Below are 72,089 nucleotides of genomic sequence, written 5' to 3'. Positions count from 1 at the left end.
ATAAGTTACAAGTCGTTTTTGTAAAGGTAGTCATTTCAGTCGAAAGAACGACGTCTAGATGACCATTTTAGAAAACATACTTCCACTTTGAGTTTAACCATAATTTTTGGATATAGTTTCATGTTCATAATAAAAATCATTTTCTCAGAATAACAACTTTTAAATCAAAGTTTATCATAGTTTTTAATTAACTAACCCAAAACAGCCCGCGGTGTTACTACGACGGCGTAAATCCAGTTTTACGGTGTTTTTTGTGTTTCCAGGTTTTAAATCATTAAGTTAGCATATCATATAGATATAGAACATGTGTTTAGTTGATTTAAAAATTCAAGTTAGAAGGATTAACTTTTATTTGCGAACAAGTTTAGAATTAACTAAACTATGTTCTAGTGATTACAAGTTTAAACCTTCGAATAAGATAGCTTTATATGTATGAATCGAATGATGTTATGAACATCATTACTACCTCAAGTTCCTTGGATAAGCCTACTAGAAATGAGAAAAATAGATCTAGCTTCAAAGGATCCTTGGATGGCTAGAAAGTTCTTGAAGCAGAATCATGACACGAAAACAATTTCAAGTAAGATTTCCACTCGAAATAAGATTGTTATAGTTATAGAAATTGAATTAAAGTTTGAATATGATTATTACCTTGTATTAGAAAGATAACCTACTGTAAGTAACAAAGGTTTCTTGATCTTGGATGATTACTTAGAATGGATTTAGAAAACTTGGAAGTAAACTTGCAATCTTGGAAGTATTCTTGATTTTATGAAACTAGAACTTTTGGAATTTATGAAGAACACTTAGAACTTTAAGATAGAACTTGAGAGAGATCAATTAGATGAAGAAAATTGAAGAATGAAAGTGTTTGTAGGTGTTTTTGGTCGTTGGTGTATGGATTAGATATAAAGGATATGTAATTTTGTTTTCATGTAAATAAGTCATGAATGATTACTCATATTTTTGTAATTTTATGAGATATTTCATGCTAGTTGCCAAATGATGGTTCCCACATGTGTTAGGTGACTCACATGGGCTGCTAAGAGCTGATCATTGGAGTGTATATACCAATAGTACATACATCTAAAAGCTGTGTATTGTACGAGTACGAATACGGGTGTATACGAGTAGAATTGTTGATGAAACTGAACGAGGATGTAATTGTAAGCATTTTTGTTAAGTAGAAGTATTTTGATAAGTGTCTTGAAGTCTTTCAAAAGTGTATGAATACATATTAAAACACTACATGTATATACATTTTAACTGAGTCGTTAAGTCATCGTTAGTCGTTACATGTAAATGTTGTTTTGAAACCTTTAGGTTAACGATCTTGTTGAATGTTGTTAACCCATTGTTTATTATAACAAATGAGATGTTAAATTGTTATATTATCATGATATTATGATATATAATATATCTTAGTATGATGTATATACAGTTAAATGTCGTTACAACGATAATCGTTACATATATGTCTCGTTTCGAAATCATTAAGTTAGTAGTCTTATTTTTACATATGTATTTCATTGTTAATACACTTAATAATATATTTACTTATCATTTAACATAATTAACCAAGTTTATCAATATCCTAATATGATTCATATGTACCTAGTAAGACGTTGTTATAACGATAATCGTTATATATATCGTTTTCGAGTTTCTTAAATTAATAGTCTCATTTTTATGTATATAACTCATTTTTAAAATACCTAATGAGATACATACTTATAATAAAATCATGTTAACTATATATATAACCATATATATGTCATCGTATAGTTTTTACAAGTTTTAACGTTCGTGAATCACCGGTCAACTTGGGTGGTCAATTGTCTATATGAAACCTATTTCAATTAATCAATTCTTAACAAGTTTGATTGCTTAACATGTTGGAAACACTTAATCATGTAAATAACAATTTCATTTAATATATATATAAATATGGAAAAGTTCGGGTCACTACAGTACCTACCCGTTAAATAAATTTCGTCCCGAAATTTTAAGTAGTTGGAGGTGTTGACGTATCTTCTGGAAATAAATGCGGGTATTTCTTCTTCATCTGATCTTCTCATTCCAAGGTGAACTCGGGTCCTCTACGAGCATTCCATCGAACCTTAACAATTGGTATCTTGTTTTGCTTAAGCCTTTTAACCTCACGATCCATTATTTCGACGGGTTCTTCGATAAATTGAAGTTTTTCGTTGATTTTGACTTCATCTAACGGAATAGTGAGATCTTCTTTAGCAAAACATTTCTTCAAATTTGAGAAGTGGAAAGTGTTATGTACAGCCGCGAGTTGTTGAGGTAACTCAAGTCGGTAAGCTACTGGTCTGACACGATCAATAATCTTGAATGGTCCAATATACCTTGGATTTAATTTCCCTCGTTTACCAAATCGAACAACGCCTTTCCAAGGTGCAACTTTAAGCATGACCATCTCTCTAATTTCAAATTCTATATCTTTTCTTTTAATGTCAGCGTAGCTCTTTTGTCGACTTTGGGCGGTTTTCAACCGTTGTTGAATTTGGATGATCTTCTCGGTAGTTTCTTGTATTATCTTCGGACCCGTAATCTGTCTATCCCCCACTTCACTCCAACAAATCGGAGACCTGCACTTTCTACCATAAAGTGCTTCAAACGGCGCCATCTCAATGCTTGAATGGTAGCTGTTGTTGTAGGAAAATTCTGCTAACGGTAGATGTCGATCCCAACTGTTTCCGAAATCAATAACACATGCTCGTAGCATGTCTTCAAGCGTTTGTATCGTCCTTTCGCTCTGCTCATCAGTTTGTGGATGATAGGCAGTACTCATGTCTAGACGAGTTCCTAATGCTTGATGTAATGTCTGCCAGAATCTTGAAATAAATCTGCCATCCCTATCAGAGATAATAGAGATTGGTATTCCATGTCTGGAGACGACTTCCTTCAAATACAGTCGTGCTAACTTCTCCATCTTGTCATCTTCTCTTATTGGCATGAAGTGTGCTGATTTGGTGAGACGATCAACTGTTACCCAAATAGTATCAAAACCACTTGCAGTCCTTGGCAATTTAGTGATGAAATCCATGGTAATGTTTTCCCATTTCCATTCCGGGATTTCGGGTTGTTGAAGTAGACCTGATGGTTTCTGATGCTCAGCTTTGACCTTAGAACACGTCAAACATTCTCCTACGTATTTAGCAACACGGCTTTCATACCCGACCACCAAAAATGTTTCTTGAGATCCTTGTACATCTTCCCCGTTCCAGGATGTATTGAGTATCTGGTTTTATGAGCTTCTCTAAGTACCATTTCTCTCATATCTCCAAATTTTGGTACCCAAATCCTTTCAGCCCTATACCGGGTTCCGTCTTCCCGAATATTAAGATGCTTCTCCGATCCTTTGGGTATTTCATCCTTTATATTTCCCTCTTTTAAAACTCCTTGTTGCGCCTCCTTTATTTGAGTAGTAAGGTTATTGTGAATCATTATATTCATATATTTTACTCGAATGGGTTCTCTGTCCTTCCTGCTCAAGGCGTCGGCTACCACATTTGCCTTCCCCGGGTGGTAACGAATCTCAAAGTCGTAATCATTCAACAATTCAATCCACCTACGCTGCCTCATATTCAGTTGTTTCTGATTAAATATGTGTTGAAGACTTTTGTGGTCGGTATATATAATACTTTTGACCCCATATAAGTAGTGCCTCCAAGTCTTTAATGCAAAAACAACCGCGCCTAATTCCAAATTATGCGTCGTATAATTTTGCTCGTGAATCTTCAATTGTCTAGACGCATAAGCAATCACCTTCGTTCGTTGCATTAATACACAACCGAGACCTTGCTTTGATGCGTCACAATAAATCACAAAATCATCATTCCCTTCAGGCAATGACAATATAGGTGCCGTAATTAGCTTTTTCTTCAATAACTGAAACGCTTTCTCTTGTTCATCCTTCCATTCAAATTTCTTCCCTTTATGCGTTAATGCAGTCAAGGGTTTTTCTATTCTGGAAAAGCCTTGGATGAACCTTCTGTAGTAACCTTAATACCTTTTTTGTTCACTATGTGACCGAGGAATTGAACTTCTTCCAACCAAAATGCACACTTTAAAAATTTAGCGTACAATTCTTCCTTCCTCAATACTTCTAACACCTTTCTCAAATGTTCACCGTGTTCTTGGTCATTCTTTGAGTAAATAAGTATGTCATCAATGAAAACAATGACAAACTTGTCAAGGTATGGTCCACACACTCGGTTCATAAGGTCCATGAACACAGCTGGTGCATTAGTTAAACCAAACGGCATGACCATAAACTCGTAATGACCATAACGTGTTCTGAAAGCAGTCTTTGGAATATCATCTTCTTTCACCCGCATTTGATGATACCCGGAACGTAAGTCAATCTTTGAATAAACAGACGAGCCTTATAGTTGATCAAATAAGTCGTCGATTCTCGGTAGTGGGTAGCGGTTCTTGATGGTAAGTTTGTTCAACTCTCGGTAGTCGATACACAACCTGAATGTACCATCTTTCTTCTTGACAAACAAAACAGGAGCTCCCCACGGTGATGTGCTTGGTCGAATGAAACCACGCTCTAAAAGTTCTTGTAATTGGCTTTGCAGTTCTTTCATCTCGCTGGGTGTGAGTCTGTAAGGAGCACGAGCTATTGGTGCAGTTCCTGGTACAAGATCTATTTGAAATTCAACGGATCGATGTGGGGGTAATCCTGGTAATTCTTTCGGAAATACATCGGGAAATTCTTTTGCGACGGGAACATCATTGATGCTCTTTTCTTCAGTTTGTATTTTCTCGACGTGTGCTAAAACAGCATAGCAACCTTTTCTTATTAGTTTTTGTGCCTTCAAATTACTAATAAGATGTAGCTTCTTGTTACCCTTTTCTCCGTACACCATTAAGGGTTTTCCTTTTTCTCGTATAATGCGAATTGCATTTTTGTAACAAACGATCTCTGCTTTCACTTCTTTCAACCAGTCCATACCGATTATCATATCAAAACTCCCTAACTCTACTGGTATCAAGTCAATCTTAAATGTTTCGCTAACCAGTTTAATTTCTCGATTCCGACATATATTATCTGCTGAAATTAATTTACCATTTGCTAATTCGAGTAAAAATTTACTATCCAACGACGTCAATGGACAACTTAATTTAGCACAAAAATCTCTACTCATATAGCTTCTATCCGCACCCGAATCAAATAAAACGTAAGCAGATTTATTGTTAATAAGAAACGTACCCGTAACAAGCTCCGGGTCTTCCTGTGCCTCTGCCGCATTAATATTGAAAACTCTTCCGCGGCCTTGTCCATTCGTGTTCTCCTGGTTCGGGCAATATCTAATAATGTGGCCCGGTTTTCCACATTTATAACAAACTACATTGGCATAACTTGCTCCGACACTACTTGCTCCGCCATTACTCGTTCCGACACCATTTGTTCCTTTCGTTCTGTTAACCCCTGGTCCGTAGACCTCACACTTCGCTGCACTATGACCATTTCTTTTACACTTGTTGCAAAATTTGGTGCAGAACCCCGAGTGATACTTTTCACACCTTTGGCATAGCTGCTTCTGATTGTTGTTGTTGTTGTGATTGTTATTGTTGTTGGGATGATTGTTGTAGTTGTTGTTGTTGTTGTTGTTGTTGCTGTTGTTGTTGGGTCGTTTGTTGTAGTTGCGATTGATGTTGCGATTGTTGGGATAATTGTTGCGATTATTATTGTAATTGCTGTTGTTGTTGTATTGGTGATTCTTATCACCGTTTTCCTCCCACTTTCTTTTGACTTGCTTCACATTGGCCTCTTCAGCCGTCTGTTCTTTAATTCTTTCATCAATCTGGTTTACTAGTTTGTGAGCCATTCTACATGCCTGTTGTATGGAGGCGGGCTCGTGTGAACTTATATCTTCTTGGATTCTTTCCGGTAATCCTTTCACAAACGCGTCGATCTTCTCTTCCTCATCTTCGAACGCTCCCGGACACAATAGGCACAATTCTGTGAATCGTCTTTCATAAGTGGTAATATCAAATCCTTGGGTTCGTAACCCTCTAAGTTCTGTCTTGAGCTTATTGACCTCAGTTCTGGTACGGTACTTCTCGTTCATTAAGTGCTTGAATGCTGACCACGGTAGTGCGTAAGCATCATCTTGTCCCACTTGCTCTAGATAGGTATTCCACCATGTTAACGCAGAACCTGTGAAGGTATGCATAGCGTACTTCACTTTGTCCTCTTCAGTACACTTACTTATGGCAAACACCGATTTGACCTTCTCGGTCCACCGTTTCATTCCGATCGGTCCTTCAGTTCCATCAAATTCCAAAGGTTTGCAGGCAGTAAATTCTTTGTAGGTGCATCATACACGATTTCCTGTACTGCTAGATCCAAGGTTATTGTTGGTATGTAGCGCAGCCTGTACTGCGGCTATGTTTGAAGCTAGAAAAGTACGGAATTCCTCTTCATTCATATTCAAGGTGTGTCGAGTAGTCGGTGCCATTTCCTTCAAAATAGTCAAATGGAACAAGTTAATCATACAGAATATTAAGAGTAGTTAATAGTATTTCGTAGCATAATATGAACTCATTTATAAAAGCTTTTTCTTCATATTAGCGTTTTATAAGTTTAAATTTGGGTAGTACCTACCCGTTAAGTTCATACTTAGTAGCTAATATACAATTCAACTACTACAATTCTATATGAAAAACTGATTATAATAATATTTCGCGTTCAAACTTTTATACAATATTTTACAAACTTACAATACCGCTTATTTTACATAAAGCATGAAATATAGCACACAATAACTTTGATACAAGATAGTTGTGAAGATAATTCTAGCTAGTACACAAGTCGTTCAGCAAAGGCAATAAAGACACGTAATTCATACGTCCAGAAACAAGTCATGCATTCTGGTTTTACTAGGACTACTTCCCATCCTTGGTCTTGTGGAACATAACCGTTATGGCCGTTGATAAGATAGCGTGTTGTAACGTCATCAAAGGGACGAGGGTTACGTAATGACCAACAGTCTCGTAATAACCTAAAAACCTCATTTCTTACCCCAATTACCGACTCCGTCACTTGTGGGAATGTTTTGTTTAATAGCTGTAGCCCGATGTTTTTTTTCTCACTTTGGTGAGAAGCGAACATTACTAACCCGTAAGCATAGCATGCTTCTTTATGTTGCATGTTAGCCGCTTTTTCTAAATCATGAAGTCCTATATTCGGATACATTGAGTCAAAATAATTTCTTAACCCGTTGCGTAAAATAGCATTTGGGTTCCCCGCAATATATGCGTCAAAGTAAACACATCGTAACTTATGGGTTTCCCAATGTGATATCACCCATCTTTCAAACGAAAGTCTCTTGGAACGTTCTTCGAATGTCTTAAAAACTGATCTCGCCTTAAATAGTTGTGCCGAGAAATTCTGACCGACTCTAGACAAGATTTCATCAATCATGTCTCCGGGTAGGTCTCTTAAAATATTGGGTTGTCTATCCATTTTATGTTTTTAAACTGTAAAATAGACAAGAGTTAGATTCATAAAAAAATACTTATTAATACAAGCAATTTTTACATATATCATAAAGCATAAGCACACTATATTATATATATTACACCACACGAATACAACTATCTTATTCCTACTCGCTCGTTTCTTCTTCTTCAGTTTTGGTTCGTTTTGCCAAGTTTCTAGGGATATATGATTTTCCCCTAATACTAGCTGTCGTTTTCCACAACGGTTTAGAAAAACCTGGTGGTTTAGAGGTTCCCGGGTCATTGTTACAACTTAAGGACTTCGGGGGTTGACGATACATATACAGTTCATCGGTGTTGGAATTAGATTTCTCTATTTTTATGCCCTTTCCCTTATTATTTTCTTTTGCTTTTTTAAATTCAGTTGGGGTAATTTCTATAACATCATCGGAATTCTCGTCGGAATCCGATTCATCGGAGAATTGGTAATCCTCCCAATATTTTGCTTCCTTGGCGGAAACACCATTGACCATAATTAACCTTGGTCGGTTGGTTGAGGATTTTCTTTTACTTAACCATTTTATTATTTCCCCCACCGGTTCTATTTCCTCCTCCGGTTCCTCCTCTTCCGGTTCTGATTCTTCTTCCGGTTTTGATTCTTCTTCCGGTTCCTCTTCGGGAACTTGTGAATCAGTCCAATATATATTTGACTCTTCGTTATTATTAGGTGAGTCAATGGGATTTGTGCTAGAGGTAGACATCTATCACACAATATCAAACATATTAAGAGATTAATATATCACATAATATATACATGTTAATAATATATAGTTTCCAACAAAAATGTTAAGCAATCATTTTTAAAGAAAACACGGTCGAAGTCCAGACTCACTAATGCATCCTAACAAACTCGATAAGACACACTAATGCTCGGATACCAACTGAAATGTCCCGTTCTTATTGATTAAAAACGTTCCATATTAATTGATTTCGTTGCGAGGTTTTGACCTCTATATGAGACGTTTTTCAAAGACTGCATTCATTTTTAAAACAAACCATAACCTTTATTTCATAAAATAAAGGTCTAAAAAGCTTTACGTAGATTATCAAATAATGATAATCTAAAATATCCTGTTTACACACGACCAGTACATAATGGTTTACAATACAAATATGTTACATCGAAATCAGTTTCTTGAATGCAGTTTTTACACAATATCATACAAACATGGACTCCAAATCTTGTCCTTATTTTAGTATGCAACAGCGGAAGCTCTTAGTATTCACCTGAGAATAAACATGCTTTAAACGTCAACAAAAATGTTGGTGAGTTATAGATTTAACCTATATATATCAAATTGTAACAATAGACTACAAGATTTCATATTTCAATACACATCCCATACATAGAGATAAAAATCAGTCATATGGTGAACACCTGGTAACCGACATTAACAAGATGCATATATAAGAATATCCCCATCATTCCGGGATACCCTTCGGATATGATATAAATTTCGAAGTATTAAAGTATCTGGTACTTTGGATGGGGTTTGTTAGGCCCAATAGATCTATCTTTAGGATTCGCGTCAATTAGGGTGTCTGTTCCCTAATTCTTAGATTACCAGACTTAACAAAAAGGAGCATATTCGATTTCGATAATTCAACCATAGTATGTAGTTTCACGTACTTGTGTCTATTTTGTAAATCATTTATAAAACCTGCATGTATTCTCATCCCAAAAATATTAGATTTTAAAAGTGGGACTATAACTCACTTTCACAGATTTTTACTTCGTCGGGAAGTAAGACTTGGCCACTGGTTGATTCACGAACCTATAACAATATATACATATATATCAAAGTATGTTCAAAATATATTTACAACACTTTTAATATATTTTGATGTTTTAAGTTTATTAAGTCAGCTGTCCTCGTTAGTAACCTACAACTAGTTGTCCACAGTTAGATGTACAGAAATAAATCGATAAATATTATCTTGAATCAATCCACGACCCAGTGTATACGTATCTCAGTATTGATCACAACTCAAACTATATATATTTTGGAATCAACCTCAACCCTGTATAGCTAACTCCAACATTCACATATAGAGTGTCTATGGTTGTTCCGAAATATATATAGATGTGTCGACATGATAGGTCGAAACATTGTATACGTGTCTATGGTATCTCAAGATTACATAATATACAATACAAGTTGATTAAGTTATGGTTGGAATAGATTTGTTACCAATTTTCACGTAGCTAAAATGAGAAAAATTATCCAATCTTGTTTTACCCATAACTTCTTCATTTTAAATCCATTTTGAGTGAATCAAATTGCTATGGTTTCATATTGAACTATATTTTATGAATCTAAATAGAAAAAGTATAGGTTTATAGTCAGAAAAATAAGTTACAAGTCGTTTTTGTAAAGGTAGTCATTTCAGTCGAAAGAACGACGTCTAGATGACCATTTTAGAAAACATACTTCCACTTTGAGTTTAACCATAATTTTTGGATATAGTTTCATGTTCATAATAAAAATCATTTTCTCAGAATAACAACTTTTAAATCAAAGTTTATCATAGTTTTTAATTAACTAACCCAAAACAGCCCGCGGCGTTACTACGACGGCGTAAATCCGGTTTTACGGTGTTTTTCGTGTTTCCAGGTTTTAAATCATTAAGTTAGCATATCATATAGATATAGAACATGTGTTTAGTTGATTTAAAAATTCAAGTTAGAAGGATTAACTTTTATTTGCGAACAAGTTTAGAATTAACTAAACTATGTTCTAGTGATTACAAGTTTAAACCTTCGAATAAGATAGCTTTATATGTATGAATCGAATGATGTTATGAACATTATTACTACCTCAAGTTCCTTGGATAAACCTACTAGAAATGAGAAAAATAGATCTAGCTTCAAAGGATCCTTGGATGGCTAGAAAGTTCTTGAAGCAGAATCATGACACGAAAACAATTTCAAGTAAGATTTCCACTCGAAATAAGATTGTTATAGTTATAGAAATTGAATTAAAGTTTGAATATGATTATTAACTTGTATTAGAAAGATAACCTACTGTAAGTAACAAAGGTTTCTTGATCTTGGATGATTACTTGGAATGGATTTAGAAAACTTGGAAGTAAACTTGCAATCTTGGAAGTATTCTTGATTTTATGAAACTAGAACTTTTGGAATTTATGAAGAACACTTAGAACTTGAAGATATAACTTGAGAGAGATCAATTAGATGAAGAAAATTGAAGAATGAAAGTGTTTGTAGGTGTTTTTGGTCGTTGGTGTATGGATTAGATATAAAGGATATGTAATTTTGTTTTCATGTAAATAAGTCATGAATGATTACTCATATTTTTGTAATTTTATGAGATATTTCATGCTAGTTGCCAAATGATGGTTCCCACATGTGTTAGGTGACTCACATGAGATGCTAAGAGCTGATCATTGGAGTGTATATACCAATAGTACATACATCTAAAAGCTGTGTATTGTACGAGTACGAATACGGGTGTATACGAGTAGAATTGTTGATGAAACTGAACGAGGATGTAATTGTAAGAATTTTTGTTAAGTAGAAGTATTTTGATAAGTGTCTTGAAGTCTTTCAAAAGTGTATGAATACATATTAAAATACTACATGTATATACATTTTAACTGAGTCGTTAAGTCATCGTTAGTCGTTACATGTAAATGTTGTTTTGAAACCTTTAGGTTAACGATCTTGTTGAATGTTGTTAACCCATTGTTTATTATAACAAATGAGATGTTAAATTGTTATATTATCATGATATTATGATATATAATATATCTTAGTATGATGTATATACAGTTAAATGTCGTTACAACGATAATCGTTACATATATGTCTCGTTTCGAAATCATTAAGTTAGTAGTCTTATTTTTACATATGTATTTCATTGTTAATACACTTAATAATATATTTACTTATCATTTAACATAATTAACCAAGTGTATCAATATCCTAATATGATTCATATGTACCTAGTAAGACGTTGTTATAACGATAATCGTTATATATATCGTTTTCGAGTTTCTTAAATTAATAGTCTCATTTTTATGTATATAACTCATTGTTAAAATACCTAATGAGATACATACTTATAATAAAATCATGTTAACTATATATATAACCATATATATGTCATCGTATAGTTTTTACAAGTTTTAACGTTCGTGAATCACCGGTCAACTTGGGTGGTCAATTGTCTATATGAAACCTATTTTAATTAATCAAGTCTTAACAAGTTTGATTTCTTAACATGTTGGAAACACTTAATCATGTAAATAACAATTTCATTTAATATATATATATATAAATATGGAAAATTTCGGGTCACTACACTTGCTGTTAGACTTGCTGTTAGACTTGCTGTTAGACTTGCTGTTATAGACTTGCTGTTATGGACCTGCTGTATTAGATTTCCACAGCATTACTTAGAGATGTCTCAAGCATAGAACTTTTATTTTGCATTCGTGACTTACGTTATTTTAAAACAATAGCTTTGTAATGACCTTTGTACCATGTACTCATGTTAATGTTTTCTAGTCATCTTTTGTAAAATACTATCTTTTTACGAATGCAAACTGGTTTTCAAACAGCATATAGTGTTTGACCTTGTAATGATCCTGTTGTCGATGATCCGTACATGATGGTTTTGTACGGGGCATCACAGTTGGTATCAGAACATTGGTTGTAGGGAATTAGGTTGCATTAGTGAGTCTAGACCGGACCAAGTAGGATTCACTAATAGGACTAATCTACAACTTGCTTGTTTACTTGTTTCTGCGGGACCTTCTGCATGCTACTGTGTTATAATACTGCATGTTACTGCTTATTACTACTGCATGCTACTGCTTACTTTTATTGCTGTATGATCTTACTGCATGCTATTGCTTATCTTTACCGCCATGCGAACTTGCTGTAGGCTTATTTCCGCAATTGCATGATTACTATCTGCTTTCACATGTTACTTCTGTTTAGCATTGTTGATATTATTGCCATCCTGTGTACTGTTTTAGACAACCTAGGTTGTTGTAGTTCCTGATTACATGCTTGCTTCATGTCTGCCATTCGCTATACTGACTTGGAAAACTTACCTTTCCTAGTACAGATGTTTTTCTGAACCCTTTTCCCCACTCGTCTAGCCCTAAGGATTAGTATTGTAATCCGGCTGTTAATACCGTTCCACCGTTCCGGAGATCGAAACATTACTTCACGCAATCTAGTAGGAGTACCCCTCGGATTACACGCCCACTAAAGTTGATCCTCGGAGGAGGAGATATGTGAGGACTTCTCGGAATAACCGCACCGCGAGCGCACTCTAATTAGCCACGCACAACGTATGAACATTAGAAGGTTGTTCACTTCCCGCAAGATGACCTGTATCCCGTACGCTTTCATGATCGTCACTTATCTCCTTCATTCTTCCCTACTGCTCGACGATCTAACGACACTTCTGGACATAGGTCCCCAACACTCTTAGGAATTGGAGAAGTCGGGAAGGCATCTCCTTTCACAAGGTCATAGTGTCTTCTACTGATGCTCAGCCATACCCAAGGACTTAGGAGTCACCTCGAAACATATCGTATTACTACTTACTACACGTACAACTCGACACGAGACCCATATTGAATTTCTAGAAAGGAACCTAACGACATTACCGAAACCCGAACATTTTGAAGAAGTTTCGAGACATTTAGATGCATGACCTACGGAACCTACGCACCCACACCGAGAAACTGTGAGATTAATTATGTAGATTTTGTTTTGAGATAGCATAGATAAGGCACCGTTAGGTGGAATTGAGCAGAACTTGAAGTGAACACGTTACATTGACCATATGGAGTGATATTGGAATGAACGTACGATTTAGTACAATATAATGACGCCAGGCCAGCGTGATTATATTGACGTAAATCATGCAGAAATCCCAATGTTACTATATAAGGAATATGAAGCGATTCAAAGGAAATTTTGGTAGGAACCACTTGAGTATACGCATTACGGTCTGATAAAGGTAGGAATAACCACTTAGCCTAGGTACTGAAAGAGAAGGGCCTGGATTGCAGAATTGATAACCCGAAAATTTGTTATAGATATACATACCCTCGGCACTTAAGTAAAAAGTTCTCAAATAGGAAAAACTTTGGACTTACTTGCGGTAGAGCAATCGTTATCTCAGTTATGGAGACTCGCATGGATCCTGATTTTAGTTAGGGTGCATTTCTTCACAACGTTTATTGTCTCTGAGATGTTAATACTAGAGTGATAGAAACCTTACATCTAAGAACTTTAGCGTTATGACTAGTAAGCCATTAACAACCATAAGAATTAAGTATTCTATAGGACAAAGTAATGGTAATCTGGCAGAGATAGAGGAATGATTTAAGGTAGTATCTTATAATTAACAGGTGGGTCATTTGGAGATGACCTCATGCCGAAGAAACTTGGAAGTTTTATAGTAGTAGTTGGAAAGGATTAGTTACCTGCTTGATGTTATTTGAGAAGGTTGATGGAATTTTTCGCGATAGTATAATAAGATTTAGTTGGAATGGACTTTAGGATTATCCTAATACTCATCAAGATAGGAAGCTTTGATGAAATAGTTGGAACAGATTCGCTTTCAAGGATGAAAGCGTAAGTTATTTATAGTAAGAATATTATTCGTATACCTCGCGAGAATGGTGAGCCAGAAGCCATCTGGGTTACTTCAATAACCCGAGATCCCACAATGGAAATGGGAAGGGATGACGATAGATTTCATCCTGAAGACTACCAAAAACAATAGGTAGTTATGACACCATCTGGGTTATCATTGACCGCCTCACCAAATCTGCTCACTTTCTAGCCATGAAAGGAACCGATACAATGGACAAACCTGCACAATGATACATAAAGGAAAATGTATCCCATCACTTCGGCAATTCAAAATCTATCTTAAGGACTGGCCAGGAATCTTATTTGATACACATTCTTACGCGACTCTAAATCCTAACTTACTCCGAGAGATTTCTTATTTGATGATAATCGTACCATCATCCTTCTTACGTCAATATTAGTCGTACCAGTTCGAAATTTCTAAAATCAATGGGTAGTTAATTCCCATCCTCATACTCTCCCTGATGTTTTAGCAGAGTAGTATATAAAATAGCTTATATTTTAGTAGGAAATACTATTAAATACGATACAATTTTACACAAGATATTTATTTATTTATTGAATGGATATACTTAAACCTTGCTACAACACTTATAGGCAGTGTACCTAATCGTACAGTAGTGTAGTTTTTAGTAAGTCCGGTTCGTTCCATAGGGAATCTTTTTAAACAAAGCTTAACGCTATATTAGTTTACTTTTATAAAAATACAAATATATATATAAGTAATATTATTATTATAAAGGGGGGGTTTTTACCGTTTAATGACCGGTTTGTCGATTTTAAAACTTTAGTCGCAGTTAAAACCAAATGTAAAATATTACAAATAAATACAAGACTTAAATTAAAGCGTAAAGTAAATAACGATAATGAAATTGCGAATAATAAAAGTGCGATAAAATAAACTTGCGATAATTAAAAAATACGATAATTAAAAGTACAAATAAATAAAATAACAATAAAAATGCGATAATTAGAAGTGCAATTAAATATAAAATAAAGGAGATTAAATATGAAATAAAAGAATTATGCTTATTTAAACTTCCGTAATCATGATGTTTGACGTGTTGATTTTAGTTTTATGCCCATGGGTTAATTATCCTTTGTCCTGGATTATTTAATATGTCCATACGGATTTGTCCATAATAGTCCATCAGTCATAAATATAAAGAGCGAAAGCCTTCGTCAAATTATTCTTATTCCCGAAGTCAAATATTCCAACTAATTGGGGATTCGAATTGTAACAAGGTTTCAATACTTTATTTAATGAATACACCAGGTTATCGACTGCGTGTAAACCAAGGTTTTACTACTTTGTTAACAATTACACCAATTACCCTTGAATGTAATTCACCCCTGTTTCAACAAGTCTATTAACTATTAATCCAGTTCCGTGTCCGGTAAAATGAATAATTATTGGTATTTATAGATATCCCGCCCACCGTACCCAGTCAAGCGTATGTGGTTATATATAAATACGTCGAATTATAAGTTTGTATATTAAATTAACAAGGTATTGTTTAGTTAATATAAAACCCATTAATAGCCCATAGTCTAATTTTCACAAGTGTCGTTCTTTTGTCCAAACCCCAATTATGGTAGAAAGCCCAATTACCCAATTTTAGTAATTAGCCCAACATCATGATTACTTTGGATTAAATAAGCATAATAATAACTTAGCTACGAGACATTAATATAAAAAGGTTGAACATAACTTACAATGATTAAAAATAGCGTAGCGTTACACGGACAGAATTTCGACTTACACCCTTACAATATTCGCTAACATACCCTTATTATTAGAATTATAATTAAAATTAAAATTAAAATCAAAATATAAATATTTGCGTATTATGAGAGAAGAAGAAAAAGAATGATTTTTACGATCAGAATGCGCGAGCTTTATAGGGAGTTTCATAATTTGGGGCTCCGCGACTCGCGGCATTTTTTTGCCTTCAAACTCCGCGAGTCGCGGAGTTTGCTTTTACAGCTCACACAAGTTTGGCTCTTTGTTTACCGACGGATTTATAAATAAATATAATATATTAAATAATTATAAGAATTATTTAAATATTATATTATATTTATGTGCATAGTTGACTTGTAATTTTTAGTCCGTTGCGTCGAGCGTTGAGAGTTGACTCATGTCCCGGTTCCGGATTTTCGAACGTCCTTGCGTACAATTTAATATCTTGTACTTTGCGTTTTGAATCTTGTATCTTGTAATTTCGAGACGTTTCTTATCAATAATTGGAACCTCTTTGATTGTATTTTGTACTTTTGAGATTTTTGGTCGTTTGCGTCTTCAATTCGTCGAATCTGTCTTTTGTCTTCACCTTTTATTATTTAAACGAATATCACTTTTAAATAGAACAATTGCAACTAAAAGCTTGTCTTTCTTGAGGAATAATGCTATGAAATATATGTTCGTTTTTAGCATTATCAAATATTCCCACACTTGAGCGTTGCTTGTCCTCAAGCAATATCGTCTTGAAATACTAGAATCACTTCTTTATTCTTCTCACTTTGTACATCAGTGATTTCTATACGGCGATATAAACAATTGTAGTAATGATATGGTTTACAGTCCCACATGACTATAAAAATTTAGATCCATTAAGGAAATTGGATCTTTATGAAAACATTTGATCTTTTGAAAATTAAATCTAGTTTTTATCCTAGATAAGTTTTCCGAAATAACCCTTTACCGGTGTTTGCAAATTATTTTTGTGGGTTTGGTGGGTTTCAGATTTGAAAATTTTAGCTCAAAACTTGCGGTTTTGTGTCACCCACTTGCTAACCTTGTATTTGGAAAGCAACACATCCAGTTTACTTGTCCCGTATATTACCTTTCAATAAACTACCGTCCAGTTGTAAAGGAAAGCGTTGAACAAACAACTGTTAAGGCAATGTTCCCTGACATGCTTTTAATTATGGTCTATAGCGTGTCGGACGCAATTACTATCCTTGGTAGGAGCAATAGTAAAGCTCACCCATATGATTTTTCGGTCTGGCACAAGGTCCTGTCTTTGACCACTATGCAACCACCGTTCTTACGGTTGACACCCGATTTAGTTCAGGTGACCTAATGAATTCCAGGTGAATTCCTAGGATTTTACGTTCAATGGTAATGAACGCATTGAAAATAGGGTTTTCAGAAAACAAATCGGTTTATAATTTTGATCAAAATATTTTCTCGTTCAAGCTCGAGTTTAAATATCATTGAATTCCATGAGTTTGTAATTCTCAATCTTTAAGGTCAATCTCAAGGATTGAGTTATATCAGGCTTAAAAGCTGATTTTTGATCTTTTAAGGAGATTATCCTTTCTGGGGATCTGATTCATTAGTCTTATCAAGCTAATTTGCATGGTGCCCCCCATTGTACGAGATAAATCCTTCTCATGGTTAGGATAAATCTGACCACTTGGCGACCCTGTTTAATGCTGAGGTCCGTGGATTTCCTGCTGATTTTAGTGATGACTTTTCTAGATTTTTCGTCAACCTACAGCTGGTCTGGACGACAACTTCATGACCTAAATCAAGAAGCGCGTTTCTTTTTCGGAAGACTTTACTTCCTTTTAATGATGGAATTGATTCATCGTGTAGATCCATCTTTCTTACAGTAAATCAGGTAAAACTTTTTAGTTTAATCCAAAGCAAAAGTATTTTCAGTTATTTGTACAAAAATATGTGATATATGTTTTGGATAACTTGGTAAATTTTCCCACACTTGGCTTTTATTTTTCTTTTTATCGTCCTCTATTCCATTTTAAATGAATTTTAACATTTCGGTTTGTTTCTCAATTTATGTCCTTTCTGAGGTAACAATAATTTCGGTGTTAAAACCTAGTTTTATCGTTCATAAATATGTATAAACATGATTTTGAGTTCATTTAGTTGAAAATTTTGTAAAATTTTACTAGAATTGGGTAGTCAGTATATAAGACTAGGGCTGTTCTTTATTATCAGAGAGCACTAGATTCTAATATAACTACTACTTTACTAGTATTTCTAATGGTAACCAAGTGTATAAAGTAAAAATTTTAAAATCCGAAAGAATTTAACCCCTTTCCCACACTTAAGATCTTGCAATGCCCTCATTTGCAAGAAATCAGTAACAATTTAAATTATTGAGGGTGATTTGTGTGAAAATGATTAAATTTTTACCAAAGTTTCCAAATATATTGGCGTTTGTTTGCTGAATGATAAATGGTGCACATCATTTGTTCATTCCGTCTTGTTGTTATTTCACATATATTTTGCATCTTGTCGTCAAAATTAGTTGCTTTTGCTGAACTTAATGCTAGTCTTTGAAAATGCGTTGTTTTACCCTATTGTGTACATAAGATAAACTGCAAACATATATACATATTTTTGAAGTTTGGTATATTACCCCACATTCAAAAATTATTAAAATCTAAGAATAAAAGTTAGAAAATTATAAATGCTATTGCAATATTAACATAAGTATTAAACGTATCAACATTACAAATTACAAAATAAATAAAACTAAGTAGACTAGGGATGATATTGATACCAATAGGGGTTCCAGGCATAACCATAGGTGCTATAGAATGCTTCGGCAGGGTTATACGTAGGATATGGTGGTTGCATCTCTATAGACCAGGGAGGGAATATGGGTTTTGGTGTAGGAATATAGTTTCTACCTATATGTTGGCAATGAGCTATGATTTGGTTTTGATGAACTTTCCAATCTTCAAATGCTCTCTGTCTAGCATTTTCGTACTCCTGTGAAGCTATAAACCTTTGCATTTCTTGCATTTCATTTCCCCCTCCTACATTACCTTGCTGTTGGTTTCTCTCAACCTGTGGATGTCTACCATGGTATTGTACTGCGGCGTTATTTCGCCTCTTCAAAACTTTCGCACCATGGTATACATTTAAACCTATAGTATCGCGGGGTTCTGGTTCTTCGACTAATAATCCCCCCCGACTTATATCCACACCGAGATATTCAGCAATCAAAGTAATAAAAATACCACCTCCTATTATGCTATGCGGTCTCATCCCCCTAACCATAGCTGATAAATAATAACCCACACAATAAGGTATACTTACAGCGCTTTGTGGGTCTCGAATACACATATGGTAAAACAAATCCTGTTCATTTACCTTTTCCTTGTTCTTACCTCTTTGTGTAATCGAATTAGCTAAAAACCTATGAATCACTCTTAATTCAGCTCTATCTATATCCAAATAAGAGTAATTTCCCCCTTTAAATCGGTGATGGCTTGTCATTTGACTCCACACACCGTGTGTATCAAAATTTTCATCTATCTTTCTACCATTTAGTATCAACCCTCTACAATCGGCAGATGCTAACTCCTCAGGCGTATATATACGTAAAGCCTGAGCCATGTCTAGTAAAGACATGTGGCGCATCGAACCTCCTAACAAAAATCTAATAAAAGATCGATCGGTTAAACTAGCTACCCGATCATTTAATTCCATACTACACAACAATTCTTCACACCATACTTTATATACAGGTCTACGCATGGTGAATAAACGTACCCAGTCATTAAAAGTAGAATTACCATACCTCTATGCAAGTAATTCCCTAATTGGCCCGGCCAATTCTACAGCTTCTAAGGGTCCCCATTCTATGACCCTAGGTACCTCAACAACTTTAGAATGAAGAGTATGCAAACCCCTTTGATACTTTGGATAATCTATCCAAAGTCTGTCAAATCTCAGGTTCGGATGCAAATCTTCCAAGTGCATATCAGAAAATGTCATGACTGGATGAGGTATATCTTGCTTGTAGTAGTTATCCACCTCCTGTTGTTCCGCATTCTCAGCAGGAGCATTGCGAGCTTGGGATGAAGATTCACCCCTTTCAGTCTGCAAAACACATCAAACACAATTTGTGTGCATCCAAATATGCATTAGTGTAGGCAAAATCATCAATCAAAATAATTACAATGACATGATCAATTTATATCAAACTTAAGCTCATTTTCATATTTTTATCAAATCTACACTTTTTCAAATAAGCATATACGAAAATGTTCGCCAAGTTCATAAGCATTCAACTCAAATAACATGTCAAAATAATCATTACTAGCAATTAAACAAGTTTCAAATGGCATTATCTCTCAAAAATCAAGTTCATGAATTTTTAGACTCGAAAAAGTCCACTTTAATTCTCAAAATCATGTTTAGGCTCAAAGTTTGGATCATTTAATTACCTAAACATGTTACACTACTTAATTTAGCAACAATTCATGACAAAAATCGGCCATAACCTGTTTATATCAAAAAGCCCCAAATTTGCTCAAGAACACAAACCCTAGATTACTCAAAATTTGAAGTTTAAGGCTTCTAATCATGTTAAATAGCATCAATCTAGGTTATACAAGCATAATACATAAACAATTTAAGCATAATTACACTAAAAAGCATCAAAATCAAATTGGGTATAAAATTGTTCAAGAACACTAATTTTCGGATTAAATGGTGTTTAGGTGTAGAAATTTACCGTTTTTCTTGAGTAATTCCTTGATAGCATCCTTCTCAACATGATTTTAGTAAAAGATTTGATGATTAACGGTTAAAAATTGTGATTTTGGGGGTGTATTTTCTAGTTTTTTCGGAGTGTTTTCGCAGTGTTTTCTGTTTTTGTGGGTTGGGACTGAGCTGTTTGATCAGTATATTTTTTTCCTGGTTTTTTCATCCTCCGCGAGTCACGGGGTTTAAGGCTTCAAACTCCGCGAGTCGCGGAGTTTTTTTTTTTTTTTTTTATATCTTATACTAATTAAAACAATTATGTAATTAATTTTAAAATTTTGTTTCCCTTGTTATTTAGGACGAGGTCGTTTCGGATCGATGTCCTAGTCCGTCCCTCGACAAAATTTTAAAATTTGTCTTTTTGTAGCTATTGTTTTAAAAGCTAAGATTTTTGGTTTTTTAATGTTTTTGGCATACCTTAATTCAATAAGATTAAAAATAATGATAATAAAAGTTCTCGTCCCTCCCTTGGGTAAAGCAATTTCGGTTCAAAGACCTAGTCTTCAACTTACGACGAATTTTAAAAATCATATTTTTAACTTAATGAGATAAAGTAAATTTTTGTTTTTAAATTCACACAACTTAAATATAAAATTCAAAATTAATATTAAAAATTCACACCAAACTTTAAAATTTGAAATGCATAAAATTAAAAATTCATATATTTTTTTTAAAAAATTAAAGATTCACACCAAACTTAATTTAAAAATTCATATTATAAATTCACACCAAACTTATATTATTTTTTTCAAATATTTACAATTTTAAATATATTGATTTTACAAAATTTACAATATTAATTTAAGATTTAAATATTAATTTTAAAAATATGGTAAAAATAAAATTAAAAATCTTTTTGGCTTTTTATCCCACTTTTATCAATCAAATATTATCAAAAATATGCGCCCCTCTTTTCGGTAAAGTAATTTCGGTTCCAAGACCTAATTTAACTCATGACGAATTTTTGAAATATTTTGGGTTGATTGATTAAAGATATTTATACCTTAAGAATAAACGTTAAATTTCGCAGTGATGTAATAAATTTTTGAATGATATCAATAATTTCGGTCGCCAAACCTAATTTTATTCAATACCAATTTAATACTTTATAGCGAACAAATTATCGTTTATTATCAAAAGGTTAAAAATAAAAAAAAAATAAAATAAAAACTGTACAAACATACCTGTGAAATAGATTTCTTAGTTATATGATCTATCCCATTCATAAGATAGTCGGTTTAATTGGTTTTCCATAGCTATATAGGCGTAACCTCGAGCATTCAGTGTCTTTTCTTCTAAACATATGAATGGTCCGTCTCTGCATAAAGTAACAAATTCGGTGTTTGAATAGGTTTGATTATTTGAACATTTACCTCCATGTGACCATTTTCCGCATTTGTGACATCTTTCTAGGTGTCGTGCTCTTCTTTTCGCTGCGGATTTTGATTTTCCTTTACCAAATTGTAACTTATTATCTTCGCATCTGGATTCTTTTCTAACTCCGTCCATTCTTTCTCTGATTACTGATACTATTTCACTTGGAAGTGTGTCATTATTACGTTTAGTGATCAAAGCGTGTAGCATTAGACCAAGGTTTAGTTCACAGGCAGTCTCCATTTCGTAAAAACCTAAAAAATAAAAATTCAGAATGGGGGGAGAAGACTAGTTCTTTAGGGTCTGCTAGGGAAAGACCATTCGGGTTCCATTTTCGAGAACTACACGAAAACAGACAATCTAACTCTAACAGAAATACATAAACCCCCTATACTTAGTTGAAATTGTGATTAACATTATTTTCAATTGAATCATCAACAACTTGTATATCTTTGACTTTTACTTCAATCCATTTGTTGATTTCCTCTGTAACTTTCACAAATTCAACTAACATTGCCTTTTCTTTTGACGATAAATTGGATATTAATCGGTTATATAACTTAAAGTTTCCTTTAATCTTAGCATCGTGAATCCGTTTATAAAGTTTCTTCGTTGAACTGTTAAAAATGGGTTCATCTAATTTCGTATCATCAACGGCATTCTTTGTGATTGGATCATCATTAAGTGTTTCTTCATCTTCCCCACACTTATGCGTTTTTATTGGTCTAACAGTTTTGGTTTGTGGAGATCTAAACTTTCGGTTCACAAAGGTGATCGATGTATCACCATCCCTAAGTGTCATTCTACCTTCTCTTACATCAATGAATGCCTCGGTGGTTGCTAAAAATGGGCGACCTAGAATTAGAGGAATATCAAGGTTTTCCTCCATATTAATCACTATGAAGTTTGCAATAAAGGTCAAACTTCCCACGTTAACAAGTAAATTATTTGCTATTCCAACCGGGTGTTTAATGGTTTGGTCAAATGATTGAACACCTATTTTGGTTGGTTTTAATTTACCCATGCCTAATCTTTTGTATAAGGAAAGAGGCATAATATTTGCACTTGCTCCTAAATCTGCGAGTCCATTATATACAGCACCATCATTAAGTAAGCAAGAAATGATAAATTCACCCGGGTCTCCTGCTTTAGTAAGTCGAGTTGGTTTGTAAACCTTTTTCGGGTGTTCTTTCCTTGGTTCTTTCATTTCTATTTGAATTTCTTGTTCACATTTTTCTTCGTTTCTTGGAATGGGAGGTTTGTATAGGAATTCTTCTTCATCACTCAAATTTGAATCCTCCCTATATTCCAGTTTTGATTTTTCATATGTTGTTGATAACATATTTATGTTTTCATTTTGAAGGTTTTCTTGGGTGGTGAAATTATGATTAACTTCATTGTCAACTTCCATCGGACCATGTATGTAATGTTTAACTCTGTGACCATTAACTTTAAATTCAATCCCATTTGAATTTATTAATTCTATCGTTCCGTATGGGAAAACTTTTTTGACTATGAATGGTCCAGACCATCTTGATTTTAATTTTCCAGGAAATAGCTTGAATCGTGAATTGAAAAGAAGAACTCTGTCTCCTTCCTTAAATTCTTTTGAACTTCTGATTCTTTTATCATGCCATTTCTTCGTTCTTTCTTTATAGATTAACGAATTTTCGTATGCTTCATGTCTTAATTCTTCTAATTCGTTTAGTTGACTTAATCGTAGACGTCCGGCTTCATGTAAATCAAGATTACATTCCTTCAAAGCCCAAAATGCTTTGTGTTCAATTTCTACTGGAAGATGACATGCTTTTCCATAAACAAGTCTAAAAGGTGTGGTTCCAATTGGAGTTTTGTAGGCTGTTCTAAAAGCCCAGAGTGCATCCTCCAATTTAATGGACCATTCCTTCGGATTTGATCCTACAGTTTTCTCTAGAATACGTTTTAAAGCTCGGTTGGTATTTTCAACTTGTCCACTTGTTTGTGGATGATATGCGGTGGAGATTTTATGAGTTACTCCATATCTTTTAAGAACTTTCTCAAGTTGATTATTACATAAATGAGTACCCCGATCACTTATTAAAGCTTTCGGTGTTCCAAACCTTGCAAAAAGACGTTTTAAAAAGTTGACTACAACTCGTGCATCGTTAGTTGGGAGAGCTTGTGCTTCCACCCATTTAGATACATAATCAATGGCTACGAGTATATATAGATTATTATGAGATTTTGGAAATGGACCCATAAAGTCAATACCCCAAATGTCAAATACTTCACATACTTGGATGACATTTTGTGGCATTTCATCACGTTGACTTATTTTTTCGGCCCTTTGACAAGCATCACAGGATTTGCAAAGAAGGTGTGCATCTTTGTAAATTGTAGGCCAATAGAATCCAGCATCATAAACTTTTCATGCTGTTAGTTGAGGCCCATAATGCCCTCCTGTTGGTCCTGTGTGACAATGGTTTAATATTTTACTAGCTTCATCTCCAAATACACATCGGCGTATTATTCCATCGGGACAACTTTTAAACAAATGTGGATCTTCCCAAAAATAGTGTTTTATAACACTGAAGAATTTCTTTCGTCTTTGGTACGATAATCCTTTTTCAAGGAATCCACATACTAAGTAGTTTGCATAGTCTGCAAACCATGGGATTTCATTATAATCTATCTTCAATAGATATTCATCGGGAAAGTTGTCTTGTATGGCCGATTCATTTAGAACTTCTAATTCGGGATTTTCAAGACGAGAAAGATGATCAGCGGCGAGATTTTCTGCTCCTCTTTTATCTCGAATTTCAATATCAAACTCTTGTAAGAGTAAGATCCAACGGATTAATCTTGGTTTAGCATCTTGTTTCGAAAATAGGTATCTAAGAGCAGAATGGTCGGTATAGACCACCGTTTTTGCTAGAACGAGATATGATCGAAATTTGTCAAAAGCAAAGACAATAGCAAGGAGTTCTTTTTCAGTAGTTGTATAGTTCGTTTGTGCTCCTTGTAACATCTTACTAGCATAATATATAGGTTGAAATCGTTTTTCAATCCTTTGTCCTAAAACGGCTCCCATTGCAAAATCACTTGCATCGCACATTAGTTCAAATGGTAGATTCCAATTTGGTGTTATCATGATCGGCGCATTAGTGAGTTTCTCTTTAAGAATATTAAAAGATTTGATACACTCATCTGAAAAGATGAATGGAGCATCCTTTTCTAGGAGTTTATTCATAGGAGTGGCAATTTTAGAAAAATCTTTTATGAAACGTCGGTAAAAACCGGCATGCCCTAGAAAACTCCTAACTCCTCTAACATTGGTGGGATGTGGAAGTTTAGCAATTACATCTACTTTAGGTCTATCCACTTCAATTCCTTCTTTTGAAATTTTATGACCAAGAACGATGCCTTCTTTAACCATGAAATGGCATTTCTCCCAATTAAGTACTAGATTTGATTGTTCGCATCTAATAAGCATTCGTTCAAGATTAGCTAGACATGATTCAAATATATCACCGAAGACTGAAAAGTCATCCATGAAAACTTCCATGCATTCTTCTATCATGTCGTGAAAAATCGCCATCATACACCTTTGAAAGGTTGCAGGGGCGTTGCAAAGTCCAAATGGCATGCGTTTGTAAGCAAAAGTACCATAAGGGCACGTGAATGTGGTTTTCTCTTGATCTTCGGGTGCTATTGGAATTTGAAAATATCCGGAAAATCCATCTAGAAAACAATAGTAACTATTTTCGGCTAATCTTTCCAACATTTGATCTATGAAAGGTAAGGGAAAGTGATCTTTTCTGGTGGCGTCATTTAATTTTCTATAATCAATACACACACGCCATCCTGTTACAGTTCTAGTAGGAATAAGCTCATTTTTCTCATTTGTAATGACAGTCATGCCACCCTTCTTAGGCACGCATTGAACTGGGCTTACCCATGGACTATCAGAAATTGGATAAATTAGACCTGCATCTAGCAGTTTAATAATCTCTTTCTTAACTACATCTTGCATATTAGGATTTAGTCTTCGTTGGCATTGCACATACGTTTTATGACCTTCTTCCATAAGGATTTTATGTGTGCAATACGAAGGACTTATTCCTTTAATATCATGAATCTTCCATGCAATGGCTGGTTTATGAGCTTTCAACACAGAAATGAGTTGTGATTTCTCATTTTCAGTAAGAGAAGACGATATTATTACAGGTAATTCAGATTCACCATGTAAATAAGCGTATTCCAAATGGTTTGGAAGTGGCTTTAACTCTAATTTCGGAGGTTCTTCTATCGATGATTTATATCGATATCTGTCTTCTTCTTTTAGCATTTGAATTTCTTCTATTGTTGGTTCATATCCATTAGCTATAAGTGTAGCTAACATTTCAGCTTCATCAATTGGTTCATTACCTTCTCCTAAAGAACATTCTCCTGTTCCTTGTAATTCTGGAAATTCTTCTAATAATTCTGCATGTGCATCTAAAGTTTGAATATAATAACATGTATCATCTGCAGATTGTGGTTGTTGCATTGCTCTATCAACTGAAAAGGTAACACTCTCATCCTCTATACTTAGGGTCAGTTTCTTACCGAACACGTCTATCATTGCTTTAGCCGTGTTTAAGAATGGTCTTCCTAATATGAGAGGAACTTAAGAATCTTCTTCCATGTCCAGAACAACAAAATCTACTGGAAATACTAAAGTACCAACTTTAACTAGCATGTTCTCCATTATCCCTCTAGGATATTTTATTAATCTATCGGCTAGTTGTATGCTTATTCTAGTTGGTTTCAATTCTCCAAGGTCTAGTTTAGCGTATAGTGAATACGGCATTAGATTTATACTAGCACCTAAGTCTGCCAATGCTTCTATTGAACTAAGACTACCCAGAAAACATGGAATTGTGAAACTTCCTGGATCAGATAATTTTTCTGGTATCTTATTCAACAGCACTGCTGAACAATTAGCATTCATAGTAACAGCCGAGAGTTCTTTCATTTTCTTTCTATTTGAGATTAGATCTTTCAAGAATTTAGCATATCTAGGCATTCCTGAAATCACATCAATGAAAGGAAGATTTACATTTATCTGTTTAAACATATCCAAGAATTTGGATTGCTCGGCTTCAAGTTTCTCTTTCTTCATTTTACTCGGATAAGGAAGTGGTGGCTGGTATGGTTTAACATAAGGTTTAGCCTTAACTGTGTTATCTTCATTAACCTTTTCAACTACCGGTTCTTTTTTCTTATCTTGATTAGGTTGTGGTTCTTGTGGAGTAGGAATAGCTTCATCAGAAGTTACAGGTATTTCAGGTGGTTTAAGTGTTGTACCACTTCTTGTGGTAATGGCTTTAGCTGTTTCATTCCGGGGGTTAGCATTTGTATCACTAGGTAAACTTCCCGGTTTTCTTTCACCTATTAACCTTGCTAGGTTACTTACTTCTTGTTCCAGATTTTGAATAGAAGCTTGTTGATTTCTAAATGCTTGAGCATTTTGTTCATTAGTTTGTTTCTGAGATGTGAAAAACTGCGTTTGAGTTTCAACTAGCTTCGTCATCATATCTTCTAAATTCGGCTTTTTATCATCGGTTTGTTGTGGTGGTTTGTTTTGAAAATTAGGTCTTTGCTGATTGTAAGTATTATTGGATACTTGTTGATTGCTAGGACCTTGTTGGTTGTTGTATGGAATATTTCTGTTATAATTCTGGTTTTGATTGTAAATCGGTCTTGGCAATTGATAATTATTCTGATAATTATTTCCAGGCCTTTGGTTTATGTATGAAATATTCTCTCTTTGTTCCATTGTTAATTCAATACTGAGACAATCTTTTGTCAAATGTGGTCCTCCACACTGCTCACAACTAATTCGTATTGAGTGAATATCTTTAGTCATCTTTTCCATTCGTCTCTCCACAGCATCTATCTTTGCGGAAATGGAATCTAAGTCATAGCTAGAATCGGCTCTAGCTGCTTTAGATGATCTAACGATATCTTTTTCTTGGTGCCACTCATGTGAGTGGGAAGCAGTGTTATCAATAATTTTGTAAGCATCAGTTTCGGTTTTCTTCATAATAGAACCACCAGCTGCTATATCTATGTCTTTTCTTGTAGTGATGTCGCATCCTTGGTAGAATATTTGTACTATTTGACAGGTGTCTAAACCATGTTGCGGACATCCTCTTAACAACTTTCCATATCTTGTCCACGCCTCATATAGAGTTTCATTTGGCTTCTGTGTAAACGTAACAATTTCTGCTTGAAGTCTTACGGCTTTAGATGCAGGAAAGAATTGTTTAAGAAATTTTTCAACTAAAACGTCCCATGTATCAATCGCCCCTTCAGGTAACGATTCCAACCAATCTTTGGCTTCTCCCTTTAAAGTCCAGGGAAATAACATGAGATATATCTGTTCATCCTCCACTTCTCGGATTTTAAATAGTGTGCAGATCCTATTAAAGGTACGTAGATGTTCATTTGGATCTTCCTTCGGCGCACCACTAAATTGGCATTGATTAGTCACCATGTGTAGAATTTGTCCTTTGATTTCATAATCTGGCGCATTAATGTCTGGATGAGTAATTGCGTGACCTTGGCCAGTGCGTTTAGCTCTCATTCGGTCTTCCATACTTAAAGGTTCCAGATTCTCCATAATTGAATTTGTTGAATCGGAATCACTAGAGGATTCTGATTTAATGGTTCGTTCCTCAACAATCTCTGTTTGAATGATTGGTGGTTCCAGAGGAAAGTTTAGTGGTTCAGGATCTACGAATCGTTCCTGAATATTTTCCGGATTCTCAATTGTGAGGTCGGGTTCAAAAAATGGATTATCGGAAATTTGAACTGGAGTACTTGGTCGACTGGATGACGATTCTAAAGAAAAATCAACGGTGGTAATATTTGCTAAATGTCTTGATCTAGTTACAGGTGGTGAACGTATAAAAGGTGGTGAACGTTTTGCTCGGTGCATTCACTGAATATCCTATTAGTTTTTAAAAGGAAAGAAAAATTATAATAAGTTATCCAATCAATAGACTTTTCTGATTTTGCCCACGTTTCGAATAGCCAAAAGATGCAGCAGAGGGGCAGGATTCGTTTGGTCTCAATATAATTAAGGACTGTTTGGCTCCAATAACCCGGTCCACGTACAAATCCAACTATTACTACGAACCAGAAAATTTTGATGTCTATTAATTTAACCACTTAAAATAAATTTTCGTAATTTTAAGAAATTTAGATAAGAAGTAGAATAAAAACCTATGTCCTAAAACTAGAATAGCGAGAAATAAGAAAGAAAAAGAGTTCGTCGAAAAAGGTCGAAAAAGAAAAATGGTTGAAAAATAAAAGGTGACGGAAAAATAAAAGAAACTTATAAAACTTAAAAATACTTGACTAACCTAACCTTATTACTACAACTAACTTAAAATTATAATCGCAAATTGAGATTACTAATTGGAATGATAATTGATACATAGGAAAAAGTCGTCTAAAAATATTAAAGCTTACAGGAAAAACTAAATCCCAAATGGAAATAACTTAAAAAGAAACTAAAACTTAAAAAGGCGTCGCAAAATTCTAAAGCACCTAAATCTTAGTCTCAAGAAAAAGCACTTAAGGGATTTTACGGTAAAGCCTAAAAATCTAGAAGTAAAAATAACTATGGCAAAAACTAAGTTTAAAACTAAATATGAGCTAAAAATACAAATATTACGCTAAAACTATTAAAAAGGGACAAAATATAAAAATATACAAAAAGTTGTAAAAAGTACAATTTTTATAAAAATATTATTTTTATATTATTTATTTATTAAAACTATTAATTTTATAATTTAATAAAACTAATTTAACTAAAATATAAAATAAATAAAAAGTAAAACTAAAAATAAAACTAATTATAATAATAATAATAATTAGGGTTAATAATAATAATAATTAATAATCACCCGTAATTAATGCTGAATTAGGGTTCTGTCGCGTGTCAGAGTCTCTCCGCGAGTTGCGGTATTACAAGCAGAAAACTCCGCGAGTCGCGGGGTTCAAAATTCAACTCAGGTACAGTTTTGAATTTTACGCGTTTTTTTATTTTTATTTTCTGTTTAATATTTTCTGTTTATAAAATCTAAATATTTGTATAATAAAAACTTATATTTAAAAACTTAAATAAAAATAGAACTACTTTATAATTTTATAAATAAAAATCTTAAAGCTAGATTTATATATATATATTTTTTTTTCGGTTTTATATTTATAAAATATATTTATAAAATAAATTAAATAAAACTTATATTTTTACAAACTAAAAATAAAGAAACTTTATAAAACTTAAATATTTAACAAAATCTTAAAAATACTTATATTTTTGTTTTTCTTTTTATATTTTTGAATATTTAAAACGTATTTTTATAAAAACGAATTTTAATAAAAGTAAACTAAAAATCTTTTTTTTTTATATTAGCGTTGCGCTTCCGGTGTTTAAGAGTATTCCCCGGCAGCGGCGCCAAAAATACTTGATGTTTTAGCAGAGTAGTATATAAAATAGCTTATATTTTAGTAGGAAATACTATTAAATACGATACAATTTTACACAAGATATTTATTTATTTATTGAATGGATATACTTAAACCTTGCTACAACACTTATAGGCAGTGTACCTAATCGTACAGTAGTGTAGTTTTTAGTAAGTCCGGTTCGTTCCACAGGGAATCTTTTTAAACAAAGCCTAACGCTATATTAGTTTACTTTTATAAAAATACAAATATATATATAAGTAATATTATTATTATAAAGGGGGGGTTTTTACCGTTTAATGACCGGTTTGTCGATTTTAAAACTTTAGTCGCAATTAAAACCAAATGTAAAATATTAAAAATAAATACAAGACTTAAATTAAAGCGTAAAGTAAATAACGATAATGAAATTGCGAATAATAAAAGTGCGATAAAATAAACTTGCGATAATTAAAAAATACGATAATTAAAAGTGCAAATAAATAAAATAACAATAAAAATGCGATAATTAGAAGTGCAATTAAATATAAAATAAAGGAGATTAAATATGAAATAAAAGAATTATGCTTATTTAAACTTCCGTAATCATGATGTTTGACGTGTTGATTTTAGTTTTATGCCCATGGGTTAATTGTCCTTTGTCCTGGATTATTTAATATGTCCATACGGATTTGTCCATAATAGTCCATCAGTCATAAATATAAAGAGCGAAAGCCTTCGTCAAATTATTCTTATTCCCGAAGTCAAATATTCCAACTAATTGGGGATTCGAATTGTAACAAGGTTTCAATACTTTGTTTAATGAATACACCAGGTTATCGACTGCGTGTAAACCAAGGTTTTACTACTTTGTTAACAATTACACCAATTACCCTTGAATGTAATTCACCCCTGTTTCAACAAGTCTATTAACTATTAATCCAGTTCCGTGTCCGGTAAAATGAATAATTATTGGTATTTATAGATATCCCGCCCACCGTACCCAGTCAAGCGTATGTGGTTATATATAAATACGTCGAATTATAAGTTTGTATATTAAATTAACAAGGTATTGTTTAGTTAATATAAAACCCATTAATAGCCCATAGTCTAATTTTCACAAGTGTCGTTCTTTTGTCCAAACCCCAATTATGGTACAAAGCCCAATTACCCAATTTTAGTAATTAGCCCAACATCATGATTACTTTGGATTAAATAAGCATAATAATAACTTAGCTACGAGACATTAATATAAAAAGTTTGAACATAACTTACAATGATTAAAAATAGCGTAGCGTTACACGGACAGAATTTCGACTTACACCCTTACAATATTCGCTAACATACCCTTATTATTAGAATTATAATTAAAATTAAAATTAAAATTAAAATATAAATATAAATATTTACGTATTATGAGAGAAGAAGAAAAAGAATGATTTTTACGATCAGAATGCGCGAGCTTTATAGGGAGTTTCAGAATTTGGGGCTCCGCGACTCGTGGCATTTTTTTTGCCTTCAAACTCCGCGAGTCGCGGAGTTTGCTTTTACAGCTCACACAAGTTTGGCTCTTTGTTTACCGACGGATTTATAAATAAATATAATATATTAAATAATTATAAGAATTATTTAAATATTATATTATATTTATGTGCATAGTTGACTTGTAATTTTTAGTCCGTTGCGTCGAGCGTTGAGAGTTGACTCATGTCCCGGTTCCGGATTTTCGAACGTCCTTGCGTACAATTTAATATCTTGTACTTTGCGTTTTGAATCTTGTACTCTTGTAATTTCGAGACGTTTCTTATCAATAATTGGAACCTCTTTGATTGTATTTTGTACTTTTGAGCTTTTTGGTCGTTTGCGTCTTCAATTCGTCGAATCTGTCTTTTGCCTTCACCTTTTATTATTTAAACGAATATCACTTTTAAATAGAACAATTGCAACTAAAAGCTTGTCTTTTTTGAGGAATAATGCTATGAAATATATGTTCGTTTTTATCATTATCACTCCCACTCGTATCTCACTTATAAGCAACAACTTCACACTTAAGCATTTTTGGTCAAAGGGCTTATGTCCTACTAAAAGTCATCAACCACAGTTAAATTCAATAGTTTTTATTACCTCAAATATCACCCGAAATTTTCAAAAATCTTTTACTCGATCTTTTCCCAACTTGTAATCTCCGAAATATGAAAATTTGTTTGCCAAAATTTTACACACACTATTTTATTGTGCGATCCTCTCAAAGTTTTATAAAAATTTATTTTATTGCCATTCGTACAAATTTTAGAAACCGTATATGTTAAATAATTACTTATTTTGACTAGTATACATGAAATTTTACTTTCACTTTTACAAATCAAAGCTTTTATTCAAAAGATATTTTACCTTAAAATGGTACGTGTTGCACATAACCCTAGTTTACTAAGAACTTCGTTTCTTTTCTTACATTGTCACCTTAAACGATTTTTATAAAATTTTCGTTGCTTGTCAATATAAAATTTTTCGTTGCTTATTCGTATCCAAGTCTTCATGGAGACTTTACAACCATCGAAACTGAGAGATTCATGGGTGTGTATGTGATGAAGGCACTTACTACCACGTCATGCAGAGCCTTCGGGCATCCATCAACACTTAAACCATTCAAAATTACTGCGTTACCCTAGGGATCTTATCCTTCACACCTGTCCGAGCGATGCTCTATCTTACACAACTCAAAGTCCTGACTTATTCTAAGGGATTCTCATCTAGCGATATTAACATCATCAGTACTCCGACTTTAATATTGGCCATAACCTGTTTAGCATTTTTGCAAAGTCAAGAAACAATTAACTTCTCATCCTCATGCTCTATCCTTCATACCTTACTTTTTAGCAACGGCTTCGCACGTGAACATTTTTGGGCCAAAGACTTTTTCCTGATAATTTTCAAAACTACATTTAAGTCATTAGTTTTCATTACCTAGTAACATGTCAACCGATGATTCAAAGATTTTTCACTCGACCTTTTTCAACTCATAACCTCTGAAATACGAAAAACTATATTTATCAAAATATTTTGATTTTACACGTTGCTTATTTGTGCGGTCCGCACGAGATTATGGACAAATGAAAGTAATAAAAATTTTCGGTCACTTACGCAATTTATAAAATCATATATGTATATATATAATTAAGTTAACAAATTTACCCTTACTTATTTTGGTTAATACCTACTAAGTTATACCTTCAAATTATTTAACAATCGCTCCTTTAATGAGTTGTTTAACTTAAGTCAAATAGTTTTATGCAAAATGGTACACGTTGTACATATTTCTAAATTTACTAAGAACTTCGTTCCGTTTATGTTGTCACATCAAACGTTTAAAGGTTTTTCAAAATTTCCTTGGTTGATTTTAAAGGTTTTCGTATTAAGCTACACCATGTATGGATCACACTTCTTCTCGCCCTCCGTTAGGGATGAAGCTTACTATTAAAATCCTTGTTAAAAACACTTGAGCCACTTTGGGTGGCAGAATTAAAAAAAAAAAAAAAAAAAAAAATTTAAGAAGTCTTTGCGCTCATGAAATGTTCCTCTTAAGGTTAGACTTGGCAAAAATGCGAGCCGATAAATCATTCTTCTGATGTACACTCAGTGTTTACCTGATTGTAGGAAAGAAACTAGTTAGGTTTCTACTCTCAATATTTCACGGCTAATCGTAACACCCTCGTAAACCTCATCTCTAGGATTCATTATGTTGAGGTACAGGAAATCATTGTTGGAGATTCTCTTAACTTGGAGTAAATCATTCTTTATGACCAGGAGTTCACATATCTTCTCATCCGCGCATCCCCTTAAGCATAAGGATAAATTCAGAATGAACTGTTCGGAGAATTCACTCTCGTTCAAGGACCACACCTTTCGTGCGATTTTCTTTCGGAAATGTAACATAAGATACCTTAAGAATCTATGAATCTTGTTATCCTCTTGGAAGGGACTGCTTAAAACGTATGTAACACGAATATGGTTACTCCACACATTCCTTCCTTTGCCGGTTGCAACTATATGTTGTTCTAGTTAATGTTAACCCTAACCCCAACATGTAACTGAAAGGAAAAAGTTACATTATGGAACTGTTCACCTGTAGTATGGTAAACTAAGGTGATATACTTCATTGTTCGTTCAGACCGTCCTGAAGACACTATAGATAATTATGGCTTGTATTTCAAATAAGTCCGATTAGTCACTTTCAGCTAAAAATTTCAATTCATTTAGTCAAATGAAACGTTCTTAAATATCGGGTTCTGTATGCCTATGGTCTCCCTCCGAAATTTAGGGGTTAGTGAAATCCGCAGCCAACACTATCTATACATCAAATCGCATAGTTGTGATCACCATGTTTTCCATTCCACCTGTCAGCTTTATATTGCGACATAAACGCTCGATGTTTTAAATGAGTTTGGTAACATTCATGATGCATTTCATGCATCCAGCTTACTGAAAATGCCTGTAAGGCTAAAAACATCAAATTTCCTTTTGTGAGTATATATATTCGGATGACATATTCATGATAGCAAGAAACGAAATCAACTTGTTGATCTCTTAGGACAAGAGACTTACTTAATGGCATATACCTATTCTTACTTTTATACGCCCAAGTACCTTTCGAGGTAAATAACTCACTTCTGAGCCCACGAGTCTCATGGAACCTTGATACGCTACTTCTTATTTAAATACGGTACCATTTGTAGTCACTCCTTAAATTTCGGGACGAAATTTCCATTAACAGGTGGGTAATGTAATGACCCAACTTTTTCGACTAGCTTTTATGCTTTGTATTTTTGCGAAACTGCGTATTTGTGCGTACTGTGTTACTTTATTACTCCGGAACCTTGGAATACGTGTTTTATATTCATATATACTTTAAAACGTGACTTGGTGTATGTAGAATGCTTAACTTGTCCACCGGATGCTTTATAGCCGTTAGTGTTACTTGCCGTTACGAATAAACCGCGGACTGCGCGCACGTTTGACTTTTGTCGGAACCGGAACTTTTGGACTGTGAAATATTAATTATTATTTTATAATAATAATTACTTGGGCCTTTGGATGCTTAATTTTATTTATTTAATTGCTAAAGCCCAATAGTTGGTCTTGTTGGACTTTCTACCTTGTTGGGCTCAAGCCCACCCTACTCTAGCTAGTGACCCAATTAATTAGCCCAAGCATAATTACTAGTGGCCCATAATAATAAATAAATAATAAATTAATTAATTAGTGAGTCATACTAGCATAATGGATAAGGTTTATCTAATTGTCACATGAGATTCTAGCAAAAGGACACACTTTAGACACCATTAGCCAAAAAGTAAAGTTTTGTCTCCCCCTCCCCTCCCTCAAAATTTCGGCCACCAAGGAGGCCTCATGGCCACCTCATCAATCCATGTGAATCTCTAATGCTTATAAATACTAGCCTTTAGTCTCTCATTACAACACTTGATCATTTTGATTTTTCACACACTTGTTCTTTCTTTCTTTCCATACTTGTAAGTTTTCTTTTTCTTCCTCTTTTCCTTCAATATTTTCGTGTATCATCATCATTCATCTATGGAGATCAAGTTCCTTTTAGCTTGATCTTACTTATATCTTGTTGATTCAAGCATGAATCTTTCAAGAACAACAAAGATTCAAGCTTTCTAGCTTGAATCTTCATATCTTTTGTAGATCTACTTCTTTTATACTTTAATCTTTCTATTTTGTAATAAAGATTCAAACTTTTGTTTGTAATCTTCATGCATCTTCAAGATCCAAGCTTTATGCTTCAAGATCTTCAAGAACAAACAAGATGCAAGCTTTCTAGCTTGAATCTCCATATCTTTTTATTAGATCTAAGTTCTTTTTGCTTTGATCTTGTTATTTTGTTAAAAAGATTCAAACTTGTGTTTGTTATCTTCATATATCTTAAAGATCCAAGCTTTATGCTTCAAGATCTTCAAGAACATCAAAGGTTCAAGCTTTCTAGCTTTGCAACCTTGTAACTTGTGTGAAATGGATCCAAGCTCTCTAGCTTAGGGTTCCATCACCTCTCTAGACTTGGATTGTGCTTATACTTGTTGAATTAATGTAAAGTTTGTAACTTTAGTTGTTATTGTGAATTGAAATTGTGTTAAGACTAAGGATATGATGTAACCTTGGTTCATCATCCATCTAAGACTCATGAATGAGTTGTGTTCTTACTTGGTCTTAACATATTGTGTATTGATGGTGAATCTTGGTCAAAAGTGATGCTAAACCATCAACGAGTTGTACACTTGAAGCTACAAGCATCAAGGATGAGAACCGTGATGAGCATCAAGCACCAAGAACCCCACTGGAGCACTTACCTACTGTTTTTCGTATCTTATTAGGCTACCTGGGCTACTGGAAAGTTGATTTTCAGTTAGTTCGGTTTGAGTAGATGATTTTCCATTTAGGCCTCATCTTAATCCGAGTTACGGTTTAGGATTTATGGCCCTCCGAGAGTCACTACACCCTATTAATGTTGTGCTGAAATTTCTGACCTACTCGCACTTAAACTGTCGCCACGGTCAAACGAAGACGAGTTAGGTTCTGAAAATTGGTCAGCTGTTAGGGAACTCACATACGGAGCCATAGCCACTGACTATGCATCTTTTCAATTTACGTAGAGGTCGTAGCAGCTGACCGAAGTCAGCCTATTGTTTCGATCTCTATTCTTGTCGAACTTACTTAGCTTTTATGATGATGAATGATGATGATGATGAAACTTAAACTTATTTTATGCACTATTAGAATTTATAAAGACAACCTACTGACCTAGTAACCTTTGATTTAGGTTGACGACCTTTCGGACCGACTTACTACTTGCGTACTTTCATTACCAACTTTACCGCTTTTATCACTGTGAGTTATAGCATCCCTTTTTACTTTAATTATTTTGGGAATGAGAATACATGCGCTTTTTACGTTTTACATACTAGGCACGAGTACTTAAACCTAATATGTGTGTGGGTTATACAACGGCATAAACATTCCCCTTAGCACGGTAACGTTTAGTCATTGGTTTTTAGAACCGGTGAACGCGAATCTTAGATATGGATCCATAGGGTTTGACATCCCCACTCGGGCTAGTCGTGCTAGCATTTAATGAGTGTTTAATACTTCGTGAACATACGCACTCGCCAAGTGTACTTTCAGGGGGTTATAAACGTTAAGTCTAGTTACCGGGTGCCCACGGTTATACATATACTTTATCTTACTGATTTGAATTACTGATTTGAATTACTAATTTGAAACGCTTGTTTGAAGCACTGAAATCTCGTGGCCTACATTACATTACTGATTACAAACAAACTATAGCTCACCAACATTCGTGTTGACTTTTTTAAGCATGTATTTCTCAGGTGCTTAGACGTTGTTGCTTCCGCTGTTAGACTTGCTGTTAGACTTGCTGTTAGACTTGCTGTTATAGACTTGCTGTTATGGACCTGCTGTATTAGATTTCCACAGCATTACTTAGAGATGTCTCAAGCATAGAACTTTTATTTTGCATTCGTGACTTGCGTTATTTTAAAACAATGGCTTTGTAATGACCTTTGTACCATGTACTCATGTTAATGTTTTCTAGTCATCTTTTGTAAAACGCTATCTTTTTACGAATGCAAACTGGTTTTCAAACAGCATATAGTGTTTGACTTGTAATGATCCTGTTGTCGATGATCCGTACACGATGGTTTTGTACGGGGCGTCACACGTTTGGTTCGTGAGATTTGGAGAGATTTGCATTTCAAATCCCATGTTTGGTTGTAGGATTTGGTTGGAAGGATTTGTATTTGCACTTCAAATCCCATGAAATCCTATAAATGAAGGATTTGAAAATCCTTGATATACATGAGGGATTTGAAATCTCATGTTCTAAGATTTTACGTTTACGATTTACGTTTCGGGTTCGCGTTTCGGGTTCGCTTTTCGGGTTTGCGTTTCAGGTTCGCGTTTCGGGTTCGCGTTTCGGGTTCGCGTTTCGGGCTCACGTTTCGGGCTCGCGTTTTGGGTTCGCTTTACGGGTTCACGTTTCGGGTTCATTTCGGGTTCGCGTTTCGGGTTCAAGTTTTGGGTTCGCTTTTCGGGTTCACGTTTTGGGTTCACATTTCGGATACGCGATTCGGATTCGCGTTTCGGGTTTAAGTGCATTTCAGATTCGCATTTCGGGTTCACGATTCGGGTTCGTCTTACGGGTTCGCGTTTTGGGTTTGCGTTTTGGGTTCGCGTTTCGTGCTCCATATCGGGTTCGCGTTTCGATTTTGCGTTCGCATTTTGGGTTAGCGTATCACGGTCGCATCTCCTTTTTGGATTCACGTTTCGACTTTGGATTTGCGTTTTGCGATCGCGTTCCGTTTCGGGTTCGCATTATAAATTTTGAGATTTGAAAAACTCGAATCAAACATAAGATAGGATTTCAAATCCCAGAATTTTAAATCCTGTGAGATTTTAAATTCTCGGAATTGAAATCCTTGAACCAAACGCCCCCTAAGAAATTTAAGAATACCGATGAAACAAATATTACACTTAGTAGGCTTTAGAGAGTGGGAGGGCCACATGAATTAAAACAATGAAACTAAATTGTATTTTCACAATATTTATACTTGTAGCCTTAAATTCAAGGAGGGCCATTGCCTTCTTTAGTCTTCATAATGTTCCGCCATTGTCATTCTCCAACCTTCGGGTGTTCTTTAAGCGACAAGTCCTCCAACATTTTAACTTATTCGTTTTCAAATCATAACCGAAAAGGAGTTCGTATTAACATGATTGATGGAATGACGTCGCGACCGGATGAAAGAAATAAAAAAGGTGGAGCCAAGGCCGGTTAATCTGGTTATTTTTGTTCCTTTGGTTGGTTTATGTTTATGCAGTTGAGTCGTTGATTGTTTACTTTTTTGTTTTTGATCACATTGTATTTTGCTCTGTCCGTTCGAGTGATTTTGTTTTGATGTAGGTGTTGGTTCATTGTGGCTCGGTTAGAGTATTGTGGCTCGGTTAGAGTTGGCTAGGTCTAGATATCGTTGTGTAGTTCTAGCAAGTTTACTTTTAACGAGCCGTTTTTCTTTTATGTTGGATTGGTTGTATCAGTTTATAGGTTCGTTTATTTATCGATTAAAGTTTCCTAGTTTTAATAGTATTCGTTTTTTAGTCAAAAAAAATAAAAATATATGCATTTAGTAAAATGATTTTTTTGCTTTTCAAGAAAATAAATTCATTTAATTACTCCAATAGAATGGGCTATCCTTTAGGCGGTGGCGTTTACACAAATCCCGAAGTAATCCTCTAAGATTACGTCAGCGTCTCTCTAATTCAAGAAACCGTTGCGTTTGGTGCCCGTTCTTTATCAAACATCAAACATTTCTATTACATACACATACACATACACATAATCATCCTTTCCCCAAATCCATATCTACAATAATAATTAATTAATAAAATTCTGTACCGGCGATGGCTTCTGATCTGAAATCTGCGGCGTTGATGGAGCAGATGAAAGCTCACTTCTCCTCCGACGCCGGCAAAGCCCTTACCAAAAAAATCGGACTCGTTTATCAAATCAATATGGCCCCCAAGGTTCACTCACTTTATAATTATTATTTTCAATTTATATACCTAGGAGTAATCAATGATACTTAATCGACTTATTTTACAACTATAATAATCACTTGTAAGTTAAACTAAGTAGCTGATTAATCGCGATCGGTGATCTTTTGTTGTAATTTGATTTTAATTTTGATAGAAACTTGGATTCAACGAGGAGATTTATGTTGTCGATCTTAAAAAAGGAGAGGTTACCAAAGGTACTATATACTCTGTGTACTATCTGTTTGATTAATTAAAATCATAGTTATAATCGTACTATGTGTTATTGATATGCTTTACATTCGTTAATCGAAGTTAGGTTTGTAGCTTTATACCTACTTTTTTCGGTGTTCGTTTTCGTGTTAAGCCTGTGCTTAGTGACTGTGATCAAGCTTGGAGAAAACAATTGATCTTCGTTTGTTCAGTTGTGTAGTTTATGTATTTGATTGTTAAGAAAGATACTAGTATAAAACAAGTAAGCAATGAGCATAATGATTTTTGATTTCCCATATATGATTAGGTCACAAAGGTTTGCTGCTATGCAATTTGCTTTGAAATGTATATTAAAAAAACATCAATTTATAGGCCAGAGGAAGTCGATTTTTTTATATTAAAAAAGAAGTAAATGATAATGAGCTTAAGAGTATAGAATAGGCATTAATATACACCTATTAGCAATTGTATAATCCTGCCTGTGAGTTTTGTATTAATGTCTTATTTTTGGGAGTACAGGTCCGTATGAAGGTGGTAAACCGGATGCTACGTTTTCATTCACTGATGAAGATTTCTTCAAGGTTGCCACTGGGAAAATGAACCCTCAAATGGCTTTCATGAGGTAGGAAAAAAAAAACATTTTCATTTCGCTTAATCTATTGACTGTACGGATTATTATCTGTTCTAATTGTAAATTTGGTGGGTAATGTTTTGATTCTTATATTCAGGGGTGCAATGAAGGTTAAAGGCAGTTTGAGTGCAGCCCAGAAATTCACACCTGACATCTTCCCAAAGCCTTCAAAGATGTAAGCAGGAGGTTAATTATGTGTTGTTGAAGCCAGTCCATTGAGTGATAGGTTAATTAGTTACCTGGATTGGATTATGAAATAGGATAATATATAAACAATGGGATAAAGAGTTTTAATCGATATATAAGTATATTACGTGCTCCATGTTCTAAAGTGAATTCAATAAACCTAAGTACAACTATATTGAATCTATCTATGCTATGGTCTTGTAATCCATTTCTCTTTCTTTATGACATGTTTCATTTGTGTAGTCCCCTGATTGTTGTATTTATTCTGCTGTGGAGATCCATTTGAGTGAACTGACATGTAAGCAATTGATCTATTACTTCAATGGCTTGTTTAATTGTTCCGGTTGAATGATTTTGTACTCGTTAAGACCAGATTAAAGGGTAAACACGTAATTTTGATCGGTTTTTGTGCAAGTTCATTTGTACATGCGAACCACTAATGCGTTTACATATTTGCAAGACATATTTTTCTTGTTGCTTTAACTACTGTAATACGACTTATGTTCAGTATGTGTTATAAAATTTTGTTTCAGTAATTTGCTTTGTAGCAATCAGGGGTGTCTTTCGGTGCATGTGCGAAGTGTGCAGTCGCACAAGGCCCCAAATTTTTAAGGGGCCCAAAATTTTAAAAAACATATGTAATAATTCATTTATTCGTACATCGTAACAGAATAGCTTACTTGCGGTCTATCATCTAACAAGAAAGACTTAATAGATTGGAGTTTATAGGTATTAAAAAGACAAAATTTCATTCCTCGTCCCTGAAATTTACATCAAATTTGACTCCTCGTCATTTTTCTTTTTTTGTGCATCCCTCGCCCCTAATGTATCACAATTCTACATCCTCGTCCTTTTTATCGACTCCTCGTCCTTTTTCTTTATGTGAATTCTACAACTCTCGTCCCTGAAAAGGACGAGGGATGTAGAATTGTGATACATTAGGGGCGCGGGATGCACAAAAAAAAGAATAAGGTCGAGGAGTCAAATTTGATGTAAAGTTCGGGGACGAGGAATGAAATTTTGTCTATTAAAAACAATATAATGAGAGTATTGACTATAAAGAGTTACCAATTACTTCGTTACAAAAAATGTGAGGATTATGATTTTATATAAACAATAGTATAACTATAACGAGTTGACAACTATTTGAGAATAACACTTTTCAACGGTTGTTTTGAAACTTTTTAATTATATTGATTATGCTATCATGGTATTATATATATATATATATATATTATACGTATTGAAAAAATTAACATTTATAGGGGCCCTTTTTAAGTTTCGAACAGGACCTCCGAAATTAGCGAGACGACCCTGGTAGGAATGATTGCGTGTAAGGATGACAATGGATACCCGATCCATCCGATTATTCGTGGATATGGACGTTCTAAATGAATATGGATACAGATATAGATGAACTGAAATGAATATGGATATGGATATGGATTAAAAGTTTCATTCATAGATGAATCCGCTTTCACCCGAAATAACTAAATATATAAATTAATTACTCGAATTAATATCGTTTATATAGTGATATTTCATTAATTATATTCATCTTTCTTTATATTTTATCTAAAAATATAAATTTTTTCTTATAGTTTGTTTTGTTTAAATCATTAAATGTATTTATCGTACTTTGGTGGTTTAAATATGATTCCATGCAACTAAAAAGTAAGCAGCTGCAGGTAATCGATATCTTTACACGTTTAATAGGCTATTTGTTAACTATTTGTTATATAAATTAGTAAAAATGTGACTTTCGGTGGCATAAACTATTAGGAAATATTACTTTTGATTGTATATAGTGAATCACCGCTTATAATTGCTAAAAATAAAATAAATTTAAATGGACATGGATGATTATTCATTAACTCGCTTCACCCAACGGATATGGATATGGATAGATGAAATTTTTATAAATAGATATGGATATGGATATTGATTAAGAAAAAAAATTGGATATGGATATGGTCTCACCCGATCCATAATCGATCCATTGCCATCCCTAATTGCATGTCTTCTGATTGTATTCTATAGAACAACAATAAACAATTCTTTATAACTTAAAAGAAGTTTGTGGTAACAACTTGCGTTTTCGGATAAAGGAACTTTATGATCACATTAACCCGTTCTTGTGTGTTTTTGTATAAAGTTTGTGGTAACAACGTGTGTTTTTGAAAGAAGATTGTATTTTATGATCACATTAACCCGTTCTTCCTTTGAGTTGAGATCGATCTATCATAGAAGATGTATCTATTGGAATAATACTCTTACATATCTATTATAACAGCTAGTACAACTTTTTTTTTTTTGAACGGCCGGTTAGATGGTTAGTCGCCCCACACACGCTAGAAGGAACTCGCTCTCGAATCTTCGCACTTACGTGAACCGGATCGATTTTATTATATACCTACACCTGCCAGTAGCAAAGCGTAGGGACCACAGACCCGAAGGTTGACTGTGTATATATAATATATGGTAAACCTCCTCCCATGGAATCGAACCCACACCAATCGCAATGAAAGGATGCGGACTTACAGTCCAGGAGCTTGGTACCACTCAGCCATATGCTCGGTGGTTAACAGCTAGTACAACTATGACAAAAGAATCAATAATATCTCAAGAAAAATTGTTACAAGAAGCCGTGGATGTTTCTTAACAATTTTCTAGTCCCAACATAGGGCTTGTGACTAAGGGTTAAAGATTAGAATATCATTAAGTCTAGAGTATTTGAATTTGAAATAAACTATACGACATTTTCAAAATAGTTGTATTTGTATTATCAGTTAAAATAGATAGATGTTTTAACGACATCCATAAATTCGTCATTAAGGTGTATAATGTATTTTACTACAGTTTAATACATTGTATTTTTAATTTATTTTATAATTTTGTTCCTTATTCCTTGTTACTTACGAAGTAGTTTTTTATTAAAGGTATAAAGAAACTTTATCTTCTTATTTATTTATGTAAATTATAATTATAATTATAATTATAATTATATGTAAATGGTAGTATGTATGTAAGTGGAGCACAGAGTATTAATTTAGAATAACAGAAAAAAAAGTAGTTGCTATTAGTATTCAATAACCTTCACTTTAAAATTAATGTATCATATAACCACTATATACAATGTATAATGAATTTTTTCATTTTAACGACATTTTAAAAGTTGTCGTTAGAAAGTCCTATTACTCGGTAATAAATATTCAATTATTAAAAAGATTTTTTAATAACAACTTTAAAAGTTGTCATTACGTCACTTTATAACGGTTATTTATTATTTTAAGAATAAAGTTTTCCAAATTGTATTAATACTTTATCTTAGTGTAAAAAAAGAGAAAGTTGTATAATACTTTAAAACTAATATTGCTAAAAAAAATAAAAATAAAAATAATAAAAAAGCAAACGGATATTGTTACCTCTATACAGCAGTGGGGAATAGCATGATTCAAGATCCAACAAAAACCCTGATTTAAAATCTAAAACCATTTCAAAATTTCAATTCCCGCGCCTCTTCACATCTACCTACCGACGCTCCTCATCTTCCACTTCATCAAACCCTAACCCTAATTTCATCCCCAAATCAAATTCCAAAAAAATGGGTGCAGGTGAAAGCAGACAACACGATCTAGAGATCTCTGACTCTGAATCCGACGAAGAACAACAATATTCCGATCAAGAAGACGATGATAACGATTACGAAGATGTCAAAGATCATCAATCACCCATCAAAACCCCAACCAAAACCCCTTCATCTGTTGATGAAATTGATGCTAAATTGAAAGCCCTAAAACTCAAATACCAATCCAAAAACCAAACCCTAAAAAACGCCGTTAAGCTTTATGTTCATGTTGGTGGAAACACTGCTCAGTCCAAATGGGCGGTTTGCGATAAACTGACGTCATTTTCGTTCGCGAAATCGACATCGGCCGGTGAAGAAGATGAAGATAATGAAGAGGATGAAGAAGGGGATCTGTACTGGTTTTTGAAAATTGGGTTAAAAGTGAAAGCACTGGTTGATCAACAGCTTCAATTGAAGCCGATTCTGGATCAACTTCGTATTGATTTTGTCTCTAATGGTGTTTACGCTATCAAATTTTTTAGCATGGAAGATTACAAGGGATTTATTGAGAGTTATGAAAAGTGCTTATTTGAGAACACTTATGGATTTGAGTGTAATGAGGAGAACAAAGCTAAAGTATATGGTAAAGATTTTGTTGCTTGGGCTAATCCTGAAGCTGCTGATGATTCAATGTGGGAAGATGCTGAAGATGATTTTGCAAAAAGTCCAATTTTCAAAACACCAGTGAGATCGAATCATGATTTAAGGGAAGAATTCGAAGAAGCTGCGAAAGGTGGGAATATTAAAAGTATAGCTTTAGGTGCTTTGGATAACAGTTTTTTGGTGGGTGATTCGGGTATTCAAGTTGTTAAAAATTTTAGTCATGGTATTCATGGAAAAGGTGTTTATGTTAATTTTGATGAATCGATGAAAGGTCATACTGAGTCAACTCCCCGAAAAGCTTTATTAATGAAAGCTGAAACTAACATGTTGTTAATGAGTCCAATGGTTAAAGGGAAACCGCACACAAACGGGCTTCATCAGTTTGATATCGAGACAGGAAAAGTTGTTACTGAGTGGAAGTTTGCAAAAGATGGGACTGATATTACGATGAGGGATGTTACTAATGACAGTAAAGGTGCTCAAATGGATCCTTCCGGGTCAACCTTTTTGGGTTTGGATGATAATCGTTTGTGCAGGTGGGATATGCGTGATCGACATGGGATTGTTCAGAATCTTGCTGATGCAAACGGGCCCGTTTTGAACTGGACACAAGGGCATCAGTTTTCAAGAGGGACTAATTTTCAGTGTTTTGCGACTACTGGTGATGGGTCGATTGTTGTTGGTTCGATAGATGGGAAGATAAGGTTGTATTCGGTGAGTTCTATGAGACAAGCTAAGACTGCTTTTCCGGGGCTCGGGTCGCCCATTACCCATGTGGATGTTACTTATGATGGGAAATGGATTTTGGGCACAACTGATACTTATTTGATCCTTATTTGTACTCTGTTTACTGATAAAGATGGGAAGTCGAAAACGGGATTTGCTGGACGAATGGGAAATCGACAATCTGCTCCGAGGTTGTTAAAGCTGAATCCTCTTGATTCGCATAGGGCTGGCATGTTCAATAAGTTTCGTGGTGCTCAATTCTCTTGGGTATGTATCGGTTTTACTTTCTTTTTCATTCATATATATTATACTATAGTATATATTCATGTTGATGTTGTTTTTGTTGTTGTATATTCATGTTGTTATGGTTATTATTAACATTTTACAGTGATTACTGTGATAACATTATCCATTTGGTTGAATATAGGTCTTCTATCTGAGTTTGATTGAGTGATGATTTATTAGTATGATGACTAAATGTTCACTATATAGTTCATTGTTGTAAAAGTCGGCCTAGTTGGCCCATGCGTCTGTTTGGGGACTAGCCTGTCCCGACATGCCCAAAAACACCTTAAAAGTAGTTATACGCTAAAAAGGTTGGGTCAAATCGCTCAAAGATGGGGCGAGTCAGGTCTGAGTCGGTCAAATTTGGTCAAAGTCAAAGTTAAGTAAAAAAATTTATGCTTTTATGCCATAGATCTATGTTTGGAATATTTATGTTTTATGTTTGATATATTCATGTGTAATCTAGTTGTTTACTTCATTTATTACAGTACTAAAAGTCAGGGTTGGTCAACGCCCAACTCGTCCCCGACTGGCGACTTTCATAACCTTGATACAGTGTGTACTATTGATTAGTCTAATATTTTAGGTTTAGTCTTTGGATTGATTAATGGGAATGTTAAATGTTGATATAGGTGACTGAAGATGGGAAACAAGAGCGACATCTTGTAGCAACGGTTGGCAAATTCAGTGTGATATGGAACTTCCAACAGGTGAAAGATGGGTCCCACGAGTGCTACCGAAACCAGGTAGGTTTGAAGAGTTGTTACTGCTACAAGATTGTTCCAAAAGATGATTCGATTGTTGATAGTCGTTTTATGCACGAGAAGTTTGCAGTTAGTGATTCACCCGAGGCTCCACTGGTTGTTGCCACTCCATTGAAAGTTAGTTCTTTCAGCATATCGAGCAGCAGACTTTCATATGCTTAATCAACGTTTGTTGTTCGCATGTTATGTGTTAGCTTTTGTTTCTTATGAAGTCGTACTGTTATCGTCAAGTTGATTGTACTTTTATTCGTAGCAATTAAAGTGTGTTGTAATGGCTAAGGAGAACCTTAAGTGCTTGCTTTTCATTTGATGCTAATCTAAATCCTCTTTTGATGAAAATTTCTAACTCTTAAGTTCATGTGTTATATGAAGTATTTGATTTTGAATTCTTTGTATTCTTTATATGAAATATGGATACGATTATACAAGGTTGCAAAAATCTGTACTCGGGGAGTATTCGGTCGAGACTTTTTAGTAAGTATTCAGCAACTTGAGGAGTATTTGGGGAGTAATCGGATGTTGATCAATTTGACTTTGACCGAGTTTTGACTAATTTTGACAGAATTTCGAGTAATCCCAAGTTTTGGCCGAGTTTTACCCATTTTTTGAGTTTTGGCTGAGTTTTGACTAATTTTTCCGAGTAATCCCGAGTTTGACCGAGTACTCCCCGAGTTGCAAAAACTGAGTAATTTTGCGTTCTGCAACATTGTGAATATAAATTTGAATGGCTGAAATCAACTTGGATAAGTTAACCTTCAATCACATATATGTGGAGTCAAATACACACTTGGATTTTAGTGGTCCCCGTGTTGTTTTAAGCATACGGGGTAGCATTTGGTGGTTTGTTTGCTGATAAGGAGAAAGAAATGTACGTTTCAATCGTACGAAGCTCCCACATATTATCCTGCTCATGTTCTTCATCTTCTTTCCTAAAACACAGCACAAACAATAATACATACAGAACAGCACATGGTACTTCTTCCATTGATGCATCTCCTAAATGGGGCAGAAGTGAACTGCGTTTGAAAACTGTCGTTTACGCTCAACAGCGACCCACATGGCTTCCTGGGCTTGATCCTCCATCTTATCTTGATGGAACGTAAGCTTCTAAAAATAAATTTGTAAAAAAACAATTAAATTTTATCGGGTTTTTCAGTTTCATGTTGTTTTTTTGTTTGTCTTTTTTTTAAGTCTTGCTGGAGATTTTGGGTTTGACCCACTTGGACTTGGTGAGGACCCCGAAAGCTTGAAGTGGTACGTGCAGGCAGAGCTCGTTCACGCTCGTTTTGCTATGGCTGGGGTTGCTGGGATTCTTTTTACCGATGTGAGTTCATTTGTTGTCTGCCAGAAGTGGCAAAATGGGCGGTTCTGATGGGTCGGGTAATGTGTCAATGGGTCCGGCCGGGTTGACCTGCAAGCACATTTTGTCAATTTTTTAACTTTCTTATCAATACTCAATCTTGAATCATGATTACACAAACCATGACAATAATAAATAAATACTACATTAATACATTAAATCTTTGAAGAAAACTATTAGACAGATGTAAACCTGTATGCCATACAAATGAGTGTGGATGACTTTGAACGTGTTTGACCCGCTCAATTTGACATGTAAAAAAGAAACCCAAATTTGACTAGATCGTACTTAAATAGCTAAATAAGTTGGAATCGCAGTGTTTTACTTCAGAAAACGAGACTCTATATACAATGTACATATACATATACATGTCTGATTTTTTTTTTTTTTTTTTTCTTTTTCTTTGTGTGCAGTTGCTTCGTGTAACAGGAATAAGCGACCTACCAGTGTGGTATGAAGCAGGTGCCACCAAGTTTAGTTTCGCCAGCACTAGAACTTTGTTCATTGTTCAACTACTTTTGATGGGGTAGTTAAATTAAATTAAATAAATTATTATAGGTGTCCTAAAATTGAACTAAAATTTTTTGATTTCTGATTTCGATATTCGCTTTGTGTAGGTTTGCAGAGACTAAACGATACATGGATTTCACAAATCCTGGGTCTCAAGCAAAAGAGGGTTCTTTTTTCGGTTTGGAAGCTGCCCTTGAAGGTCTAGAACCCGGGTAAAAGCTTTTAACTGTTATCACATATAATGGCTTGTACATCCTGCAGTAAATCGTGTACGTCACGTTGACTTTTGTTGACTGATAGAAATATATGGTGCATAACAGATATCCTGGTGGACCGTTACTAAATCCTCTTGGTCTTGCTAAAGACATAAAAAATGCTCATGAATGGAAGCTCAAGGAGATAAAAAATGGTGCCTTTTTTTAACATTATTAGATTATAGATTATTTTGCGATTATATTAGTTGCTGTATATATATTTTAGACTAATGGAACGTATGTTATAGGTCGGCTTGCAATGGTGGCAATGCTTGGAATATTCGTGCAGGCTAACGTAACCCATGTGGGTCCCATTGACAACCTAGTTAAGCACCTATCGAACCCATGGCACGAAACCATCATTCAAACTCTTGCTGGTTCTTGACCATCTTACTAAACTAAGACCATGAAAGTGGACAAGGAAATGTATGTGAGAGATGAGGATGATATTTTATAAATTATGTTTATTCAAAATAATCACATTATTATTTGTGCATTGATTTGATCAAGTAAATGTGGGTAGAATGGTAGATAACATATGCTGTTTATTCTTGCTCCCTTTTATGGAAGAAGTATATTGTAAACATCAGTAACAAGTGAATGAGAAAATTGTTGCAATAATTTTGTTAGGAAAAAAAGAGTGAGGTATAAAAGCTCAATTTGGATGCATATACTTCCATCATTCCATTAATAAAGGAGAAATTAGTCAAACTAATTTCTTTTCAACAAAAAAAAATACACATTTCTTAAATCTTGAGAATTACACTATTCGTTCCGACAGAAGTTGCACGCGATTTGTTCGAACGCCTAGTGATTGGTTTTTCCATGATTGTGACCGAGAATTGTTTTTACTTGGCCATGCATTGTGTTCGAAACCAGAACTTCTCAACAAGTGTAATAGTGGGTCACCAAGTGTCGTGTTCGAGTTCGAACAGGTTCGAACACGAACATGTTCCAGTTATAATTCGAATAGCTTTGAACACGGACCTGTTCGAACACAATGCACGAGTACGTAAAAATATTTGTCGGTCACGTTCATGGGAAAACCGGTCATGAGACATTTTAACAAGGGTGTGAATTTGTTCGAACAAATGGTGTAAATTCTTTTTTTTTTTTTAAATAGTTTATTTTGTTAAAATATAGTTGCAAAAAGTTTATTTCGACCAATTTAGTTCATGAAAACAACAATTTAATTGCATCCTTTAAAAAAAAAAAAAAAAAAAAAAAAACAATTTATGCAATTCAAAAAATAAAGAAGCAACATGAAAGGATCAAACCAATAGCAGAAAACCCAAATTTTGTACGTATATAGACAAACGCTTGCTCGCAATAAAAATAATACAGTTACACCAGAATTATGTTCCATAAAAATACAACTTCTTGTGTTCCTTTATGACCAAATCTGTAAAATGAATCACAAAATAAACAAAAACAACAAATATGTAGTAGTAACATTTACAATCAATAACACAACTTTCCTTAACCTCTCATTTTCGACTCCGATTTCTTCCTTCTCAATAGCATAAAAATTCGAGGGAAAAACGACCGCTTCTTTTTCTTTATACCCCTCACCTCGGGGGACGATTCAGTCGTGTTACTCTCGCTTTCCGGCAAAACCGTCCTTACAACGGGCCTAGAAATCTGGGTCGACGGGCTAGCGGGCCGCACGTTAAAACTCTTCACCTCGTCCAAACTCTCTCTTGGGCCCGGCCCAACTCCAGATTTACGCCTTTGTTCGTGTTCAGCTCTCCATTTTCTAAGATCTTGTTCAACACCCAGTTTTCCTTCTTTTGCCTTTTCGGCTTTCTGCAACGCAACGTCGAGAGCTTGTTTTCTCGTAGCCAATTCTGACGTCACTTGTTCGAGTCTACTCAAGCTTCTCGATTCAGACTCTTTCGCTACATCAATCTGCAAAATTGCTTCAGCCACTCGTGTGTTAGATTGTTCTTCCGCTTCGTGCGCTTTCTTACTTAGTTCGTAATATTCCTCTAACGAAAGTGTAACTCCGGTTTCGGGTACGTTATCATTCCCGTTAAGTGCACCAATAGCTGCAACCGCTAACTTTTCAGACGCTTTTGCTGCTTCGATCTCCTTTTGAGCAGCAAGTAGTCTGCTTGCCATAGTACTTGCTCCAGCTTTCGCTTGTTCTACAGTTTCTTTAGCTTTTTTTAGCTCTTCACGAGCTTTGTTAGCAATTGATTTTGCTTCGTCAGCTTCTTCGGCTGACTTTTGTAGTTGTTTCGGGAGATCGATCATTTTTTCCCGGGCCTCCTTTTCTTTTGCTTGGATCGAAGCAATTTCGGATCTTGTTCGGTTTAGCTCCGCTTCAAGAGAAGCAACCGCCACTGCCGCCATCCCTTCTCGCTGTCTAATGGCGGCAAGGGCGGTTTTTTCTTTCTCGAGCTCCGTTTTTAATGAATCCGCCGCCATTTTTAAAAAATCAATTTCCGCAGTTGCTTTTGTAATGTTCTGCTTCACTTCTTCGATATTCTTCTTGGCTGATTGCATGTGATCAGGGTCATTGTTACCGTCTCGAGTACCCTTTGATTCTAAGTAAACAGCTAACTCGGCTTTCAAGTCGTGAAGCAAAGCTTGTGCGGTATCGAGTTTTGATTTCTGATCTTTAGCCGACTCGATCTGTCGGTTAGCTTTATCAAGTTCCTCTTGGGCTTGTTTCAATTCTCGTTCCCAATTCAAAGCATCTTGGTCACGAGCCATGGCTGCACCAATCCTGTGTTCTTCAGCCTCCAAATGAGCCGCGTGGGTCGACTCTAACGATTCTTTTGTCATCATAAGGTCGATGGTCAGGTTTTCGACCTTCTTCTCAACTTCTTTTGACGCGATTGCTGCTTCCCGAGCTTTTTTAACAGCGATATCCTTTTCAGACACCAATATAGCATATTCTTTACGGAGATTTTCGAGCTCGTTTTTAACGGTTACGAGCTCAGAAACTGCAGCCGCATGTCTAGCTTGGGCTACCTCGAGTTGTGCCTTGGCTGCAACACTAGACTCGTCTGCAATTCCCTGCTCCATTTCTTGTACTCTTAATTTGACAAGTTCTGAGTCTTGTTTGGCTTGATGTTCTTCGGTTTGAGCTCTTTCTAGGTTAAGTTTTAGTTCTTCGATGAGCCGTTTAGTGCTGTCTAGCTCTTTTAATACTTGCAGTTTGGCTTCTTCGGCTGCCTCGGACTTTTTCTTGAACAACGGAATCTCCTCGTTTGTTTTCTGAAGTTCTTGTTCAATATACTTGCGTTTCTGCAAGCCCAATCAAGCTACACAGTAAATCAAAGTGTCTAGCACACCATATACTTCTAAATTTAAAATCACCATTTGAATGCGTTGTATTGGGGACTAATCCGTCTCGACTCACCCAAAAACGCCTTAAAAGTCGATCAACGCTAAAAGAGTCGAGTCAGAGTCTGATATGAGTCGGTCAAAGTTAGGTAAAAAGAAATTATATATTTAAATATATTAGATTTTGTGCCATATATCTATGTTTAAAATATTTACGTTTTATGTTTGATCTTATTATGTGTACTATATGTATGTTTAAATTAAGAATTACGGTTTACTAAAAGTCAACGTTGGTCAACATCCGACTCGTCCCTCCAAGGTCCCAACCGACTCGTCCCCAACACGCTACTATTACAACTTTGCTAATATAATGTTTAAAATTTGTTTCCGAAAAGGGAAGCGCTACAGTTATATACAAGGGAGAGTGATTTGATTGGTCCAATTTGATTTTAGATACTTTTGAAATCAAACATGTCAAGGTTCATTTACCATAAGCAAATATGTTACAGAAGATGATAAATAAAAAGGTTAAAGAAGATTATACCTCGGTGGTCTGAACTTTATGGGCTTTCCAGTCGACAATACCACCAAACTTGGTAACAGCTTCTTTGACAGATTCAAAAGGTGAAGCTGTATCGATATCACCTACTTTTGAGTCCGTGTTCTTAGGAGTACCAACGCTCTCAATAGGTGAAGAATCAGCAGCCGATGCCAAAAAGCGATTGCCATTTTCTCCATTTGCATGCCTCGAAGGTGTTTTTGGACTTCCAAAAGTACCAACATTGCTAACGGAGTTGCTCGGTGACCCATCAATGTGTTTTTCTGCAGACTCTTCTGATGGAACCGGTGATAAAGATGATTTATCATCAGGTTTTGTTTCTGTACTTGAAAGTTTTTCAATTGGAATATCAGATGGATTTGGGTCAATGGACGTTTGTACGGTTTCAGGTACACCAGAACTGTCCTTTAATGGTATCGAGGCACCTAATGTGGGTTCATCATTAGGTGAATTTGTAACAGCTTCACCAGGTGTAGTTGAACCCTCTACATGCTCTTTCGTTTCATCCATTCCAAAAAGATCAAATCTGACAATTCATAATCAGTTAAATGTAGTTTAGCCTATGACTAAACGCATACGATTAATAAAAGAAACAACATGCACATAATTTGATACCTACGATGCACAACTGTCATTTTCCATCATATATAACATATATAATATAAATTATTTTAAAAATACTAATATGAAAACGATGCACCAAGAGCGTGCACCAAATGAAACAGAAAAGATGCACACGAGCGCACTGTATTTACATGCCAGATAATACGTTTTAGGAATGATACACAAACCCAGCGCATAATAGTTGAGTAATCATACGCATTCTTCTTATAATTTCCAAACTACTACGTATTAATATCCTACATGTAGTCATAGTAATCCCAGGCTGCAAATCAAACCACCTCAATCTATCAATAATTTACTACTTTATTCTGCTAAAGAAATTTTTAGCCAGCAATTGCTAAATGTTTATACACCGAGATATAATATCTAAACATCCGAAATTCCATTTGGCTCAATGGGGTGAGATACACGCATACTTCCAAATACAGTATTTGATTATCGATTAAAAACCTGAATTACCTTCAAAAATGACAACAAATGTAGTTATGCTATTGTAAATTTATCAATTGATTGCATGAATAGAGTAGTGATAGACACTCATAACAACTACTATACTTAAGTACACGATATTAGCGAACATAGGATTTAATATTTGTTTGAAAAAACAAAATTACACACACCACTAATACGAAATAATCCACGAAATATATACAAGTTGTCCATAGCAGAGCCTGAACCCTCAACCTAAGGGTCACCTCAATACCCCTAGGCTAATGGCCTTTTGGTGATCCATAGGGTTTAATAACTTAATTGATACAAATACACATATAATTGCCAAATTTTAACCAATTGTATCACATGATAACAGCTCAAATATACCATTTCCATTCACATGATATTGAAAAGATTATTAGAAAAGAAATAATTAGGAATTCAATTAAACAATAATCAAGCCCTAATTAGATTCAAATCAGAAAGAGACATATAGATATGTGTACAGTTGGCATACCAGTAAACCCTCGGAGTCGGATCTCAATTCAAAATCGATTAACTCCAATTGATCAATAAACGATTATCATAAGCTTCGGAATCACTGCAAAACGAAAGTCTGAATCAAAACGATGACTAATTGAAGTAAAGAAATTGAAAAGTAATATTAAAGGAACATACGCGTAAGCCTACTGTTATTTTAATTTTAATAGAATAATAATCAGTGACGATTTATTAGAAATTGTAACAATCTGAAACTGATTACATAATTGAATGCAGTATAAAGAAAACATACGTAGTAATTAAAGTGACAAGCAGAGCTGTAATTCAAATATCTGTATTTGGAATTTTTTTCTTACGTTTTTATAATTAAAAAAAAAAAAAAAGTAGAGTTTGTTATAATTCAGTAGGCTTATAACTACCTTTAGTGGTTTGATTCTTGATGTTATAATTCAGTAGGCTTATAACTACCTTTAGTGATTTGATTCTTGATTTAGAATACTAATAATGAAGTGTAAGAACAAAGATGATAATGGAGAGAAAGAAAGAAACACTTTGTAAGTGTGAGAAATGGTGCAAGTTTAATGCTTGCATTCATGAGTATTTATAGCCTAAAATCTCAATATAAAAATACATACTTTGTGTACCAAAATTGACTATATGTATACACCAAAATTGACTATCCATATCTATATTATTATTATTATTATAACACTCCCCCTTGGATAGCAATTTTATTTTGTTGAAGATCAACTATAAATTACTGCCTCGTTAAAAACCTTGCTAAAGAAAACCCAGTGGGAAAAAACTTTAGCTAAGGGAAAAAGAGTGCAGCATGGAGTTGACTCCCCCTCAAGTAGACATCGCTTCAGCTGTTACATCTTTTGAACATGTCTCATGCCAATGTTATGAACGTGTGTTCTGAAAATAGCAGTTGGAAGTGCTTTCGTGAAAAGATCAGCAGAGTTTTTGCTAGATTGCACATATCTCATTTCAATCTGGTTGTCCTTAATGAGATTTTGAGTGTATGAGAAGAATCTAGGTGGTATGTGTTTTGTTCGGTCACTTTTGATATACCCTTCTTTCATCTGTGCTATGCAAGCTGCATTATCTTCATAGATAGTTGTTGGACTTTTATCGCGTTCTAGTCCACAAGAATCAGTAATGAGTTGTGTCATTGATCTCAACCAAAAACATTCTCGAGTAGCTTCATGTAATGCAATCACTTCGGCATGATTTGACGATGTAGCAACAAGTGTTTGTTTTTGAGAACGCCATGATATTGCAGTACCTCCATTTAGGAATACATATCCAGTTTGAGATTTAGCTTTATGTGGATCAGATAAATAACCTGCATCTGCATAACCAACCAAATCTTGTTTTGATTCGTTAGAATAAAATAATCCTAAATCAGTAGTTCCTCGAAGGTATCGAAATATGTGTTTGATCCCATTCCAGTGTCTTTTGGTAGGAGCAGAGCTGAACCTTGCCAACAAATTAACTGCAAAAGAAATGTCAGGTCTTGTACAATTTGTAAGATACATAAGAGCTCCAATTGCACTAAGATATGGTACTTCTGGTCCAAGAATGTCTTCTTGATCTTCACATGGACGAAATGGATCAGCTTCAACATTGAGTGATCTAACAACCATAGGAGTACTTAATGGTTTTGCCTTGTCCATATTGAAACGTTTCAAAATCTTTTCAGTATATGTTGTTTGATGTACAAGTAAACCATTAGGCATATGCTCAATTTGTAAACCAAGGCAATACTTGGTTTTTCCGAGATCTTTCATTTCAAATTCTTTCTTTAGAAGTTGAATGGCTTCATGGATCTCTTTATTTGTACCTATGATGTTAAGATCATCAACATAAACAGCTATGATCACATATCCGGATGTTGTTTTCTTAATGAAAACACAAGGGCAAGTAAGATTATTTGTATACCCTTTGCTTATCAAGTAATCACTTAATCGGTTATACCACATACGTCCCGATTGTTTTAACCCATATAAAGATCTTTGTAATTTAATCGAATACATTTCTTTGGGTTTTGCATTTGATGCTTCTGGTACCTTAAATCCTTCAGGTATCTTCATATATATATCACTATCAAGTGATCCATATAGATAAGCAGTCACAACATCCATGAGATGCATTTCTAAATTTTTAGAAACTGCCAGACTGATTAAGTACCTAAAAGTAATTGCATCCATAACAGGAGAATAAGTTTCTTCATAATCAATTCCCGGTCTTTGAGAAAAACCTTGAGCTACAAGTCTAGCTTTATACCTTGTAACTTCATTTTTCTCATTTCTTTTTCGGACAAAAATCCATCTGTATCCTACAGGTTTCACATCTTTAGGAGTGAGAATGATGGATCCGAAAACTTTTCTTTTATTGAGTGATTCTAATTCAGCTCGTATTGCTTCTTTCCATTGAGCCCAATCATGTCTATTTTGACATTCAACCATAGATGTTGGTTCTGGATCATCATCATTATTCATGATGTCATATGCAACATTAAATGAAAATTTCTCATCAAGATTTTTCATTTCATTTCGGTTCCATAATATTTTTGAATATGCATAATTGATTGCAATTTCTGTATTGACATCATCAATCTCCTCTGCAGTAGGAGTACTGATTTGTGGTTCTTCTTGAACACTTTCTTTTACTTCATTATCAGCTGATTTTCTTTTTCGAGGATTTTTATCCTTTGAACCGATTGGTCTTCCACGTTTCTGACGTGGCAAAGATTCATGAGTGACGTTATTGCCAGCTTTTGGAATTTCAATTCGAGCTGGAGTATTTACTGCTGGTATATATGATTTTGTCACCGTTTTTGTATCTGTAAATGCATCAGGCAATTGATTTGCAAGTTCTTGTATATGCATTATCTTTTGAACTTCTGTCTCGCATTCTTTTGTGCGAGGATCAAGATACTTTAATTGAGGTTCACACCATGAAACATCATTTTCTTTATTTTTCATTTCTCCCCCTAATCTAGGGAACAATGTTTCATTAAAATGACAATCAGCAAAACGTGCTGTAAAAACGTCACCTGTCATAGGTTCAATATACCTTAATATTGAAGATGTTTCATATCCAACATATATTCCCAACCTCCTTTGAGGACCCATTTTTGTACGTTGTGGTGTCGCAATTGGAACATACACTGCACAACCAAATGTTCTAAGATGGGAAATATTTGGCTCTTGACCAAAAGCAAGTTGTAGGGGGGAATATTTATGACTTGCACTTGGTCTGATGCGAATCAATGCAGCAGCATGTAAAATTGCATGACCCCATATAGATACAGGGAGTTTTGTTCTCATTATCAATGGTCTAGCGATTAACTGTAAACGTTTAATCAATGACTCGGCTAAACCATTTTGTGTATGCACATGAGCAACAGAATGTTCAACAACAATTCCTATAGACATGCAATAGTCATTAAATGCTTGAGATGTAAATTCACCAGCATTATCAAGTCTCACCCTTTTAATGGTGTAATCAGGAAAATGAGCTCTCAATTTAATAATTTGGGCAAGAAATTTTGCAAATGCCACATTACGGCTTGATAACAGACAAACATGAGACCATCTGCTAGATGCGTCTATTAGAACCATGAAATATCTAAATGGTCCACATGGTGGATGAATTGGTCCACATATATCACCTTGAATTCTTTCAAGAAACATTGGTGATTCTTTCTCAACCTTAAGTGGTGAGGGTCTAGTTATCAATTTTCCAAGAGAGCAAGATGTACATGGAACCATTGTATCATGATGGATTTTTCTATCCTTTAGTGGATGTCCATGAGTACATTCAATAATCCTTTTCATCATTGTTGATCCTGGATGGCCTAATCTGTTATGCCATAAACTGAATACACCAGGATCAATATATTTTTCGTTAACTACCATATGTATTTCTGGTACATTTATATGTGTATAATGTAATCCAGAACTAAGTCTTGGCAGTTTTTCAACCACATGACTCTTGTCAGTGATACTTAAATATTTCTCATTTTCTGTTGTCACTGACTGATAATCATACCCGTTAAGGTATATGTCGGAGAAACTCAATAAATTTCTGCTTGACTTGGGAGAAAATAAGGCATCATTTATTAAAAATTTTGTACCATTTGGTAGTATGAAATTTGCCTTTCCTATCCCTTTTATCAAGTTAGCAGGTCCTGATATTGTATGTATAGTTCCTTCCGTTGGTTTTAGATCAATAAAATATTTCTCGGATTTAAGTATAGTGTGTGTAGTTCCACTGTCTGCTATACAGAGATCTCCACCACTTGATTGATGTTGTATTCCAGCAAAATTCATATTGAACTTCATATATAAGAAATAAATAGTGAGTACATTAATATTACACAATATTTTAAACGCAAATAGATAGTACTGAAACATTTAGCAAACATAATGACAAAGACAGACGATATTAAATCGTTTATTTTTCAAAAGACACACAACTTAAACATTCAAGAAATCTTCATATAAATCAGATGGTTTCTCAGTGACTGTTGGATCAATATTATCCACAAAATTTACTTCCTTTTCTTTACCTTTCAGCGAATCCTGATACATCTTAACAAGATGTTTAGATGTTCGGCAAGTATTAGCCCAGTGGCCCATTCTACCACATCTGTAGCAAGATTCTTCAGAATTTTTAGAAGAATTTTCTTCAACATCTTGTTTAATGGGCTTGTTTTGTGGTTGATATTTATATTTTCGTGGATTACTATTTCTTTGACCACCACGGCCACGACCACGACCACGTCCACGCCCATTACCATTACCATAAGGATGGTTTCTACCATAGTTATGGCTTTTGGCATGATGATGGTGATGGTTATTATAACCACGACCTTGCCCGCGTCCTTGTCCCTGTTTATAATTATTTGCAGTATTTGCTTCAGGGATTGCAAGTGTACCAGTAGGACGGGATTGCTGATTTTTCATTAATAGCTCATCATTTTGCTCTGCAACTAAGAGATATGAATTAAGTTCAGGATATGTTTTGAACTTTAGCATTCTCAAATTTCTTTGCACTGTGATGTTTGCAGCATTCATTGTGGAGAAAGTTTTCTCCATCATGTCTGCATCACTAATTTCATGTCCACAGAATTTAAGTTGTGAACATGTATTATACAGAGCTGAGCTGTATTCATTTACTTTCTTAAAGTCTTGGAACCTTAATGTTCTCCATTGTTCCATTGCAGCTGGAAGTAAAATTTCTCTTTGATTATTGAATCTGCTTTTGAGACCTTCCCATAAAACATGGGGATCTTCTACAGTCACATAATTATTTTGTAAGCATTCATCAATATGTTGATGAATAAAGCAACATGCCGTAGCTTGTTCTTTTTCAGAACAAGTGTTGTTTTCATTTATGGTTTCGAGAATGCCCATTGATTTAAGATGCATTTTTACTTTTATAACCCATGGCATGTAGTTGTTTCCAGTTGATTCTAAAGGAGTAAATTTAAGCTTTTCCAGATTCGACATTTTCTATTATCAAAAATTAAAACAAACATCATGATAAATTAGAGTCAATTTATATTCATAAGTATATAAACATTAAACATAAATTTAATATAACATAAATGATAAGTAGGTGACAGTGTCGACCATGTGTAAGCAATCATAAATAAATGTTATATAACAAAAATATAAATATTAGTAAACATAAATGAAAATTTGGCGACAGTGTCGACCATATATTTTTCAGGTGGTATAACCGACCTATATCATTCTGGTGGTATAACCGACCATATATCATTTTGGTGGTATAACCGACCATATATCATTTTGGTGGTATAACCGACCATATATCATTTTGGTGGCAGAGCCAACCATATTTAGTATTAAGATTATCGTGCTGATAACGTGTTATAATTCAGTAGGCTTATAACTACCTTTAGTGGTTTGATTCTTGATGTTATAATTCAGTAGGCTTATAACTACCTTTAGTGATTTGATTCTTGATTTAGAATACTAATAATGAAGTGTAAGAACAAAGATGATAATGGAGAGAAAGAAAGAAACACTTTGTAAGTGTGAGAAATGGTGCAAGTTTAATGCTTGCATTCATGAGTATTTATAGCCTAAAATCTCAATATAAAAATACATACTTTGTGTACCAAAATTGACTATATGTATACACCAAAATTGACTATCCATATCTATATTATTATTATTATTATAACAGAGTTGTAATTAGATTAGATAGAATAAAATTAAATTAAAGAAATAATATAAAACATGGATGGTGGAGAGCAATCGGCTGGTTTTTCTTCAGTTTGTGTAAAAGTCGTTGCCACGTACCAAATTTCCCACGCTCACACTCCATAACTCGTGTTGGATCTAGGGTGTGTATATGGATTTAGATTATACTGCTAATGCTAATGCTAATGCTAATTTTTGGATAATTTTTGGATAAAGGATATGCATATGCCAATGGGGCTTTGCCTCATTGGTCACCATGTTAACATGGTGTTCGAGGAGATCAAGGGTTCGAGTCTCGGGGGGGGGGGGGATTTTCGTGAATTAACTCTAACCACTAACATTGCCTTAAAAAAAAAAAAAAAAAAAAAAAAAAAAAAAAAAAAAAAGATATGCATATGGAGCCCATTTATATATTTATAGAATAAGTATTCTGTTAGGAGAAAGTTTTTAAAACCAATATATCCGGGCTTTCCAGCACCATGTAAAACTAGATTTTCCAAAATAGGTTTATGCTTACGTATGATTCATCCAACGCTCTGAGCATGTTTGGCAAAACTAGCCGGTAGCTGGAGCTGTAAGCTGAAAGTTGTTACCTAGTAGCTGGTAGCTTGTAGCTTAGCTGAAAGCTAGTAGCGGGTAACTGAAATGTTTTAGATATATTTGAGTGTTTAACAAAGTAAATGAAGCTGTTAAAATGACAAAAATAGACATGAACAAAAATAAATAACTCTATTTGTATAATAATAATAAATAAAAAGAAAATAAGAGATAAAATAAAAGTAGAAAAATAAATAACTTACAAAATTCACAAAAAAAAAAAAAAAAAATGCACTGATTTATATTTATTTATTTATATATACAAAATAAAACTACTCGCACAAGTAACATCTTATATTCATTTAAGTTGTGATTTGGTCCAGCGGTTGGTGGCATGCCTTCTTTAGTGAATGTCACGAATTCGACCCCCGTTGGCTATAACCCACAATTTCATCTCTTCCGTGAAGTATCACCCATGGCACCTTTCCCACGTCGCGTTGGGGGTAAAGGGAGGGGAATTTTACCGTCCATGCCCCCTATGAGATTGGTACGGGTTTTCTCCTGGACACGCAGTTGGGAGGCGGGTATAGCAACTGTGGGAGATGATCGCGTGGGTGATTAAGTCCCCATGTGTGATCCAAACTAACTGCTGGAAAAAAAACATCTTATATTCATTTATTTAAATGTGTGGATATTGCATATACTCGGTAATTGATAGACAAACGAATGTGGCGGCAATAATAGTCTGGATATATACTGCGTATGTTGGAAGGATATTTGTGCAATTAAAATATCAAACGCTCTTTAAAGATTTCGAACGCTGATAGGAATAACGTTTAGCATTGGAGCTTTTTCCCAACATCTAAAAGCTTTAAGCTCCTGCAACCAAACGAAGAAACGGCTTGCCATGGCACCAGCCACAAGAAACGGCCACAAGAAACGGCTTGCCATGGCACCGGCCTCTGGCACCAGCCTTCAACGTCGGCCTGCCACGCCGGCCTGCCAGCCGGTCCCAGCCAAATTTTGTCTATAAAAGGAGGCTTTTGGACTCATTTTTACACACACTCAAATATGTACTTCAATTTAGATTTTAAATATTTTAGTTAGTTTTTAGTAGTAGCTAGCTTAGCTTTTATTATCCGGAGGTTATCCCGCCGAGTCGCTGCGATCTCAGGCAGATTTCTTCGGCCTTTTCAGGGTTTTATCCGAAACACTTGTCTTATTAATAAAACATGTATTGTTATCATTTATGTTTAAAGATGCATTCCGATATTGCCATGTTAGCTTAATTAATATGTATGTTGCCATGATAGAAGTTTGAGTTAACGTAGTTATGTTAAATTAGTACGATTACTGTTGTTATACTGAATCTGTGACCCCGATAGATTTGTATGCTAGCATCTTAAGGGTTGACCAACCTAGTGTAACACCCCAAAATTTGATACCAGGGGGAGCCGCGCCGCGTGGCGCCAGGCCGCGCCGCGGCTATACGCCATGTCTGATGGTTAGTTTGATGAAAAGCTACTGATGTCAAAATACTCTTCGAGCCGCGCCGCGGGTAGTTGGGGCCGCGCCTCGCCTTTTGCTTTGAGCTGATGGTTTGTTTTGTGGAACCTACTGGTGCCAGTTTACTCTGTGAGCCGCGCCGCGGGCCTAGGAGCCGCGACGCGGCTATCTGCGGGGCAAAAAGCTGAATTTTGATTTTTAAAAGGTTTTAAGTGGGGGGCAATCTTGTCTTTTCACTTAGGAACGGCCTACGAGTGTAAGGATCAGTTCTAGATCAATCTCAATTTCATCTTTCACCTACACAAACACTCTCAAGCATTCTAGTGTGAGAAACCCACTTTCTAGAGAGAGAGGGCCTGATTTGGAGAGGAAGAAGGCTAAATCTCATCAAAGTGCAAGTGTTAATCTTGTTCATCTCGTTCCTATCTATCTTTTGATACTTGTGGTAAGTCCTAATTCCGATTTTTTTTCAATTTGAGGTTAGGGTTTGAGATTGCATGTTCTTGGTTTAACTCATCTAGCTCATAAATGGGTGTTTGAGGCTAGTGTGGGTGTCGATGTGACGCCCCGTACAAAACCATCGTGTACGAATCATCAACAACAGGATCATTACAAGGTTAAGTACTATATGCGTTTTCAAAAAAAGTTTACATTCAATAATAGAGTGATGTCTAAACCAACATCGAATGTTTTACAATCCAAAAGCATGCTTCACTAAGTAGAAGCAAATAATAAGTGTATGTGACCACAATGGTCGTTACAAGTCATAGTTCAAAAGTACTAAAGTTTGGATGCAAGGTAAAGTAGTTCATGCGACGACAACTCTAAGCAGCGGGTGTCTACAGCACGACTAGTACACATCGGAAGCTAACCTCAAGCACCTGAGAAAAACATGCTTAAAAATGTCAACACAAAGGTTGGTGAGCTATAGTTTAAGTATAACAGTAATGTAAGTAGGCCACGAGATTTCAGTGCTACAACGAGCGTTTCAAAAGTATGTAAAGTATATGCTAACCGTGGGCACTTGGTAACTAACTTAACGTTTATACCCCCTGAAAGTACACTTGGCGAGTGCGTATGAATTACAAAGTATTAAACACCCGTTAAATGCTAGCGCGACTAGCCCGAGTGGGGATGTCAAACCCTATGGATCCATATCTAAGATTCGCGTTCACGGTTCAAAAACCAATGATTAAACGTTACCGAGCTAAAGGGAATGTTTATGCCGTTGTATAACCCACACATATATAAGTTTAAGTACTCGTGCCTAGTATGTAAAACATAAAATCCGCATGTATTCTCAGTCCCCAAAATAAGTTAAAGTAAAAAGGGAATGCTATAACTCACAATGATAATGTAGTCGTAAAGTCGGTTCGGAAAAGGTGTGCAAGTAATCGGTCCGAAGGTCCTCAACCTAAGTCAAATAGTACTAAGTCAGTAAATTGTCTTAATAGGTTTAAAAGTATGTAATTAAGGTCTTAAAGGTCATCATCATTCATCATCAAACAAAAGGCGTAAAGTAAGTTTCGTTTATGGAAGTAGTTTTAAAACAAAGGCTGATTTAAGTCAGTCACCACGGCCACTACCCTTAATGAATTAAGGTGAGACCAGTGGCCATGGCTCCGTATATGAGTCCCTTAAGTGTGGTAAAAATTCCAGAAGCAAACTCGTCTTCGTTTAACCGTGGTGACGGTTTAAGTGCGAGTAGGTCATAAATTTCTGCACAACGTTAAAAGGACATAGTGACGATCGGAGGGCCATAAATCCTGAATCGTAACTCGGATTAAGACGAGTCTTATATGAAAAGTTATATACTCAAAAATAGCTATTTGAAAATCATAACCACAACAGCCCAGGTCTACTGGTCTGTTACAGAATCACCAAAACAGTAGGTAGAAGACAGTAAACAGAAAAATAATGGGTTCCGGTGAGTTTGGTGCTTGATGTTCATCATGGTTCTCATCCTTGATGCCTATAGCTTCAAGTGTACAAATCATTGATGTGTTTACATCATCTTTACCAAAGTTTGACCATCATAACCCAAGTGTAAGTCTAAGACATGTAGCACAACTTCACTTAAGAGTTGTAAGTGTTTTGATGAACCAAAGTTACATCAATATCTTAGGTTTGACACTTTCATGAACTATAAAAGTAAATATGGAACTACAAACTTGAAAGTAACTAACTAATCAAGATCTTAAGATGTAGAACATAGTTCTTAGTTAGATCTTGAAGATCCAAGACTCAAAAGTCTAGATCTAAAGTTATTAAGTTTGCAACTAATGAGTTAACTTCCATGCCTTGAACTTACAAAGTTTCAAGAATAATAAGATCAAGATTAACTAGTAATAACTTGACCCTAAACTATGAATCACAAATTCAAGAAAGCAAAATGAAGAAAGATTAAACTAGATCTATAAGTATTATGCTTATACTTGTTTCATACTTGAGAAGAATCAAACCAAGGTTTAAATCTTAAGAGTTCAAGTCTATAAAGTATGAACATAAAGAAGGTTTTAAAACTTATGAACTTGCAAACACGAATTTAAAGTGAATCACAAATGAAGAAAATAACTAGATCTATAAATGTAATGTTTCATGTTTGTGTCATACTTAGGAAAATTCAAAACAAAGTTGAATCTTAGGGTTTAAGTCTACAAACATTAAAACAAAGAAAGAAACTTATAAATCTTGTGAACTTTTGAAACTCTTAAATGTAGAACTACAAACTAGTAAGTTTGAGTTCTTGTTCTTGGTACTTTATCAACAAAGAAGTAACCAAGATTCAAGAAGATGCAAGCTAAAGAACTTGATCCTTACAACAACAACAGCAAACAAGTATTAATTCAAGTGAATGATGATGATTTACTAGTAGTATGATTCGGTTTTGTTCAAGAAATAAAAGAAGAAATGAAGCATTTTACTTACAATAAAAGAGAGAAATATTGAGAGAGAGTTGTGAGAAATTTTTGTGTGTGAAATGAGGAAGAGAAGTGGAATGAGATACTAGTATGCAAGTAGCAAAGTTTTGAAAAAAAAAGTCTCTCCTCCTTGTAATACAAGCCGACTGTTTCAAGGCCTAAAAGGGGAGGTCAATTTGCTACTTTAAGATGTGGGATGAAAGTGAGAGCTAGGAAGGGTAATGAGGTTAAAAAAACATGGAAAAGAATGCATGCATGCTTGAAAGGTTTGTCCCCAAATTAAGTTAATTAACCATTATTATTCCTAATGTAATACTAGCTTAAAAACATGGGCTTACTAGTCCAATACAAGTGTAGGGTGGGCTTACTAGCCCAAGTTTATTAATTAAAGGCCCAAGTCCAAATAAAGATGCAATTAAATAGATAAAACCCAAGTAATTTACCACTAACCTTAGTTAGTTAAAATGATTAAAAATAATAATCATGAATGTAAATAATATTCTAAAAATATTATTCGTGAAAGTTTCGTGTGTCACAAAGACGTTCCGGGCATTTAAAGTCAAGTACGGGCAATCATGGCAACATGCAAATGTAATGACATACATTCGTTTAATCACACGTATTAATAATAATAATTATTAATAAATAAACGTTGGAAATTCCAGGGTCGTTACATTACCCACCTGTTAAAGAAAATTTCGTCCCGAAATTTTAAGCTGAGGTAGATGGAGGAGTCGGGAAAAGGTGAGGATACTTCCGCATCATTTGATCCTCTCGCTCCCAAGTAAACTCAGGTCCTCGTTTGGCATTCCATCGTACTCGGACGATCAGAATCTTGTTGCATTTCAAAGTTTTGATCTCACGATCCATAATCTCAACAGGTTCCTCCACAAAGTGGAGTTTGTCATCAAGCGTAAGTTCTTCCAATGGTATGATAAGTTCAGGTGCAGCAAGGCACTTCTTCAAGTTTGACACATGGAAGGTAGGATGAACTGAGCTCAATTGTGCTGGTAGATCCAAACGGTATGCAACAGGTCCAACACGTTCCAAGATTTCAAAAGGACCAATGTATCGTGGGTTCAACTTTCCACGTTTTCCAAAACGGATCACACCTTTCCAAGGTGCAACCTTCAACATTACACGATCACCAACATTAAATTCAAAGTCCTTGCGTTTAAGATCAGCATAACTCTTTTGACGATCACGGGCAGTCTTAAGTCTAGCTTGGATCTGAGCAATCTTCTCCGTCGTTTCGTGGACTACCTCGGGTCCGGTGATTTGCTTTTCGCCTACTTCGGCCCAAAAAATAGGAGATCGGCACTTGCGGCCATACAATGCTTCAAAAGGTGCAGCATTAATGCTCGAGTGATAACTGTTGTTGTAAGAAAATTCGGCGAGTGGCAAATGCCTTTCCCAGGCCTTTCCGAAATCAATGACACATGCACGCAACATGTCTTCCAACGTCTGAATCTTTCGTTCACTTTTCCCGTCAGTCTGAGGATGATAAGCAGTACTCATGTCAAGACGAGTTCCCATGGCTTCTTGCAAAGAACGCCAAAATCTAGAAGTAAAACGGGGATCGCGATCGGAGATGATCGATAAAGGTACACCATGATGAGATACAACCTCCTTAATGTATAATTGAGCAAGTCTCTCCATCGTATCAGTTTCCTTCATCGCTAGGAAATGAGCAGATTTAGTAAGGCGGTCAACAATAACCCAAATAGTATCGTATCCGCCCACCGTCTTCGGCAGCTTAGTAATGAAATCCATCGTGATCCTTTCCCACTTCCATTGTGGGATTTCCGGCTGTTGAAGTAAACCAGAAGGTCTCTGATGCTCGGCTTTAACCTTTGAGCAAGTCAAACACTTACCAACATAAGTCGCAACGTCCTTCTTAAGATTCGGCCACCAATACTGTTCTTTAAGGTCGTGGTACATCTTGCCCGCTCCAGGATGAATCGAATACCTTGATTTGTATGCTTCGTCAAGTATAAGGTTTCGTAGATCTCCATAAAGAGGTACCCAAATTCTTTCGGCATAACATCGGAGTCCAGACTCCCTAACCTCGAATCGAGAGACAAGTATGTTCAAATGTTCATGAGTTATGTTCTCCTCCTTGAGAGCCTCATCTTGGGCTACTCGGATCTGAATGTTGAGGTTCGATTGGATGGTGATGTTCAGAGCCCTAACACGAAGAGGTGCCGCCCTCTCCTTTCGGCTTAAAGCGTCAGCTACAACATTGGCCTTGCCAGGATGATAACGGAGTTCACAATCGTAGTCGTTGAGCGTCTCGATCCATCGACGCTGTCTCATATTCAGTTGCTTCTGATCAAAGATGTGCTAGAGACTCTTGTGATCGGTGAAAATAGTGCTCTTAGTTCCATACAAATAATGTCTCCACAATTTGAGTGCAAAGACAACGGCTCCAAGTTCAAGATCGTGAGTAGTGTAGTTCCGCTCGTGAATCTTCAGTTGGCGGGAGGCATAAGCGATGACCTTTGATCGTTGCATCAGTACACAACCAAAACCACTCTTCGAAGCATCGCAATAAACAATGAAATCGTCACTGCCTTCGGGAAGCGATAGGATAGGTGCGGTGGTTAACTTCTTCTTCAAAGTTTGGAATGCTGATTCGTGTGCGGGTTCCCAAATGAACTTCTTGCCCTTGTGAGTTAGCGCGGTCAAAGGACGCGCAATCAGAGAAAATCCTTCGATGAATCTTCGATAGTAACTAGCAAGACCTAGGAATTGGTGAATATGCGTTGGAGTAGTGGGGGTCTCCCACTTGCTGATGGCTTCAATCTTGGTGGGATCAACTTTGATACCCTGGTCGCTCACAACATGACCCAGAAATTGTACTTCCTTCAACCAAAATTCGCACTTGGAGAATTTGGCGTAAAGTTGCTCTTGCCTCAAGAGTTCAAGCACTAATCGGAGGTGTTGCTCATGTTCTTCTTCGCTCGTTGAGTAGATGAGGATATCATCTATGAAGACGATAACAAACTTATCCAAGTACGGCTTGCAGACACGATTCATAAGGTCCATGAACACGGCAGGTGCATTTGTCAAACCGAATGGCATCACGAGAAACTCATAATAACCATAACGGGTCCTGAATGCAGTCTTCATCACGTCACTTTCCTTCACCCTCAACTGGTGATAGCCGGATCGCAAATCGATCTTTGAGTAAACACTTGATCCTTGTAGTTGGTCAAAGAGATCGTCAATTCTAGGAAGAGGATACCGATTCTTGATTGTCAATTTGTTGAGTTCACGGTAGTCGATACACATATGGAAGGATCCATCCTTCTTCTTCACAAACAACACAGGTGCGCCCCAAGGCGAGAAACTTGGTTGGATAAATCACGGTCTAACAGCTCTTGTAGTTGACTCTGTAATTCTTGCATCTCGGAAGGTGCGAGTCTATAAGGTGCGCGAGCCACAGGTGCAGCTCCTGGCACTAAGTCAATCTGAAACTCTACGGCTCTCTGCAGCGGCAATCCAGGCAATTCCTCTGGGAAGACATCGGAAAATTCGTTCACAATTCGAACGTCGTTCACGCTCTTCACCTCAGTTTCTACCGCTTTCACATGTGCTAGGACAGCAAAACGTCCCTTCTTCATAATCTTTTGCTCTTTCACGCAACTAATGAGGTTCAACTTCGAGGTACATCTCTCTCCATAGATAACCAGTGGTTCGCCGTCTCCTTGCGGTATACGAAGAGCTTTATCCCCACCGATAATATCGGCCTTTATCTTGCTCAACTAATCCATACCAACGATCACGTCAAAACTTCCCAGTTTGATAGGTATCAAGTCAATTTCGAAATCTGCACCAGCTATGTTGATAATAACTCCACGACTAATATGGTCAACCTTTTCAAGTTTTCCATTGGCGACCTCGACAAGCATACTTTCTTTTAACGGGACTAATGACCAATTAATCTTATCGCAAAAATGTCTACATACATAACTTCTATCCGCACCAGTATCAAACAAGACAGAAGCTAAAAGATTGTTGATTGTGAATATACCTGTCACCAAGTCAGGGTTATCGCGTGCATTCCTTGCATTAACATTAAAAGCTCTACCACGGGGTGGTCCTCCGTCTTTTCGCTTGTTTGGGCACGCATTTCTGAAATGGCCCGTTTGCCCGCATTCGTAGCACTTCTTTGGCCCATTGGTGTTCGGCTTCCCATTCAAAGTGGTGACCTTGCAGTCTTTTCCAATATGCCCAGACCGTTAGCACTTCTCACAGACAACATTGCAATACCCAGTGTGGTGTTTGTAGCATCGCTTGCATTGTGGTAAGGTTCCTTTGTAGTTCGGGTTGGTGTTGGTGTTGTTGTTGTTGTTGGGATTAGGGTTTCCACCATTGTTGTGCCTCTTGGCGGGGGTTTGATCATAGTTTCTCCCCCTGTTGTTGTTGTTGTTGTTGTTGTGGTTGTTGTCCCATTTCCTCTTTTCGCTACTACCAGCCTCAAACTTAGCCTTCTCCGGCTCATCAATAAGAATCTGATTCATGAGGGTATGCACCATGCGCATTGCTTCGGGAACATTCGGTGGTTTGGACGATGTGACGTTTCCTTTGATGGACTTAGGGAATCCCCAGAAGTATCTCTCCATACGCTTGAATTCTGGGGTGACCATTGTCGGACACATAAGAGCTAGTTCCAAGAATCTCCTGTTGTAACCGTCAAGGTCGTTCCCAACGGCCTTTAACTGCATAAATTCGATTTCCATCTTCTGGATTTCGGTTCTTGGACAATACTCATCAATCATCGCAGCTTTGAATTCCTCCCATGGCATAGCATACGCTTCATCGATACCTTTCGCTTGAGCTAACGTGTTCCACCACGTTAGTGCGCCGTCAGATAGCGTGCACGAAGCAAACTTGGTCTTATTGTCCTCCGAACAGTTGCTAACTCGGAATACTGATTCAAGTTTCTCGAACCATCTGGTGAGACCAACCGGTCCCTCGGTTCCACTGAAGTTATGTGGTTTACAACTCTGGAATTCCTTGTAAGTACACCCATTTCGAACGGGTGGGATAACTGGTGGTGGTGGCGGTGGAGCTTGGAGGTTTCTTTCTGCTAGGGCTGCGGCTACACGTTCTTGGATCATCTCTTTAATTTGAGCAGCAGTAGGTGTGGATCGACCGTTAGCCATGATGTTCTAAACAAAAATTTTGACTCAAGTCAAAATCCAGTATGCAAGTAGTAATAATACAGTATATAGTAACCAACATGGAATCAAAACATCACATGTTATTAAATAACGCATCTAGGTACAAATACCATAGAATCATCGTACAGTAATGTAAATAGAACATCGTGCAAGAATTAAATAATGCGAAGTTCCATTCATTAATAATAATAAGTTTCATACATCTGAATAAGTCCGTACAATACATGAGTAATACAATAATCTACAACTAGGTTACATCATGAAATCTAATACAAAAGTCCTACGGTGAAGGTGGGTGTAGGATGTCCAAAACCTGAGCCATCTGCTCCTCGAGCTTAGTAACCCGAGCTCGGAGAATCTCCACCTCCCTTGTCAATTCCTCGACAGTGGGAGCTGGTGGGGCGGGCGGTGCTGGTGGTACAGGTGGGGCCGGTGGAGCGGATGGTGCGGGTGGTGTAGTGACCCGAACTTTTCCATGTTTATATATATTAATTGAGATTTATATTTACATGATTAAATGTTTCCAACATGTTAAGCAATCAAACTTGTTAAGACTTGATTAATTGAAATATGTTTCATATAGACAATTGACCACCCAAGTTGACCGGTGATTCACGAACGTTAAAACTTGTAAAAACTATATGATGAAATATATATGGATATATATATAGTTAACATGATACTATGATAAGTAAACATATCATTAAGTATATTAACAATGAACTACACATGTAAAAACAAGACTACTAACTTAATGATTTTTAAACGAGACATATATGTAACGATTATCGTTGTAAAGACATTTAATGTATATATATCATATTAAGAGATATTCATACATGATAATATCATGATAATATAATAATTTAAAATCTCATTTGATATTATAAACATTGGGTTAACAACATTTAACAAGATCGTTAACCTAAAGGTT

General features: G+C 35.3%; 4 protein-coding genes across 6 annotated transcripts; 3 read left to right on the top strand and 1 right to left on the bottom strand.

Annotated features, from left to right (window-relative positions):
- Positions 1–40,049: 40,049 nt before the first annotated feature.
- LOC139867359 (sterol carrier protein 2-like) lies at positions 40,050–41,476 on the top strand. Its single transcript, XM_071855726.1, has 4 exons — positions 40,050–40,181; positions 40,348–40,408; positions 40,923–41,025; positions 41,132–41,476. Exons 1-4 carry the CDS (start codon positions 40,059–40,061, stop codon positions 41,211–41,213), a joined length of 369 nt encoding a protein of 122 aa, XP_071711827.1. The 5' UTR covers positions 40,050–40,058; the 3' UTR covers positions 41,214–41,476.
- A 3,215-nt stretch (positions 41,477–44,691) lies between these two features.
- LOC139866355 (protein CYPRO4) lies at positions 44,692–47,543 on the top strand. Of its 2 annotated transcripts, XM_071854577.1 has the most exons (3): positions 44,692–46,444; positions 47,095–47,208; positions 47,290–47,543. In XM_071854577.1, the coding sequence occupies exons 1-3, from the start codon at positions 44,825–44,827 to the stop codon at positions 47,386–47,388; spliced, it is 1,833 nt and encodes a 610-aa protein (XP_071710678.1). In that variant the 5' UTR covers positions 44,692–44,824; the 3' UTR covers positions 47,389–47,543. The 2 variants fall into 2 exon arrangements, with proteins under 2 accessions (XP_071710678.1, XP_071710677.1); XM_071854576.1 differs by having other exon boundaries at positions 47,095–47,543.
- Positions 47,544–47,997: 454 nt separating this feature from the next.
- On the top strand, positions 47,998–49,827 carry LOC139866474 (photosystem I chlorophyll a/b-binding protein 5, chloroplastic-like). Its single transcript, XM_071854711.1, has 6 exons — positions 47,998–48,325; positions 48,418–48,550; positions 49,000–49,112; positions 49,204–49,308; positions 49,417–49,505; positions 49,599–49,827. Exons 1-6 carry the CDS (start codon positions 48,093–48,095, stop codon positions 49,733–49,735), a joined length of 810 nt encoding a protein of 269 aa, XP_071710812.1. The 5' UTR covers positions 47,998–48,092; the 3' UTR covers positions 49,736–49,827.
- Positions 49,828–50,680: 853 nt separating this feature from the next.
- LOC139865622 (protein WEAK CHLOROPLAST MOVEMENT UNDER BLUE LIGHT 1-like) lies at positions 50,681–55,104 on the bottom strand. 2 transcript variants are annotated; one of them, XM_071853691.1, is made up of 4 exons: positions 55,053–55,104; positions 54,777–54,860; positions 53,189–53,729; positions 50,681–52,605 (listed from the first exon to the last, which is right to left on the bottom strand). In XM_071853691.1, exons 3-4 carry the CDS (start codon positions 53,711–53,713, stop codon positions 50,830–50,832), a joined length of 2,301 nt encoding a protein of 766 aa, XP_071709792.1. In that variant the 5' UTR covers positions 53,714–53,729; positions 54,777–54,860; positions 55,053–55,104; the 3' UTR covers positions 50,681–50,829. The 2 variants fall into 2 exon arrangements, with proteins under 2 accessions (XP_071709792.1, XP_071709793.1); XM_071853692.1 differs by lacking the exon at positions 55,053–55,104 and adding an exon at positions 54,938–55,004.
- Positions 55,105–72,089: the final 16,985 nt, after the last annotated feature.

This window comes from Rutidosis leptorrhynchoides, chromosome 9 (genome assembly GCF_046630445.1).
Source record: "Rutidosis leptorrhynchoides isolate AG116_Rl617_1_P2 chromosome 9, CSIRO_AGI_Rlap_v1, whole genome shotgun sequence".
Lineage (NCBI taxonomy): Eukaryota > Viridiplantae > Streptophyta > Magnoliopsida > Asterales > Asteraceae > Rutidosis > Rutidosis leptorrhynchoides.
This window is presented reverse-complemented; position numbering and strand designations above follow the sequence as displayed.

Coding starts and splice junctions, on each gene's coding strand:
- LOC139865622 (XM_071853691.1), bottom strand. CDS start 53,713: ATGGATGAAACGAAAGAGCATGTAGAGGGTTCAACTACACCTGGTGAA. Junction 52,606..53,188: donor ATAAAGTTCAGACCACCGAG/GTATAATCTTCT, acceptor TTGGGCTTGCAG/AAACGCAAGTATATTGAACA.
- LOC139867359 (XM_071855726.1), top strand. CDS start 40,059: ATGGCTTCTGATCTGAAATCTGCGGCGTTGATGGAGCAGATGAAAGCT. Junction 40,182..40,347: donor AAATCAATATGGCCCCCAAG/GTTCACTCACTT, acceptor TAATTTTGATAG/AAACTTGGATTCAACGAGGA. Junction 40,409..40,922: donor AAAAGGAGAGGTTACCAAAG/GTACTATATACT, acceptor TTGGGAGTACAG/GTCCGTATGAAGGTGGTAAA.
- LOC139866355 (XM_071854576.1), top strand. CDS start 44,825: ATGGGTGCAGGTGAAAGCAGACAACACGATCTAGAGATCTCTGACTCT. Junction 46,445..47,094: donor GTGGTGCTCAATTCTCTTGG/GTATGTATCGGT, acceptor ATGTTGATATAG/GTGACTGAAGATGGGAAACA.
- LOC139866474 (XM_071854711.1), top strand. CDS start 48,093: ATGTACGTTTCAATCGTACGAAGCTCCCACATATTATCCTGCTCATGT. Junction 48,326..48,417: donor CCATCTTATCTTGATGGAAC/GTAAGCTTCTAA, acceptor CTTTTTTTTAAG/TCTTGCTGGAGATTTTGGGT. Junction 49,309..49,416: donor CTTGAAGGTCTAGAACCCGG/GTAAAAGCTTTT, acceptor GGTGCATAACAG/ATATCCTGGTGGACCGTTAC.